The sequence below is a fragment of the Camellia sinensis genome, chromosome 9 (assembly GCF_055761805.1).
Source record: "Camellia sinensis isolate YWXY chromosome 9, ASM5576180v1, whole genome shotgun sequence".
NCBI lineage: Eukaryota > Viridiplantae > Streptophyta > Magnoliopsida > Ericales > Theaceae > Camellia > Camellia sinensis.
The window spans coordinates 117,791,255-117,863,343 of record NC_138969.1 but is presented as its reverse complement, the minus strand read 5'-3'; the positions used below and the strand labels follow the sequence as shown (position 1 = coordinate 117,863,343).

The 72,089-nt window shown below is 39.2% G+C and overlaps 2 protein-coding genes across 2 annotated transcripts; both read left to right on the top strand.

Moving 5' to 3' along the window:
- Positions 1-50,190: 50,190 nt before the first annotated feature.
- On the top strand, positions 50,191-51,571 carry LOC145799701 (uncharacterized). The gene is made up of 2 exons (XM_082889328.1): positions 50,191-50,259; positions 50,402-51,571. Exons 1-2 carry the CDS (start codon positions 50,191-50,193, stop codon positions 51,569-51,571), a joined length of 1,239 nt encoding a protein of 412 aa, XP_082745454.1.
- Positions 51,572-52,559: 988 nt separating this feature from the next.
- Positions 52,560-53,948, top strand: LOC145799700 (uncharacterized). Its single transcript, XM_082889327.1, has 2 exons — positions 52,560-52,858; positions 52,967-53,948. The coding sequence occupies exons 1-2, from the start codon at positions 52,560-52,562 to the stop codon at positions 53,946-53,948; spliced, it is 1,281 nt and encodes a 426-aa protein (XP_082745453.1).
- Positions 53,949-72,089: the final 18,141 nt, after the last annotated feature.

Sequence of the window (72,089 nt, the reverse complement as noted above, 5' to 3'; positions counted from 1 at the left end):
ACAATAATCATAGTTATCCTCCACCGATCGCCTAAAACAGATATCTCTAAACAGATAAATAATTTTCATAAAGATAAACTTTCTAAATTGCAAGATGTGAGTGGTAATACATATCCAACTCCACCATCCTTATCAATATCAATCTAATTTCACATTTCCAACATCAATTCCATTTATTTATACAAAATCAACATTTGATATATTTAGGGCAAAGCCGCATTCTCTTCCAAAATCAATTTCAAGTATCAAAACCAACCATTTTATCACAACTCAACCTCATTTCTAATTTCAGAACCATTTTTAAGAATCCATTTGAAAACTCATCTTTTGATTTTTAACCCAAAACCCTAGATTTGTCCAAAAATTCCCAAATCACAATATTGTTTTAGAAATAGCAAATAACTAAATTAAAAATCACAAGAAAGTGCGAAGAATCCCTACCTCAAGCTTAAAAGATGTGTGTGTTTGTGTGTGTGTGTGTGTGTGTGTGTTTGTGTATGTGAGAGAGAGAGAGAGAGAGAGAAGAAACTTCAAAAATGTTGAAACCCAACTTTGTTCTGATTAGAACGAAGCTCTAGATGAGATGTTATGTTTTAATAAAGGAACTAGGGCTGAGAAATCAATGGATGAGGGTGTATTTGTAGAGAGATGGTGGGTTTTAGAGAAATAAGCTCTAGATCTAGGGTTTTTAGAATGTTTAGAGAGAGAGAGAGAGATACATATATATATATATGAAAAAGTTACTCAAAAAGTGACTTTTACGGACTGATATACACGCAGACTGCTCAAGCACAAGAAGTGTCGCTTGAGCAAAGAATACAAACTCCTAAAAATTGTACAGACAGAGGCCATCGTTCGAGCTCAAGAATGCCTGCTTGAGCTAACACCGCTTGAGCGCAAGAATTACCGGCCGAGCATAGAATGCTAACTTCCAGTATCTCCGTAGGCCTGCAAAAGTACTAAGAGTTCTTAAAGATCGCTCGAGCACAAAAAGTGTCGCTTGAGTGAAGAAGCCAAAATCTAGGCAGAAACCATTTTGAAAAACTAACTCCTGACCTGTTCCAAATGCAACCAAGACATTCCAATAATGAAACTCAATGAGGAATAAGGAGAAATAAGGCATGACCAAACGTATAAAATAATAAAACCCGAATCCAGAACATCAATGGGTCGGGCCTAAACCAGAATCACTATAGTAGGCCTATCTTTGGACAGATTTCGATAATCCAAATAGTTCATTTTGGGATTTGTTAAGTAGAGTATTCATGTAAAAAATTAATATGATTGGACATTGATAGCTATATGTTTGAATCATCTTTTAAAAAAATAGATGACAAATATAATTTCAAGAATAGTCATGTATTACCGATGTCCAATCGTCTCGATTTTTTGCATGAATATTTTGCTAAATGAGTCCTAAAATTAACAGTTCGGATCACCGAAGTTGGTTCCAAAATAGACTTACTAAATCCAAACGCTCTATTAAGTTGAGATGACTAACATGAGAAAAGTCTCACTCATTTAATTTACATATACTTTAAAAACTTGATAGAATCAATCAATAGTTTATGAATTAAGTAAATAATTTGGGCAAATTCAAGAGTAGAGAGAGAAATTAACTCCTACTGATATTACATCAACATATTATATTTATATTTACAAATAAATAGATTGCAAATATGATTTTAAAAGCATATTATTTATTTCTTTGAAAGCAAACATAATGTACGTATGGATAATTGTGATACCCCTATTCCGTGGTATGCTAATTGGTCATTAATTTGAGTATGATTATGTGATTAATATGATTTTGTGTGCCATTATGTGAATATATGTGGTTTTGAATTTCTATCCGTTCATCGTAGGAATATCTGTTTGATTATCTGCTTTGGAAATTAAATTGAAGGCCTTATCGGCCACAGAACCCGAAATTGATTGCGCCATTATGATTAGCGTAATTTTTAGAGCCTACGGTGAAATTTAATTGAAAATTGATTCGGGTCAGATTAAATTGATTTATTTAATGGCTTTGTGCTCAAATTGTTAATATTTGTAATTTTGATAAGTGGGATTTGTTATGTAAGAGCACTACACCTCCCATTCCCTCTTGTATCTTCACTTGGGCTGATCAAACTCTAAGAAAGAGAGAAGGGCTGGCTGTTAGAGAGAGAGAGGGAGAGAATTGTGTAATTTTTTACTCAAGCTTGGGAATTTGAAGTCTAGTTCAAGAATTAACCATAGATTGGGCTTCTAAGTAAGCATTGATTCTTGAACTCATGAATGTAATGTGTAATCTTGTGTGTTCAAAGTTGTGTGATGATGTAGAGCATGAAATGGGTTGGTTTTGTCGAATTTGAAGTCTTAGAACTCATACATGTAAGTTTTTAGTTGAAGATCATGTTCTTGACCATCTTTTCATCTTATAAATTGGGAATGAGAGTAGTATACCACATGCATGTACAAATTTATAAAGATGTAAGTGTCGAATGCATGAAATTGTTTTGTTGGTAAATAGTTTGGTGGAAAATGAGCCATGCATGTGATTTATTTGTGAAATTGAGCTTCATTGAGTTGTAAATTGGGGTTTATACGATGTTAGTATAATTATATCTGAGATTTGAGCCATTGCATGCAAGAAATATTGATTGGAAGGTCAAATTGAGCTCAAAGAACAATTTTGGGTTTTTCATAATTTTGATGTCCGCTCAAGCGGGGAATCTTCTGCTCGAGCAGGAAATACGTGCTCCCAGTACTTTTTGCAGACTTGGTGTCCGCTCGAGCGGGATATTTCACGCTCGAGCGGGGAGCTTTTGTAGACAGGCCTTCTGCTCGAGCGCCCTATTTCACGCTCGAGCTTATTTTTCATGCAACCAGTACTTTTGCAGGCCTCTTGGGTTCGCTTGAGTGGGTAAGTCCACGCTCGAGCGGGGACCCTGTTTTCTGAAATGTTGTTTTCACACTCTGTGTTTCGTTTTTCGTTCTCTTTCACTTGCAAGCACTCTTAGGCATGTGTTAAACATTGTAAATGAGTTAAAGAGATAAGAATAAAGCCTAAAAAGGAAAATGTGAATTTAAGAACGGATTGAATTGTTGGTGACCCTTTTGTGTTCATGAAATGTGTAGGGTCGAGCTCCAGGGTAAACCAACCAATCGATCACTGTAAGTAATATCGATATTTGAAACTTGTCGTTTGTCCAATTGCTTACTTCCTTTTGAATTATGGGCAAATGTTTTGACATAAATGAATGGGCCAAAGGCCATTTTGTCATGAATGAATGGGCCAAAGGCCGTTTTGACATAAACGAATGGGCCGAAGGCCGTTTTGATATGAATGAATGAGCCGAAGGCCGTTTTGATATGAATGAATGGGCCGAAGGCCGTTTTGATATGAATGGATGGGCCGAAGGCCGTTTTGTCATGAATGGATGGGCCAAAGGCCGTTTTACATAAATGGATGGGCCAAAGGCCGTTTTGACATGAATAGATGGGCTAAAGGCCATTTTGACATAAATGAGTGGGCCAGAGGCCGTTTTGAAAAGAATGAAAGATAAATGGGCCAAACGCCAATTTGTTTGGAACCGCAGCCACTTGACTTAAATTGTGTATATAAATGCTAATCTAAAATGTGAATTGAGCCTAAGGCCGTTCGGAGTAGGTTGTTCTACATATCGTTTGTATCTTTTCTTTGATATTATTAACTGGGCTATCGCTCACGCTCATTCATGTATTTGTAGGTGAGCCAAGAGAGGTCCAAACCCAGCCCAGTGAAGTCCGTGTGAAACAACCGAGTTTTGGAGAGTCAGCCGTGTGTCTCACGCATGAGACGCGCCTTCGCCTTTTGTCATTTTGTTTTATGTTGTCATATTGGCGAAGTCTTTGTATATGTTGTATATAGTTTTCATGGGTTGACTTAGTTTTTGAATGATCCTGTTTGTACAGAACTTATGCTACTGCATTTCTGTTGTGAGTTATTGATGTATATGTGTTTGGTTGTATGGATGTGCCACGTAAGCACAGCTCTATGGACAAAGTTTTGAACTGCTTCCGTTTAGGCCCCTATATCTCTGTTAAAAATACATTTGTTTTGGTTTGAGGCCGTAGGTAATCTCATGATTACCTACGGTTGTGTCCTTAACCCACGGGGGCGGGTTCAGGTCGTGACAATAATATTATCGGATTAATATTTTCTTTTTTTTTTGTTTTCACTATCCATAAGTAGGGGTGTATGCATTGCGATTCGAACGGTTTGAGAGTAAAATTATAAATCAAACTGTGAATGGCAGATTGGCAAATAACCAAACATGGTTTCGGCTATTTAAGACGGTTTCAATTTGCTAGTTGATTGAAGAATATTCTTAAATAATTCTTAAGCATTTGCATAATATGTAACACTAATTTGCATAATATTTTATATATATATATATATAACACAAACTAATTTTATATAACTATTAATTTGAAGGGACTCATCCCAAAATCCAATTTTGGATTTTGTTTGGCCAAAAATCCAGGTGGTGAAATAGTTTGTCCATAAGGACAAGCTTAGGCAAAAAGAGAGGGTTTTTTGGGAAGATGGTTAAAAGCTGGTTTTTTGGCTCTTTTTTTTTTTTGGCTTTTTTTAAAAAACGTATAAAAAAAATGAGAGAAAATGTGACCTAAAATGGGTTGAAAGTTGAAAGATGACTTTTAACTATCTTCCCAAAATAGCCAACATATATATATATATATAGTTTGTCCCGTTTCTCTACAACCAATCTTTACAGACTATACCCATTCGTCTCTCTCTTCCCTCTCTCCTCTTTGATCTAGGGTTTCCTCCTACCATTCCGTTGCTACCACTCTCTGTTGGGCTTCGTAGCCACTAATCCACAAGTTCTTTTCTTAACCTCGTCACCGTTGGTAAAAACAACACTCTAATCAGCTGGTCTCTCTCGAGATCTCCTCTACCATAAACTAGATCATTGACAACGATGTTACACTTCTCACCTACACTCAGTGCCCTTCCACCATCGTCCACTGGCGTCTCTCAGATCTTCCAAACCCTATTTCCATCTATCGCTCGAAGCTACCTTTATTTTCGTCATTCGATTCGATCTCCTCTTGTGAGTCTCCAAACTCCTCTCTTATTCATTTTCTACTCAAATCTTCAACTCTCTCTCTCTCTCTCTCTCTCTCTCTCTCTCTCTCTCAACTTTGTCTCACTTTACATTGATTTTTTTTTTCTAATTCTAACTTTTCTTCAAGCTCTATAAGACAAGATTAACATCAATGGTAGGAAGTGTTTAGGTGTTTTCCGACAATCTCAATCTCAATCTCGATCTAATATATAATCCAATTTTTGAACCTCCGATCTTATATATAATCCATTGTTTAACACGCTTATACTCGGATTTTGTATTTATTATTATGTATTGTGTGTGTGTGTGTGTGTGTGTGTGTGTGTTTTTTTTTTTTTTTTAACAGATCTGGCTCAAAAAATGCCAAAACTATTTTCAACAGATAGTGTTATTTATTTATTTGCTAGTAGTAGTAGTAGTAGTAGTTGTTGTTGTTGTTGTTGTTGTTGTTGTTGACGATGATAATGATGATGATGAAGATAATAAAACAGATCGCAATAGATTAAAAAAGAAATTTTGATAGATAGGTCAGATCTATTTAAAAAAAGAATTTTTTGACAAATAGTTATTGATTTTTATTATTGATCTTGTGGTGGTGGTGATGGTGTTATTATTGTTATTAATGACGATGAAACAGATATAGGACAAATTTTGAACAGATAAGTGAAATCTGGTTCAAATTTTGAACAGCTAATAATAGATTATGAATTTTTGTGTAATATTTAAGTGTTCGTGGTAGATAATTCCAACAAATAGAAAAATTAATTTGTGAATTTCAAACAAATAGAAAAAATGGGCTTCCAAATTTGAGAAACAAATAAGAAATTGTTATTTTAATAGATAAGAAATTATTATTTTAACAAATACGAAAAATTGAATAGAATTTAGGACAAAATTAAATAGATAGATAAAATTTAGAGAAAAAATTGAATAGATAGATAGAATTTAGGAGAAAAATTGAACAGATAAGAGAAAAAATTGAATAGACAGGGAAAAAAATTTAGACAGATAGATATGAATTTGAATAGATAGACAAAATATTCAAACAGATAGTCAATAGAAAGTCAAACAGATAAAAGAAAGTCAAGAGATAAAATTGAAAACAAAATGTCCTTTAAAACTTTTCACCAAATTATTTCATAAAGTGTAAATTTCTCACCAACAAAAAAATATTCACTAGACCTAAGGCCTTATACTCTTCTTAGATTGGATTTATCATCACGTTTCTCTAATTTGAAATAAATCTTACATATTACATCTCTTTCACACTTATTTTAATTTTGATATTTCATTAGTGGTTAAAAAAATATATGTATTAATATTAGCGAAGCAGAGTGATTTTGAAAGTAAATTATAAATTTCAAATTTCAAAATTTAATTCTTAGTTAGTGGATGAATCAGTACAAATTAATGCAAATTGATACGATTTTAACAAATTGAATGGTATTTTCTTTCAATAAGGACTTAAAAATTGAATAAATCATAATCGAAATTCTGTGATGAACTCATAAGGGTACACTGAACGGTCCTATCAATTTCTCTAAATTGGAGATCCAATTAAAAATCTCTTTTTGAATCCCACTTTTTGAAGTAATTGGGATTTTGTAGAGGACCACTCCCACTCCCATGAGAGAGAGAGAGAGAGAGAGAGAGAGAGAGAGAGAGAGAGAGAGAGAGAGAGATGGTTTAATCCATTGTAGAAGTATTTTAATTGAATTTTTGAGCCTCCAATCTAATATATAATCCATTATTTAGCACTCTCAAACTCGAATTTTTATTTATTATCTATTGTGTGTGTGTGCACGCTTTTTTTTTTTTTTTTTTTGAACAGATTTGGGTCAAAAAATGCCATAAATATTTTCAACAAACAATTTTATTTATTTATTTTTGTTAGTTGTTGTTGATGATGATAATGATGATAAAACAGATTGTAACAGATTTTTTTTAAAAAAAATTGACAAACAGGCCAGATCTAGCCAAAAAAAAAAAAATTAGCAAATAGTTGTTGATTTTTGTTGTTGATCTAGTGGTGGTGGTAGTGTTATTATTGTTATTGATGATGATGATGATGATGATGATGATGATGATAAAACAGATTTAAGACAAATTTTGAACAGATAAGTGAGATCTGGTTTAAATTTTAAATTTTAAATTTTTGTGCAATATTTGAGTGTTGGTGGAGGATAATTCCAACAGATAGATAAATTATTTTATTAATTTCAAACAAATAGGAAAAATGGGCTTCCAAATTTGAGTAATAGATAAGAAATTGCTATTTTAATAGATAAGAATTTATTATTTTAACAAATCAGAAAAATTGAATAGAATTTAGGAAAAAATTAAATAGATTGATAAAATTTAGAGAAAAAATTGAACAGCTATATACAATTTAGGGAGAGAAAATGAACAGATAGGAGAAATATTGAACAGATAGGGGAAAAATTTTGGACAGATAGATATCAATTTGAATAGATAGACAAAATATATGAACATATAGTCAACAAAAAGTCAAACAAATAAAAAAAAGTCAAGGGTAAAATTGAAAAAAAAAATGTCCTTTGGAACTTTTTACTAGATTATGTCACGAAGTGTGAATTTCTCACCAACAAAAAATATTTACTAGATCTAATGTCTTATACTCTCTTTAGATTGGATCTATTACCAATTTTATCTAATTTGAAACAAATTTTACGTTTTAAATCTCTTTCACACTCATTTTAATTTTGATAAAAAAAAATTAGTGGTTAAAAAAATATACGTATCAATAATAGTGGAGCGGAGTAATTTTGAAAGTAAATTATAAATTTTAAAATTAAATTCACAATTGTTGAATGAATCAGTGCAAATTAATGCAGATCAATACGATTTTAACTGATTGAATGGTATTTTCTTTCAATAAGGACTTAAAAATTGAATAAATCACAATCAAAATTCTGTGATGAACTCATAAGGGTAGACCGTCCTGTCAATTTCTCTGAATTGGAGATCCAATTAAAAACCTCTTTTTGAATCCCACCTTCTGCATTAATTGGGATTTTGTAGAGGACCACTCCCACTCCCACTCCCATGAGAGAGAGAGAGAGAGAGAGAGAGAGTTCTTTGTCTACTTGAATTTGGCAACAAATCCATATTTTTTTTTTTTATAGAGGAAATAAACTATCATCGGTGGTCATATATATATCCATCACCACCATGGGTTTTGAATTGTTGATACGGAACTGTAGTGTGACCCTAGGATTACCACAAGAAGTGCACTACTGATTGTCCCTTTTGAAAAATAAAATTCAAAGTCATTGCGCCAAAATCTACTTGAATCTCTCACAGTTGTTTGAGTAATAATTTTTTCAGTGATTTTTATTTTAAATATGAAATAAAAAATAATTAAAGTGTTTAAGAATATTTTTTTTTTTAATTTTATAAATAAAAAAAAAGTGCAAAAAATTAGGAAGAATGAAAGAAAATATACATTTGATTTTTATTACTGACTTTTAAACTTTTTAAGTAAAATATTAAATTGCCAAACTAATCCTGAATTTGTCACAATTGCTGGTAGGTACCAAAGCTCATGGAATGGGGGACCTGAAATAACCACGCGATGCCCAAAAAAATAAAAGACAAATGCCTAAAACAATTTTGTTCTTCAAAAAGTTGGAGATGACTAACCCCAAAATGTTGAATTTTAGTAGGTGATGACCACCTAGACCAAATGACTAAGCCCCAGATGTTGAATTTTAGCATGCTAGAGGTAACTTTGATGCAATGAGCGAAGATTGGATTGGCCTTAATTTGCCACTCAATCGTTCCTAAATTTCAACTATACAAATTCAATCTCAACTATACAATCACCCTTCTACATAATTTCGGGTCCATAAATTTAGGTCCCCATCCTTACCCTTTCAACAATTGGCACCACCATGCCCCCATGCTTGCCTAAAGTCAACTTTCTATATTTGGGGAATAGCAAAAATAAAACTTAGATAAAATTATGAAAATTCTATAATATGTCCTGTTGTGATATTTGTAGTATTTAATTATAATTTGTTATAATATTAATTATGACTCATTATAATATTGATTATGACCTATTGTAGTTATTATTTTGGTTATAATCTAAAAAAAGTTTAGGTATATTTATGTAGTATTTAGTTATGACTCATTATTATTTTATTTTATTTTTTAAGTTATGGCTCAAATGAATTTAATTATGACATTTGTGGTAATCAATACCACAAATGTTATGATTTACATATGGTAGAATCACCCTAAAATTATAGGTGACGAGGGTTGTTTAATAACCTGATTCAACACTTAAAATTAAATATATTAAGTGATAATCAATTAAACCCACTTGATAGCTATAATTAATATGACTTAAAAATTTAAGTGTATCTTAAAATATATGTTAAAACTTAAAAAAAAATTTAAGTTATATGAAACTTACTTAATTCTTACTGAATTTATAAATATTAAATATAAGTATTAATATATATTATTATTATAAACTCATTACCACTACAATCATCACGATCATGCCACTATCGCTACCGCTACCACCGCTACCACCACCACCACCACCACCACCACTACTATGCCACTATCGCTTCTGTCGCCGCCGCCGTCACTGTCACCACCACTACTATTTCTATAACCTTCATTACCATTATTATTGTTGTCATATGCATCATTATCATTTTGCTACCGCTATTATCGCGACTGCTACCATCACCACCACTATGTCATCACTATCAACTCTATCACGACCACCATCACCACCATCACAATATAAAAATTAAAATATATAATTTGAAAATAATATATTTCAAATTTGATCTTGTACGGGAAAGAAATAAACTTTTTCGTATAATCCTGTTGACCAATTCTGCGCTCCTCTGTACGACGTCGCCTTATCACCTGAAAACACAAACATGAGCTAGCCGGTGGGTGTGTGCCGGAAGCCCCTCCGATGCCTAAGTCAGCAAACTTGACAAATAGACAAAGCTCTGTGTATTCAGAAAGCAAAGTTGTGTGTTACCTCTCCCAAGGTGATATTTGTGAGCTTTTATAGGTTTCGTGTGGCACAATCCTAGTAGGACTTATACTCCTCCATGCAGAGTCCTTCTAGGATTCATACTCCTGAAGAATAATGCTCATCCCTCGACACCCCCCTCACTGCTTAAACCAAATGAGATGGTTTTTCCATGGCCGAACTACCACACGACCGAAGTAAGCACGACTCTGCTTAGCCGAAGAACGGGCCGAACTATCCTCAGTTCGGCTCCTCCCTATACTATTCTTACTTCGGCTTCCCATGTATAACTCATGGTATAGTTAGACCGAACTATCATGTCAAGACCGGTTCAACTCTAGGACCGGTCTAACTCCAAAGCATCTCCAGGCCAGTAACTTCAATCTTCTTTCGGACCGGACTAGCTCCAAAACATCCACAAGACCGGAGTAACTTATACGGCCATTCTACTCGGCCCTTCGTACTGCGGCCCATAACAGCCTATTTACCTAGCTCGGCCCAATTTTTATATAAATTACCCTCTCAATTGCCCCTTAATTCCATCTGCGTAGCTTGATAGGGATTACCTATCTATAAACCGGGCTAAAGTTTTAGCCTTTCCAGCCGAGCTAATACTCTAAGCCTGTAGAGCCGAGCTAGCACTAAGTCGAACTATCCTTAACTGGTCAGAACGTCGCTTCAATCAAAAACTGAATCGCTTCCTTTTCCAGTGACACGTGGCAGGCTCCGATTGGTTGGGGGTAGCTGTCACGCCGCCCTCGTACTCCGAAAAAATTTGAACAGTTCCCGCCCTTCCTCTCTCTTTGCACACAACAAATCTTCTGTCCTTGAATCATTCATCTACACTATTCTTCATCTTCTCTTTCTGTGCCTCTACTTCTTCAACTACCAAGCTCGTGCTCTTCATTGCTGCTACTGTTTCCACCTCCAGTTCCCTCTTCTTACCTTGGTAAGTTACTTAGTTCTCTTTTGTGTTTGTATTTGCTTCATTCACTGTATTTTGCTTCGTGTGTTTTTTGAAAAATACAAAACACATTTCTGTTTCTACTTTTCATGGGTCTTGTATTTTCTGGAAAAAATCTTCATAAGAAAACTATGAATATCATGAAGCAGCCTGTAGAACGTAGTTTTGATCCAGAAACTTGTCCCAACCGAACTAGGAGACTGTTTGCACTATATATGTAGATCAATTCAGACAATAACCAAACTAGAACTCATAGAAATAACAGTAGTTTCAGCAAGTTACCAACTCCTGATTCACTTTAGCCGAGATAAGCTCACCGAACGAAGTTTGAACTCAGTAAACTAGGAACCTCGATCTTCAACCGAGCTAAGCCTTTGGGGCTAAGCCAGCTTTCTTAGTTTCTAAACCAAACTCAGAAAGCTACCCCTAGAGGCTCAACCGAAGTAACAAAACTCATAGTTCAAACCGAGATAACCACCCTTATACAAAAACCGATCTCGCGAACCCTATGCTCAATCCGAGCTACCAAGCATTTTGCTGAACCGAGATACAGCATCCCCGATAGGACGAAGTAGGACTTCTTATTTTTGTTTTGATTTTGTAGCACAGTCTACGATCTGTGCTTAACACCTTTGTTTTCCACTCTGCAGACTTAGATTGCCCAGGCACTCTTCTGCGCGCTCAACCGAGCTACTGAGCACATTCTTCAGACCGAACTAATTTATTAATAACTTATACAATAAATGGGTAAGTATAGGTATCTAGTAAATACTCCGGGCGGCCTAGCCGAATTCAGAAAAGACTACAATATACCCGATGACGTCCACCTAATTTTAGTCGAAAAGGATGTCATTCCTTGAGGCAATGAAGGCTTTGTTCCTTTCACCCTTTTGTCCATAATCGAGACCGGACTACGATTTCCAGTCCAACCCTTGATGTGTGAGTTTCTTAGGCAAACCAGACTATGCCCTACCCAACTATCCACCAATTCCTACCGCATCATAATGGGAATAGCCGAACTGAACCGTCAAGCCAGACTCAACCTTGGCCTGGCCGAAATCTTCCACCAATATTCCATTGGTTCAAAAGAAGATGGGTGGGTCTATTATTTAAGAATACGCCGTCGCCGAGAGAAGATAATAAAACACACACCGGATAAAGACTTAAACGACGACGATTTTTTCTAGGTATCTGGGAACTTTGAGGATCATCAAGCCCAGATTCCTGACCGACGTATAAACTGGAATAAAGGAGAACCCGGTATATTTACTTTGGTTTTCTTGTTTGCCTTAATATATTTCGGTTTTTCAATCTTTCAGCCGAACTAACAGTTGTCTTCTTTCGCAGATTCTGTCCATCTCCATTCCTTATACAGCTACCCAAATCTAGCGACTTTGCGTGCTGCACTACGGTATCCCGAACGTAGTTGGGCGAAACTGCTTAAGTTCGAGCCGACCTACAGATACAGTGGTCTCCAAAAAGCCAGAGTGACCGATTTTCTTCTTGAAGAGGCCCCAGAACCGGATCCGACCTTGCCAGAGATCAGACTAATCCCACTAACCACAGAAGAAGAAATGGCCAAAAGAAACAGAGTCAGGGCCCTCTTGACTGAGACCAACAGGGCCGAAGTACCACCAACAAGTCAAACCCAAGAAGCGGTGGTGGCCCTTTCTACGCAACAACCGTCCTCATCCCGCCGAACCAAGCGCGCCCGGACTACCGAAACTGAACAACGCTTGGTTGATGAAGACGAAACTGCTCTTTCACCGAGCCCGCCACCGAGCCCCCAACCGGAGCCTTCTGACCGAACTACCACTAGCTGGGCACCAAAGCTTACCTTCAACAACCAAGATATCCATGACTCTGACTTGGTTATTGCTGATAAGGATCACCAGTTGGCCTTCAACCTGGCCAAGAGTGTGTGCCTCCCCAAAGATATGGAGCACCACCAAAAGCAACTAAACACCGAACTGAAGGCCATCCGATCTTCAACAAAATCCATGATCTTGGTAAGTAGCTCTGTCCGTTTTTCTGTCTAATTTTTCCAACTTTCACTTCAGCTCAAGGGAAGTCTTTGTTTTGTCAGGCCATTCAGAAAAACAACATCACTCACAGGAAAGTGTTAGAGCTCAGGAAAACAACAAGGCAAGCCGTGGCAGAAGCCGAAGCGAAGACGGCCGAGCTAGAGGAGGCCAGGAAGCAAATGGCCGAGCTACGAGCTGAGAACGGCCGACTGGCCGGACTAGTTAGTTCGGCCGAAGCAGAAAAGCAGAAGGCTACCATTGGGCTAAAGGATAAGTATCTGCGCGAGCTGGCGAAGCTCGAAAAGAAGAAAGATACCGAGATAACCCAGCTGAAGGAGAGCGCAAAAGGAGTCGAAAAGCAAGGTTTCAAGAAGGTAGAGGATGCTTATATCCAACAGTGCAAAGCCGCCAAGGAACTATTCTTTAAGTGCGGCTGGAGGGCAGCTATTGAGAAGCTCGGTCACAATCCACAGATCGAGGTTTTCAACCCTCCAGCCTACTTCATACCGAACTCCCTAGTGGAATATGCTGATGTCATTCAGCAGCAATTTCTTGAAGGCTCAGACTCTGACGAAGACTCTGCCTCTGAGGATACTCCGGTTATCAATGCAGACCAGTTAGTTCGGCTGGAGCCCATGGTGGAAGACCTGACTATTGAACTACCAGGTGAAACCGTGGTTCCGACCGAAACCACCCTTGTGACCGAGAGCGAGCTCCCTCCTGAAACCGGTCTTCGTGTTGATGTCGATGCTGCGTTTGATGCCGAAATTGATGATCTTTTCAACTGATTGTGTACTTTTCTTCTTTGTTACTTTTTGTTTTTGTAACCAGGCTATGCCCCTCCTTTGTAATTGCCTTTTGATGAATTAAAATTTGCTTGAACTCTTACTTCGGTTGATCTGTACATTTGTACTTGTTATGATTTTTCCATGATCTTTTTATTTTCAACTGTTATCTCGGTTTTAGCTGGTCAATCTAACTACGCTTACTAGCCAACCACTCTTTAGCCGACATAATTAGTTCGGCTGAGGAGTAAAGAGTTAAAAGCCAGCGAATCCACTCTTCAGCCATACCCTTACTTCGGCTGAAAAGTATAAAGAGTTGGTTTAAACCAGCCAACCACTCTTCAGCCATGTTCTTACTTTGGCTGAAGAGTATAAAGAGTTGGTTTAATCCAGCCAACCACTCTTCAGCCATGCTCTTACTTCGGCTGAAGAGTATAAAGAGTTGGTTTAATCCAGCCAACCTCTAAGTTAGTTTTTCCAGCCAACTTAGAATAATGTTTGGTTATTCCGACCAAACGTCCTGCAGCCTGGATCCTTATCCTGGTCTTAGGAGGGGTGTTGGTTTAGTCCAGCCAACCTCTAAGTTTTTCCAGCCAATTTAGAATAATGTTTGGTTATTCCGACCAAAAGTCCTGCAGCCTGGATCCTTATCCTGGGCTTAGGAGGGGTGTTGGTTTAGTCCAGCCAACCTCTAAGTTAGTTTTTTCCCGCTAACTTAGAATAAAGTTTGGTTATTCCGACCAAACGTCCTGCAGCCTGGATCCTTATCCTGGGCTTAGGAAGGGTGTTGGTTTAGTCCAGCCAACCTCTAAGTTTTTCCAGCCAACTTAGAATAATGTTTGGTTATTCCGACCAAAAGTCCTGCAGCCTGGATCCTTATCCTGGGCTTAGGAGGGGTGTTGGTTTATTCCAGCCAACCTCTAAGTTAGTTTTTTCAGCCAACTTAGAATAAGATGTTCGTAATGTGCCTAAACTTCACTAAAGCTAACTTTTACAGAGAACAACTCATGCTGAAAAGAATTGATCGTTTTATTGAGGAAAAAAAAAATTACATATGTTTGAAAAGCTAAAAATAAAATAACTTGAGATTGGCCGTGTTCCATGGTCTAGGGATTGCTTTGTCGTCCTTGTCTTCTAGGTGGTATGCCCCTTTGCCTGCTAATCCAACCACTTTGTAAGGACCTTCCCAGTTTGGTCCTAACTTGCCATCTCCTGGTATCAAGGTGTTTTCCATCACTTTGCGCAGTACCCAATCTCCGATCTTGAATTGTCTTGGATGCACCGTTTTGTTGTATTTCCTGGATAACTCTTGTTGATACGAGGCAATGTGAACCAGTGCTCTTTCCCTTTTTTCTTCCGCAAGGTCAAGTTCTAATGTTATGGCTTCTCCATTCAAATCTGGATCAAAATTTTCGCTTCGAATTGTGGGGAGGCCAACTTCCAGTGGGATTACTGTTTCCATTCCGTAGGCTAAGGAGAATGGTGTCTCTCCTGTTGATCGTCGAGGTGTGGTGCGGTAAGCCCATAAAACATGAGGAAGTTCATCCGCCCACTTGCCTTTTGCCTTCTCTAACCTTTTCTTCAGTCCATCCAAGACGACTTTGTTTGATGCTTCTGCTTGGCCATTTGCTTGAGGATATGCCAGTGTAGAATTATAGAACTCTATCTTGTATTCTTCACAAAAGCCTCTGAAGATTCTGCCGTCGAATTGAGTGCCGTTGTATGAGATTAGGGCTTTTGGTATGCCAAACCGAGTGATGATATTCTGCCAAACGAACTTCTTTACATCTTTTTCTTTGATTGATGCCAATGCTTTGCTTCCACCCACTTTGTGAAGTAGTCTGTTGCTGCGAGAAAGAACTTCCTGTTTCCGGGTGCTGTTGGAAGTGGTCCTACGATGTCCAAGCCCCACATTGCGAAAGGCCATGGGCTAGTCAATTGAAGGAGTTCTCTAGCTGGTTGATGTATTTGATGTGCGAATTTCTGACATTTCTCGCACTTCTTCACATATTTCTCCGAGTCTGCCTGCATGTATGGCCACCAATATCCTTGCGAAATGGCCCTGTAAGCTAGCGATCTTCCACCTTGATGGCTTCCGCACACTCCTTCGTGTATTTCGAACAAGAATGCTTCCACTTTGCTGGGATGGACACACTTTAGGTAAGGTCCTGAGAATGACTTCTTGTATAATGCCAAGGATGGGGAGAGCCAAAATCGCTGTGACTTCGCTCTTATTCTGTTGGCTTTTTTTTTTTCTTCTGGTAAGATGCCGTCTTTTAAGAACAGGATGATGGGATCCATCCAAGAGGGGCCTAGTTCTGTGCAGCATACTTCTTCTGCTTCTGGGTCTTCAATACTTGGTCTAGGTAGGTATCGATCAGTAGTGGATGAGGGATGGTGGTGTCTGCCATTGAGGCGAAACCTGCTAGTTCGTCTGCTCTGCTGTTTTCCTCCCTGCCAATTTGTTCTATCCTTACTACTTCAAATTTCTTGATCTCTGTTCTGACCAATTCGTGGTACTTGGCCATCCTGTCATCCTTTGCTTCATAGTTGCCAGAAATTTGGTTTACCACCAGCTGCGAGTCGCTGTAGACCATTAATTCGGTGGCCTTCATATAGAATGCTGTTTTGAGACCTGCGAGAAGTGCTTCATACTCCGCTTCGTTGTTTGATGCTGGGAAGCCAAGGTTGATTGCTTGCTCCACAACCAGGCCGTCTGGTGAGATGAGGACTATGCCAAGTCCTGCACCATGCCGGTTGGATGCTCCATCCACAAAGAGCTTCCACATCTCTCCAACGAACAACTTCCAGCAAGTGGAGGGGTCAGATGATGTCGTGGGGTCAAGAATGTTGCTAGTGTTTTCTTCAAGGTCCATGCTTGTTGTCTGCCCCTCGCCATCTGATTGTACTGTTGGTGAGTCTTGGTTTGTTTCTTCCTTGCTGTCTTTGGTCTGGTCTGCCTTGGAGTCTGACCGAGTGCTTTCTGCTAGGAGTTGCGCTATTCCGGCGTCAATTTCCATCCCTAGTTCAGTTGTGTCAGTTAGGTCGACTGGGCAGATACGATGACTTCTAGGAGTAAACTCTGCGACGAAGTCTGCCAAAGATTGGGCCTTTACTGCGGTTCTGGGTTGGAACTTGATGTCGAATTGTCCCAACTCTACTGCCCACTTCAAGATTCGCCCAAAAAAGTTCGCCCTCTCAAACAAAGCTTTTAGTGGAAAAGCTGTGAGGACAACTATGGTGTGGGCGTAAAAGTAGCGTGCCAATTTTCTGGAGACCATCATTAAGGCTAATGCCAGTTTTTCCAGTGGCAAATACCTTGTTTCGGCTCCCAGCAATGTCTTGCTGACATAATAGATGGGCAGGTGTTGAATTCCTTCTGCACAAACCAACACTGCGCTAACTGCGTACTGAGAGACTGCCAGGTACAAAAAGAGTTCTTCACCAGGTACTGGGGTAACAAGCAATGGTAGGGAAGACATATATTCCTTCAAGCTTTCCAGAGCTTGGTCGCATTCTTCATCCCACTCAAACTTGGCCTTTAAGGCATGAAAAAATGGTTGTAGTCTATCTGACGACCTGCTTATGAACCGGTTGAGCGCAGCTGCCATGCCGATGAGATGCTGCACTTCTTTCACTGAGTTTGGTCTCTCCAAATCTTGGATTGCTTTGATCTGGGAGGGGTCTGCTTCTATACCTCGGTTGGTCACAAGGAAGCCCAAGAATTTGCCAGATCCTACTCCGAATACACACTTGGATGCATTGAGGCGCAACTTGTGTTTCTTCAAGATTTCAAACATCTCTCCTAAGTCCTTGAGATGGTCATCCTCATCCTTGCTTTTGACCACCATGTCGTCGATGTAAGCCTCCATTGTCCTGCCTAACAATGGTTCAAACATCTTGGTGACCATCCGTTGAAATGTCGCCCCTGCATTCTTTAGGCCAAAGGGCATGACCTTGTAACAGTATAGTCCTCTTGGAGTTGTAAAGGATGTGACCTCCTGGTCTGGCTCATGCATGGCGATTTGGTGGTAGCCTCTGTATGCATCCAGAAAGATAAGTCGGTTGTGCCCCGCCGTTAGGTCTACCAGTTGATCTATCCGTGGTAGAGGAAAGCTGTCTTTTGGGCACGCCTTGTTGACTGTTTTGTAGTCGACGCAGACACGCCACTTACCATTCTTTTTTGGCACTACGACTGTGTTGGAGATCCATCTTGGGTAGTGCACTTCTCTAATTGCTCCTGCCTCCAGTAGGTTACCTACTTCTTCTGCCACTATTTCGGCATGGTGAAGTGCCGATCTGCGAGTGCGCTGAATGACTGGTCTGGCGGATGGGTGGACATTGAGTTGGTGACAGATGAAGTTTGGATCAATGCCTGGCATGTCGTAGGGTGTCCAGGCGAACACTTCGATGTTAGAGGTTAAGAATTCCAAGACCTCTAATCTCTCAGTGCTAGACAACGACGAACCGAGCAAAAAGAACTTATCCGGGTTCTTTTCATCTATTTTTACCTCTACCAAGTCCTCCACCGCTTTTTGATCAGCTGCTTTGCCGACATCTGCGAATAGCTCATTGCTCTCAGGTTCCTCCACCGAATGAACGTATCCTTTGGCAGCGCGGCTGTCGTTCACCGTGATGAAGCATTGTTTTGACATGATCTGATCTCCATAGACTTCTTCAATTATACCGGTGTCGTTGGGGAACCGCATTGCTTGGTGGTAGGATGACGCCACCGATCGCATGACATGCAGCCATGTTCTGCCCAAGATGATGTTGTAAGTGGAAGGGACCTTCAATACCCAGAACTCCACTTGTTTCGTCACGCTTCCTGCTCTGACTGGAAGAATTATCTTACCGACGGGCCATTCTGGCATGGAGTTGAATCCAATTAGGGGAGATACGGCAGGCGCCAAGTCTTTGTCTTGCAGCTTTAATTGTTTAAATGTTTCGTAGTACATGATTTCACATGAACTACCCTAGTCAATCAGAATCCGCTTGACGTCAAAATCCTTGACTCGAAGAGTGACGACTAGGGCATCATTGTGAGGACAGTATATTCGATCCAAGTCTTTATCTGAAAAAGACATGACGTTTGTTGCCTCTGTCTTCCCCTTCTTGATGGCAGGTTGGGCACTTAGCACCTCTCTAAAGTGCTCAGCCTTTTTGATTGATCCCCTGAGCTCGCATACACGCTCAGGTTCAAAAACTCCATGTATCACATTGATAATGCCTTGAGGCGGGGCGTCAATTGGCATTCCGTTAGGGTGGTTATTATGGTCCTGGGGGGCTGGCTGCGTCCCTCCTTCAATGTATTTATCCAAGTGACCTGCTGCCACTAACTCCTCCAAGTGCTGTCTCAATGGTGTGCAGTTCTCAGTGCGGTGCCCCTTTTCTTTGTGGAAGGTGCACCGCGATCTTTCGTCGTAGTCTTTCTGAGCTTCTCCTAGCTTGGCTGGCCACTTGACGAAAGGCTCATCTCTTATTTCGCTCAGAATCCGATATATCGGTTTTTTGAACACCGTGATTATGGCAGTGCGGATTCTCAACCATCTTTTATCCGGGTCTTCTCCGTTATCTCGTCTGCCACGTCCGTTTCTGTTCTGACGATCTACTGTATTGACTTTCGCTGAGGTTTTCTTTTCTGGTACTGCGGTCGCACCAGATTTTTCTTTGGCACGTGCGCCATCCTCTTCTACCCTGATGTGCTGATGCACTCTTTCCATCAGGGCTTCCATGGTGAGGGGTGGCGTCATGGTGATCGAGTCCCTTAGTCTGTTCCCGACTGGAAGGCCTCTTTTATACTGTGCAATGGCGAGATTGGTGGGGCAGTCCCCAATCTGATTGAATGTCTCCCAGTAGCGACTATTGTAGGATCTTAGGGTCTCTTTATCGCCCATGTCAATGGAGAGTAGCTGGTCGATCTCCACCGGGGTTTTAGTGTTTGTTCGGAACCTTGTTACGAAAGCCTCTGCCAATTGTGCCCAAGAGGCTATGTTGCCCTCTGGAAGTTTCTCAAACCAAGTCAAGCCTAGGTCGCCAAGGCTTGATGGGAAGAGTATACACATTAAGGCCTCGTTTCGTCTGTACACAGCCATGACCTGGCGAAAGTGGCGAAAGTGTGAGTAGGGATCCGTCTTCCCTTCATATGTAGTGAACTTCGGCAGAAAGAAGCTTGATGGTAAGGGCGCGTTTTCAATCGCCGGAACAAATAGCGAAGTCTGTAGTCTTGCTAATGCTTTGTCCGTTGGTTCGTAGGCAGGGCGCGGTATTGGTATTCCAACCTCGACGCTTCCATGCGTCCGACGAGCCAACCGCTGTAAGGCAGAAACTCTATGTGGATCCCTTGCCCTGGCATCCTCCTTGCATCGTGCCTTTTCTTCGAGCACGGTTCGCAAGTCGGATGATCTGGGTAACTCAGTCTGTCTAGATCTGGTTTGGTGCGAATGCGAGGGCCAATACATGCTTCCTTCAGTGTATGATCTCTCAGATCTCGTCCTCTCAGACCTGGAGTGACGAGTTCTGGAAGACCAGGATTGAGTGTCGCCTGTCCTGAGGCTTCTGCTCTCTCCTTGCGAGGGTGTGGTATTCCTACCACGATTTTCTAAGTGGCGAGGGGGTGTCTTGTTTTTGCGCCCCTCTCCTGTCGCCACTTCTTTTTTCTTCATCTGGCGCTTCAAGGTCTCCATGTCCACCGCCATCTTCCTTATTAATTCATCTTGTTCCTTCACGCGAGCTTCTAGAGCTTGAGGATCAATCCTCCACCTTTGCCTATCAGGACTTTGCGAACGAGAGTGACGGGGGCTGTTAGTTCGCCTTCCCCTAGTATCCCTCCTGGGGTTATGTCGCTGGGACTCCAAGTCCACCATGGGAGGGACAGAAGGTAATCCTTCACGCCTTGCGCCCCCATCTGGAGTTAGCCCGTCGACGGCGGACTGCGGCAATTCTTCAATGTGTGCCATTGTTTGAAAAGATGAGAAACTTAATCAAGAGGTTTTGTTCTGTCTGTTTTTCCCACAGACGGCGCCAATTGTATGGGAAAGAAATAAACTTTCTCGTATAATCCTGTTGACCAAGTCAGTGCTCCTCTGTACGACATCGCCTTATCACCTGAAAACACAAACGTGAGCTAGCCGGCGGGTGTGTGCCGGAAACCCCTCCGATGCCTAAGTCAGCAAACTTGACAAATAGACAAAGCTCTGTGTATTCGGAAAGCAAAGTTGTGTGTTACCTCTCCCAAGGTGATATTTGTGAGCTTTTATAGGTTTCGTGTGGCACAATCCTAGTAGGACTTCTACTCCTCCATGCAGAGTCCTTCTAGGATTCATACTCCTGAAGGATAATGCTCATCCCTCAACACCTCCCTCACTGCTTAAACCAAGTGAGATGGTTTTTCCATGGCCGAACTACCACACGACCGAAGTAAGCACGACTCTGCTTAGCCGAAGAACGGGCCGAACTATCCTCAGTTCGGCTCCTCCCTATACTATTCTTACGTCAGCTTCTCATGTACAACTCATGGTATAGTTAGACCGAACTATCATGTCAAGACCGGTTCAACTCTAGGACCGGTCTAACTCCAAAGCATCTCCAGGCCAGTAACTTCAATCTTCTTTCGGACCGGACTAGCTCCAAAACATCCACAAGACCGGAGTAACTTATATGGCCATTCTACTCGGCCCTTCGTACTGCGGCCCATAACAGCCTATTTACCTAGCTCGGCCCAATTTTCATATAAATTACCCTCTCAGATCTCATACATATCAAACAATTTATTTTTAGTTCAACATTTAAATTTTTATCAAACAGCGTTTTAACTTAAAAAATTTAACATTCAATTTTTATTTTTCAACTTTATCAAACACCATATTAGATAACATTATTTTAAGGGTTCCTTCTTCAAATTTAAAATTTCTACTACAAATAAAATTTTATTGCTACACCAATCTACAATTTTCTCCTTAAACCCTTTTTCTTTTTACATTATCCTAACATTTCTTTTCTCTTTACACTATTAATTTTTGGAAAATGAGTGAGAGCACTAATTAGTGCTATCACTAATGATATGTCAGTGGGCCCCATCATAAATGATTTGATGTTTTAACCTTGGTGTTGTATTTTTTTTCTTTTTTTATTGAGTACCATGTCATTAGTGGTCCTTTTAAAGCTCTAAAATTAGTGGTCTCTATCATTTTTGTTAATTTTTTTCAAACCCTAATCCACATCCACTATCATCTCCAATGATTACCTTAAGCCACTCCCTATCTTCTCCGCCACTCTCTGTCCACACACACACTCTCCCACCACTGGTAACACCTTTTTAACCCTTTCATTAGAGTGAAAAATGGAGTTTTGTTTGACTAACCAAAGGCGAACAAACTGGTTCAAATACGACTAAAAGGTTGAACAAATCAAGTTTGTTAGGCCATAGTTGGCCAAACAGACCAAAAATTGATTAAGTAGTCACGTTCAACCTTTAAAATCTAAATAAATGTTTGGTTAGAGAAGGCCGAACAATCTTATCTTGGCAAATCATAGTCGAATGAAGCTTCAAATCTATTTTTGTTTTTAAATAACGTAAAACTATATCAAGAGCCTGTTTGTGAATTTGATTATTTTAGTTAACTTTTTAATTTTTTTATGAGATAGAAAAAAAATTATGTTTGAAATAATTTGTAATTTTTTTATAGTTGAATAGATAGTTGTGAGAGAAAAAGTGATTGATTGATGAATAAAAAGTGACATTTTATTTTATTGACTATTTTAATCTGTTTTTATCTTTATTGGTCATTTTAGCTCAAAACAAAAACAAAAAATAAAATAAAACAGAAAAAAAAAGGACAAAAGCTAGTCCCTAAACAGAGCCCAGAAGGATAATATCTATATAATAAAACAGGATGATTTTTGAATTTGTTCTATTCACATTTGTCCTATTAGGACATTTGGATGGTTTAGATCTATTCAAATTATAAAACAACAGCTGAGATATATTTTTCAAAAAATATCCTACATGTACATTTTCTATTTTCTTACTTCTCTCTCTTACTTTTTGTTTTTCTCACACATCCTTCTATGATCCCATGATCTCACCTTCCTCTCTCTTTTCTTTTTATTTTTTTTATTTTCTCCGGGTTTTATTTTTCTCTTTATTTGTTTATTTTTTTTTATTTTTTCTTTTTTGTTTAATATATTTTACACATATTTCCACACAATGTATGTATGCCCGTAATATACTATGACATTACGGGCATACATACAATTTTCATATAATTATATAAGCAAAAGTAATATTGTATGTATGCCTGTAGAAATTGTATGTATGCTAGACACTTCTATCTATCTAGCTATATATTATATAAGCAAAAGCGAGTTTTCGTGAGCAGTTTTGTGAGAATTCCAAAATTTTATAATTAATTTGTGATTTTATCAAATTAAAAAATAAATTTAAATAGTGTTGGGATTACAATTATGTTCTAATCCTAATACTATTTAGAGTAAATTACCAATAGGTCCTAATAAGTCTTGGTAAAATTGTCGCTAAAAATAATTTTTTTGTGATAATTTTTTACATATGTCGCTAAAAATTAATAATTAGCGACTTTTTTTTGTCATGATTTTTATAAATTGTCGCTAAAACTTACAATTAGTGACTTTTTTATAACAAATTTTTCCCATAGGACCTATTAAACAATAAGTTCACTTATTAGGACCTATACGTAAGTATCCCTATTATTTACACCGTGCCTTCAGACACAGGCATACGTTAGTTTATATAATAAAACAGGACGATATTTGAATCTTCAACATATTTTTGTCATACTAGGATATTTGTATGGCTCAGATCTGTTTAAATTATAAAACAATGACTGAGATATATTTTTAAAAAAATATCCTATATGTACATTTTCTACTTTCCCGCTTCTCTCTCTTACTTTTTTCTTTTCTCACTCATCTTTCCATGATCTCACCTTCCACCCTCTTTTCTTTTCATTTTTTTTATTTTCTCATATTTTTATTTTTCTCCCTATTTGTTTATTTTTTTTATTTTCTTCTTTTTGTTCACTTATTTTTATTCACACCGTACTTTCAGGTACGGGCATAAATTAGTATATATATATAGCCAAACATGTTTTAAACATAAAAATCCTACATACTATTTATTTATAATTATGATATATAGATTTGGCTTTCTTTTTTTTTTCTGTTCTTTGTTATTTGCTTGTTTAATATTATATATATATATATATATATATAAAACAGATGTATTAAGAATGCGTCGGGATCCTCTAGAGTTTCATCCTAAAGTGATCTCCTACAGTGATCTAATCCAACGGCTGAGAATCGAACTAACCAAAACGACGTCGTTTTGGTTAGCAATTTGAATTTTTTTTTTTCAGATTTCAGACAGTAGTGTGTTGTTCCTGAAGCATTAGAGAGAGAGAGAGAAAAAAGGGCTGAGAGAAGGAGAGAAGGAGGAGGCCGCCACATCGCCGCCCAGTCCTGCGCCTTCCCACCCCCGACGTGCTGCCGCCACCGCTTCTACGCCGTTGCCGACACCTGCCCGCCATACTCCAATTTGAATGACCCATGTCTAACAGTAAATCAAAATTATCATTCACTTGGAGAATGAATTGAAATCAGCTCGAAATTCCAATGGTGCTTATTGAAAGAAGCCTTAAGTGAGACTACTCTCATTTGATGTATTTATTTTTGGTCCAGGTTTTCTAGCGGCATTAGTGCTGCATCATTTGCTTCATATTCAAAGGTACAGATGTTCAATCATAAATTAAAAGAAATGGTTGAATCACATGATTGACTTGAGGACATGAAATTGTTTTTCCATATTTTGACAATTTTCAGAAAGAAAAAAAAAAGCTGTGACAAAGTTTCATTTCCTGGGTTGTACACTTTATATATCCATATATATGTTTGTGTGTGTAATCCTCCAATTAAGTTTTAGGGATCAAGGATATCATTGCAGATAAAAATATCGACAATCAGTTCACGACTCTCCGGTAAATACTTGTATTTTTCTTCAATCGGATGGAGCAAGGGGTCGGCGGCAGCAAGGCGGCGGCGGACGTAGGACGGCGGCGATGGCAGGGCATCGGGAGGCAGGGAGGAGCGGTGTCTCTCTCTTCTTCTCTCTCTCTTCTTCTCACTCTGTTTTTTGCCTCTGCGTATATGGAGGGAATTTTGAATGTTTTGTTTTTTGTTTTTTCATTGCTAACCAATAGTTTGCATGTCAACCGTTGGATTGAATATTGTAGGAGATCACTCTAGGATGAAACTCTAGAGGATCCTGACGCATTAGGAATGGGACTAAGAGAAATGTAAAGACAAGGATTTGCAGCTTAGTCTTTAAGGCCTGTCTGTTTATTGTATATAAAGATCGAATATGAGGATAAGTCTGGATAGAATATGATGTGGGTTTCATATATTTTTTTTTACTGACCTATTCTCATATTCGATCCTTATATACCAAATCTATCCTCATATCCGATCCTTATATACAATAAAAAATATATTATATTCAAACCTATAATATGAGGTGAGTAGTTGATGGGTGGAGGAAGTCTATTAAGAAGGTCCATATATGTTAATAGACTTCCTCCATCCATCAACTACTTCATTAGCTATAATGTCCAGACCTATAATATGTTTGATTTTATCAGTAAAGTTCTATTTTATTGATAAAAAAAACAATAATTAATTGAGTTATAACCAAACAAGACATGAGATATGACTAAGCAATTCTTGAATCATAATTAAAATAATGTCATAATCAATATCACAATATGTCATAACTAACAAAACAGTAAATCATAATCAAAGATACAGAGTTCATAACCAAAAGTACATATGATATCCACCATGGAATTTTCCATAGATAGATATAGCTATCACAATCAAAATCTGCTGACACTACAACATGAGATTCCAACCACAACCAAAATTACATTTCTTTTTCTTCCTCTCAAATTTTAGTTTTCTAGCAAATTTAAGCATTTTAAGTACAACATGAAAAATAAAGAGAAACACGTAATGGGCTTGTGCCCCCAAAAAAACAAATAACAAAAAAAAAAAAAAAAGGATTGCCAAGGTCGATTACCTGTCTATCCCATTTATTTATTTACATATATATATATTAAATCTTGAAATGATTTTGTTATTTTAATGGATAAATTATACCAATAGTTCTTATATTTTTGTCTTTGTATTATTTTAATCCCTACAACTTTAATTGACTCTATTTTGGCTACAAAGTTGTAACTTTGCCTCAATTTGATTCAATTAATTATAATTGTTAGATTTTTTTTTTTTAATGAAAAATGCACATATCACCAAGCTAGTTACATGTGGGGAGTGTTATGAGGTTCTTTAGAGCAATTCCAAGAGAGGAGGAAAAAGGGTAATATGAGACATTTTTGTTAGTGAAGTTATTTTCGTTTTCCTTCAAAGGGCTTTGCATCACAAGAGGTATTTTGTCCATTTTCATTTTAGCTCTCCATAAATAGCTAGCATCCAATGTGAAGGGGCTGAATGTGAAATGGGTCGGGTCCAAACCTTGGGCCGGCCCAATCCACTGAAATCCAAATCCAAGTGGGTTGGATGAGTATATGGGCAAACCAATTGAGCCCAACTCCAAGATCAACAGTCCACCCATGTCCTCAAGCACTTGGGCCCAACCCGTAGTGGAAAGGCTAGTCTAGCCGTGGTGCTGGGCTGGGCCGAGCTGCAGGACTGAACCTATGGGCCGAACAGAAAATAGGCCGAGACAAGGCATAATTATGCCGAGCTGAGGCACAGCGGTACCGAGTTGAGGAAACCTCGCAAGGAAACATGGAAGTTATGAATGTGTGCATGTGCAAGTTGCCACCTCAGCTGGTCCCCTACACCTAAAATCACGGAAGTTGTTGAACCAAAAGAATGTGCTTTGTTATCAGCATGACTACAATGAGTATATGCATTCAATGACAACTACCAGGCGGTCCCCCACCTTGAGCAATGATAAAAAGACACCTGGCAGCATCCAAGCTCCATGAACCCACCTTGAGAAGCAAGCAAGGGACACTATATATACAATATGAACTTCACATTAAAGGCAACTGAACTATTCCAAGAAAAAACACATTTAGATATAAACTCAACTCGATATACACTCCTTCTCCGATCACTGATTCCCACACTGGAGGGGTTATCCGGCCAACCCCGGCCGGGCAGCTCTAACGGTGCTTCTTGTGGCAGGAACCTCAGTCCCTGGATAGTCCAACCGAGTACAGGACCCCAATCCACTTTCATCTAGTGCGGAATCCAGTACACACAATTGGTGCAGTGAACGTGGATCACTTCATCTCTGAGCTCTGCGCTCCGGCGATGGGGATTGAGGACATTCTGCCTTCAGCACATACTCCACAGACGGAGAAAACAAAGGAAAAAGGCTTGGCACTCCCAATAGTTCTGGTAGAACAAATCAGAAACAACAACCGGACCCCTGAATCCGTCGAGCATCGATTACCCTTCGCTGGAGGTTCTTCTTATCACTTTCTTCTGGCAAAGGATTACAGGGATTGAATCATAGACTCCATGGGAATGGAGATACAGGAGCTGAAACCCCAACTTAAGAGGGTACTGGGCGATCTGACGGAAAAGAAGACGGAAGCGGAGCCCTCTCGTTTGCGACGGAAGAGCTCATCCAAAGAGCCACCGGTGAAGAAGTTCCCCAGGAATGAGTCTGGGCAACAAAGCCAGCCTATCTTGTTACAGAGTGAGGCAGCAAGCAGTCACACCCGTGGGTCACGCCGGAGAAGGGCCAAGAGGTAGAAGACGGTTAGTCAACAAACTAAATACCCCCCTCAAGACCTTCGTACTTGGTTGATCGGCAACAAGCAGAGCAAACAACATCAGGATCATCTAGACCGTACTATTCACCAGAGAAAACACCAAGCGCTGGATAGGCTCGTCTCCTCACCATTCTCCCCGAAAATTGAGGTCATGAGACCTCCAAAGAAATTCACCCCACCAAAGTTCACTTCATACGATGGGAAGTCAGACCCGCTAACACATATTAGCCATTACAGACAAATGATGACCCTATGGAGCTGAGACGAGGCACTGATGTGCAAAGTCTTCCCACCCAGCTTGGGAGAAACTGGACTCCGATGGTTCGATCAACTCCCCACTAGATCAATCTGTGGCTGGAAGCAACTCTCCGAAGAGTTCCTAGCCAGGTTCGTCTCCAACACTAAGATTTCGAAAGAGCCGGATACACTGTTCGGCCTTTGAAAGGAGCAGGAAGAAACACTGCGCAGTTATGCTAGGAGGTACTGGGAAGAATACAATGATCTGGAGGAAAATGTGTGTAGTGAACAGATGGTCATCTTGTCTTTCAAGCATGGCCTGCGCCCGGAAAGTAAGTTGAGACAATCACTTACCAAGTGCCCAGCCACAACATTAAAAGACTTGCGTGCCAGGATTGAGCAATACGCTCGCCTCAAAGATAATCAAATCCCTATTGAGGTAGCATCAGCAGAACAAACAGCTCGGTACAAGAAGAGAACAGATCGAGGAGAACACAGAGGGATCACAGTGAATGAAGTGGATAAGTCCCAATCCCACAAAGCCATCGTGACTGTGTTCAAAGAGCCAATTTTTCGAATCTTAGAAAAGATCAAGAGAGAGCCCTTCTTTGTTTGGCCGCTGAAAATGTTGGGAGATCCGGCTCGGCGCAATCAAAAGCTCAGACGCACTTACTATCAAGACAGGGGGCACATGACTCAGAACTGCAGAGCACTGAAACAACACTTGGAAGACTTAGTAGCAGCTGGGCACCTTCGGGATTACATTGATCAGGATAAGGAAGTGACCGAATCGGGGAACCCACCACCAGAACCAACTATTAAGCATCCACCCTGGCTGATAATAAATGTGATCCACGAGACAACGACTCAAGAAGGGAGCCGTCTTAAGGGAGTCGTCTATCATATTTCCCCTCTCTTCAGCAGCCCTACGAAGCAAGTCGGCGTGCTGAGTTTTCTCTTCCTCAACAACGGCTCTCGTTCGCTCCTCTTCAACCTTTGTGGTTTCGACCTCTGCCTTCATCATCGCCTCAGCCAACTTGGCTGCAGCTGCTGTGGCCTTGCTTTTTTCCTCCTCAAGCTGGCTTTCAAGAATGTCGAGTCATTCCATGACGTCGTAGTGATGACAGCCGATCTCGGCAATCATTCTTGCCGCCTAACAAAGATAACGAAGCAAAGGCATGATTAGTCAGCATGAAAAATGAAAGGATTTATATTCCAGGATGTACTTACCAGTACAACCGACTGTGCCGCCAATGCAATTGAAATCACATCCTGTTCGGCACGGAACGTAGCCTTGTCCGTAGGAAGGGAAAGCACCGACACCACACTTAGGACCAGAGCTGAATCTTTGATGGCCGACCCGCTGGCAGAAACTGACGAAACCCTCATCCGTGGTTGAACGATGAAAGTGTCAGAGGAATCAGACGGTGTAAACACTCTTGGCCGTTTATCAACCGGCGCCTCCGATAACTCGGTAATGGCCTCAATAGGGTGTTTCTGTCCTCTTTGATCGGCACTTGAGATTTCAGTTGGCTACTCCTGCTATTCTTCAGGATCTAAGTCGGCCACTACAATCTCATGGGCCATTTCTTCTAGAGCAACCTCTAGGGAGGGAGTTTCTTGGCTCACCTCAGCACCACCTGCCTTTCTACTTGCCGCCATTTTTTGGCATTTCTCCTCCTAGCAAACTGGGTGAGGGATTCTCCACCATTTCTTCGGCCTCGGACTCGACCCTAGGTAAATCATCTAAATCGTTTAAGATATCGTCCTCTAGAGTAGCTAAATCTACTCGGCCTAAAATAGAGGGATGGTCGATATGATCTGGACTGATACACTCAAAAGCTAATTCAATCTCTTAGTTAAGTTCCTGCTCCCCTTTACGGCCCTCTGATAACGCTTCTTCACTGACTTGTTTGCCGATGTCGGGTTCGCTGGTTTCGGAACATTCAACACATATGTCCCTCAAGCTCTTGTAGTTGGGAAATATAGGTGTTGTGAGTTATCGTTCACCTATCAGCATAGGGATATTGTCTGCAGCCAAAAAAGTGGCGTAGGTTGGGTTGTAGCTCAGCAGAATGTGCGCAGCCCCCCTTGTCCTTGAAGATTCGCATGTCCTTTGTAATTAAGGACTGCCTTCACTTGGCTAAGAACGGCTTCGTCTGTTGATGTTAGCACTCTTTTTAAATCGTTACCTACACGGCACAAAAAGAACGATCAATATACAACGTTTAAGCCAGAATCCATCTAAAAAAATAAAATAACATAAAATAAAAATAATATGACAACAATTGTAGTCGACCACCTAGCTCGCATTTTTGCCTAGGCACTAGATCCAGGCGATCTTTTCCCTCGCTGAATTCCCAATTGCCTCAGACGGCGACCATGACATCATCAACTCTCTTACCAGAGCTGGCAAGCATAGTCACCAAGTGGTGATCTACGTCATTGGCTCTGAGGAAATAACGGCCCTGCTGACTGGTTGACTTTGCCATAATGTAGTAATGCCGAATAGCTGGGATTTCTAGGTTAAGTCTCAATTGCAGGTCCAATTTTACTAAACCCATAATTATTCAGTAGAAGTTCACGTTAGGCTGGAAAGGGATTAATCCCCAATAGCATAGAACGATCCTAAGAAGATGATGGAGGGGGAAACGGACCCCATCCTTAGCGATTGACAGAAGAGGAAAGATAATGGTGTTCGTATCAGCCCTCTCTATATCAACTACGGTGTCTGCAACAAGTTATAGTTGGACGTCGTCTGGGATTGGAAAATAACGACATAATGCTGTGACTCACTCCTCAAAGAGGAGACCTTTCAAATACTTTGCCATTAACGATGGAATAAAAACAAAATGTGTACTAAATAAGACACAAGGACTGGAATGAACGTAGATAAAGAGAAGATGGAACTTACAGGTCAAAGAAGAAGATGAACAGTGGAAAGTGGAATCAAAATTGCAGAAGTCTTGAAGAAGAAAGGATGATGTGAAGAATACCAAAGGAATGAGCGAAAAGCCTTTCAATTCAAAGCATACGGAGTGATAGTTTTCAAATCGCATTAAATGAGTGTCAGATATGAAGGGGCGGAAAGTTGTAATAATTTCACATCGCATCAGTTCTAATGAATCAGCACTAAAAGGAGCGCGTCCTTCGTATTTCCAACTTTCGAGGGTTTTTTGCTCTAAACAACTGAGTAGCGTGCACTATTTCAACCAAATATGCCGATTGGAAGGATCTAATTCGAATGCTTGGGGGCCAATTGTCGGGCCCAAAAATGAATGAGCCGTAGACAAGTCGGCTTAAACTAGGCTTTGCCCTCAGGTCAAGCCGAGAACATTGAGAAGAAAGCTGACTACAAGACGACCTAGGACAGTCGTTTGAAAGCCCTAGCCAAGTATGACCTACCTAAAGGGCTGAGTTGTCCAGGTAACATATACGACGTATGGGGTGCCCAGGTGTGAGAAGGGAATGTCCTGAATACGGACGTGGGCCCCCAGAGAACAATATAAAAGAAGGAGCCTCAACTGAAGTAAATGTATGTGAAAAATAGTAAGTAACTTGTAAGAAAAGCTAACACTAAAGCAAAAGACTAACTTGCTCGTCAGAGTGCTAATTCTGGCACCCCCGATCGGAGCGTTTGCTCCTCTTTTAGGTATCATTTCAAGGATCATGAAGGTTTGTCTAAATCAGAGAGTATTTTCAAACCCCTTTCACCACAGTGATGATGATGATGATGCTGATTGTAACATATTTAAATAATAATAATAATAATTGACAAATAGGTTAGATGTAACCCCAACAAAAAAAAAAAAAAAATGATAAATAGTTGTTCATTTTTGTTGTTTATCTAGTGGTGGTGGTGGTGGTGGTGGTGGTGTTATTATTGTTATTGATGATAATGATGATGAAACAAATATATGACAAATTTTGAACAAAAAAGTGAGATTGGTTTAAATTTTAAATTTTAAATTTTTGTGTAATATTTGAGTGTTGGTGGTAGATAATTCCTACAGATAGATAAATTAGTTTGTGAATTTCAAATAAATAGGAAAAATGGGCTTCCAAATTTGAGTAATAGATAAGAAATTGTTATTTTAATAGATAACAATTTATTGTTTTAACATATAAGAAAAAATTAATAGAATTTAGGAAAAAAGAATTAAATAGATAGATAAAATTTAGGGAAACAATTGAATATATATACAATTTAGGAGAAAAATTGAATAGAGAGGGAGAAAATTTTGGACAGATAAATATCAATTTGAATAGATAGATAAAATATTTGAACAGATAGTCAACCAAAAGTTAAACAAATATAAAAAAAGAAAAAAAAGCCAAGGGGTAAAATTGGAAGCAAAATGTCCTTTTGAACTTTTCATCAAATTATTTCACAAAGAGTGAATTTCTCACCAACAAAAAATATTCATTAGATCTAATGCCTTATACTCTCCTTAGATTGGATCTATTACCAAATTTCTTTAATTTGAAATGAATTTTACGTCTTAAATCTCTTTCACACTTATTTTAATTTTGATATTTTATTAGTGGTTAAAAAAATATACATATCAATAATAGAGGAGTGGAGTGATTTCGAAAGTAAATTATAAATTTCAAAATTAAATTCACTATTAGTGAATGAATCAGTGTAAATTAATACAAATCGATATGATTTTAACAGATTGAATGGCATTTTCTTTCAATAACGACTTAAAAATTGAATAAATCATAATCAAAATTCTGTGATGAACTCATAATTCTAGACTGAACGGTCCTGTCAATTTCATTGGAGAAAAGCTTGGTCCAATTAAAAACCTCTTTTTGAATCCCACCTCTGAATTAATTGGGATTTTGTAGAGGAGCACTCCCACACCCATGAGAGAGAGAGAGTTCCTAGTCTACTTGAATTTGGCAACATATCCATATTTATTTAAAGTGTTTAAGAATATTTTTTTAACTTTTATAAATAAATAAAAAAGTGCAAAAAATAGGAAGAATGAAAAAAAATATATATTTGATTTTTTTTATTGACTTTTAAACTTTTTAAGTAAAATATTAAATTGCCAAACTAATCCTGAATTTGTCACAATTGCTGGTAGGTACCAAAGCTCATGGAATGGGGGACCTGAAATAACCACGCGATGCCCAAAAAAATAAAAGACAAATGCCTAAAACAATTTTGTTCTTCAAAAAAGTTGGAGATGACTAACCCCAAAATGTTGAATTTTAGTAGGTGATGACCACCTAGACCAAATGACTAAGCCCCAGATGTTGAATTTTAGCATGCTAGAGGTAACTTTGATGCAATGAGCGAAGATTGGATTGGCCTTAATTTGCCACTCAATGGTTCCTAACATCTTGCTTTTGTTCTCAACAATTAGTAATATTAAAAATTTAAAATTAACTATTTAGAAATTATTCAAAATTATCATTTAATGATTTAAGTTTATTTTACACATGAATCTGATACTATACAAATTCAATTTCAACTATACAATCACCCTTCTACATAATTTCGGGGACCATAAATTTAGGTCCCCATCCTTATTCTTTCAACAATTGGCACCACCATGCCCCCATGCTTGCCTAAAGTCAACTTTCTATATTTGGGGAATAGCAAAAATAAAACTTAGATAAAATTATGAAAATTCTATAATACGGTCGGTATCTTATGTCCCTGTTGTGATATTTGTAGTATTTAATTATAATTTGTTATAATATTAGTTATGACTCATTATAATATTGATTATGACCTATTGTAGTTATTATTTTGGTTATAATCTAAAAAAAGTTTAGTTATATTTATGTAGTATTTAGTTATGACTCATTATTATTTTATTTTATTTTTTAAGTTATGGCTCAAATGAATTTAATTATGACATTTGTGGTAATCAATACCACAAATGTTATGATTTACATATGGTAGAATCACCCTAAAATTATAGGTGACGAGGGTTGTTTAATAACCTGATTCAACACTTAAAATTAAATATATTAAGTGATAATCAATTAAGCTCACTTGATAGCTATAATTAATATGACTTAAAAATTTAAGTGTATCTTAAAATATATGTTAAAACTTAAAAAAAATTTAAGTTATATGAAACTTACTTAATTCTTACTGAAATGAATTTATCATCACTTTTCTCTAATTTGAAATGAATCTTACATATTACATCTCTTTCACACTTATTTTAATTTTGATATTTCATTAGTGGTTAAAAAAAAATATATGTATTAATATTAGCGAAGCAGAGTGATTTTGAAAGTAAATTATAAATTTCAAATTTCAAAAATTTTTTTTTTTTTGGGTGGGTATTAATTTTTTAATTCTTAGTTAGTGGATGAATCAGTACAAATTAATGCAAATTGATACGATTTTAACAAATTGAATGGTATTTTCTTTCAATAAGGACTTAAAAATTGAATAAATCATAATCGAAATTATGTGATGAACTCATAAGGGTAGACTGAACGGTCCTCTCAATTTCTCTAAATTGGAGATCCAATTAAAAATCTCTTTTTGAATCCCACTTTCTGAAATAATTGGGATTTTGTAGAGGACCACTCTCACTCTCACGACCACTCCCATGAGAGAGAGAGAGAGAGATATTGTTTAATCCATTGTAGAAGTATTTTAATCGAATTTTTGAACCTCCAATCTAATATATAATCCATTATTTAGCACTCAAACTCGATTTTTTTTTTTTTTATCTATTGTGTGTGTGTGTGCACGCTTTTTTTTTGTGAACAGATTTGGCTCAAAAAATGCCATAAATATTTTCAACAAACAATTTTATTTATTTATTTTTGTTAGTTGTTGTTGATGATGATAATGATGATGAAACAGATTGTAACAGATTTTTTTTAAAAAAATTTGACAGATAGGTCAGATCTAGCCAAAAAAAAATTAACAAATAGTTGTTGATTTTTGTTGTTGATCTCGTGGTGGTGGTAGTGTTATTATTGTTATTGATGATGATGATGATGATAAAACAGATTTAAGACAAATTTTGAACAGATAAGTGAGATCTGGTTTAAATTTTAAATTTTTGTGTAATATTTGAGTGTTGGTGGAGGATAATTCCAACAGATAGATAAATTATTTTATTAATTTCAAACAAATAGGAAAAATGGGCTTCCAAATTTGAGTAATAGATAAGAAATTGCTATTTTAATAGGTAAGAATTTATTATTTTAACAAATAAGAAAAATTGAATAGAATTTAGGAAAAAATTAAATAGATAGATAAAATTTAGAGAAAAAATTGAACAGCTATATACAATTTAGGGAGAGAAAATGAACAGATAGGAGAAATATTGAACAGATAGGGGAAAAATTTTGGACAGATAGATATCAATTTGAATAGATAGACAAAATATTTGAACATATAGTCAACAAAAAGTCAAACAACTAAAAAAAAGTCAAGGGTAAAATTGAAAAAAAAAATGTCCTTTAGAACTTTTTACGAGATTATGTCACGAAGTGTGAATTTCTCACCAACAAAAAATATTTACTAGCTCTAATGTCTTATACTCTCTTTAGATTGGATCTATTACCAATTTTATCTAATTTGAAACAAAATTTACGTTTTAAATCTCTTTCACACTCATTTTAATTTTGATAAAAAAAAAATTAGTGGTTAAAAAAATATACGTATCAATAATAGTGGAGCGGAGTAATTTTGAAAGTAAATTATAAATTTTAAAATTAAATTCACAATTATTCAATGAATCAGCGCAAATTAATGCAGATCAATACGATTTTAACAGATTGAATGGTATTTTCTTTTAATAAGGATTTAAAAATTGAATAAATCACAATCAAAATTCTGTGATGAACTCATAAGGGTAGACCGTCCTGTCAATTTCTCTGAATTGCAGATCCAATTAAAAACCACTTTTTGAATCCCACCTTCTGCATTAATTGGGATTTTGTAGAGGACCACTCCCACTCCCATGAGAGAGAGAGAGAGAGAGAGTTCTTTGTCTACTTGAATTTTGCAACAAATCCATATTATTATTTTTTTAGAGGAAATAACCTATCATCGGTGGTCATATATTGTTAAAACCTACCAAAACCTACCACTACACCTACTCCACCCACTTCACCTACTCCACCTACTACTCCACCTACTACATACCTACCTCCTCTAATCTTCTATATATAGGACTCATTGTAAACATAACATACATCAATCAATAATACATCAATTTTAACATGGTATCAGAGCAAGGTTAAGAACTTAGTATTTTTCACTTCACCGGCGGGCGGCAACCTCGCCTTGGCCGCCCGCCGGACCTCAACCTATTCCGCTTATTTTCTACATATAACTTCGAGTTCTTCGCCATCAACGGCGGCAACATACTCCCTGAAAGAGAAAGCAGACACAAGACAAGAGGGACACACCCACCATAGAGACAAGAGGCCACAACATTGATTCACGTCGGGGGGAGGGATCATTGACAAACCATACACCGAGCTCCATTCTCCACAGCCACAGACACACGGCAGCAGCAACCCAACATACACTCCACACACCCGACAAACACACACAGATCCAGCACACACAAGGGGGAGACCATACACACACAGCTACATACACGCTGCCATAGACAGAGCTTTATACACACTTATCACACCCACGGGTAGGACCTTTACACCCAGCAGAGGCATACACAACACACACAAGGACACACGACACACCTCTCTCTCTCTCTCTCGGCCTCTCTCTCTAAAAAGAACACACACAGGTAGAGAGAGGGAGGAGACCACACACACATACTCAACACCTACACACTTAGCTTCACAATCCTCGGCTTCCACAGAAATCACACAGAGGCATATATGTGATTCATACACACACACCCATTGGAGGAGGGGGGAGACACGGTTTCTCTCTCTCTCTAAAAGGAGGAAACCCAACACCCCCTCTCTCGACACAGACCCACACCACTCACATTTTTCGAAGCTCTCTCTCTCTCATCTTTCCACTTTCAAACCCACAATCCTTTTTTTAATCAACCCACTCCCTCACTTTCTTTAAACCCCTCTTTCCCTCACATGGGCTTGTCCCCTCTCTCTCCTCCGTTTGATTTCAAAATCCATTATTTTTATTTATTTCTCCAAACCACTTTCCTTATTTCCCCCATCTTTCATTTTGATTTCAAATATATTTTTATTATTTCTTTCTTTATTTTTCTTTCACATTATTTTTAATCTTTTTCAAATTCCATTCATACCATATAGCTTTGCACACCAAACCATATTTTATTCATCTCAGGGATCAACCCCGATCACAATTTTACACAAAAAAAAAAAAAAACAAACAAACAAACAAACCTATTGGGGGAAATAAGGAAAGTTGAAGTGAGCCCAAAAGCAGAGTTCAGTGTCGAGAATGGAATGTTGAAATTTCGAAACCGAATATGTGTCCCAGATATCACGGAACTAAAGAAGAGGGTCTTAGATGAAGCCCACAGATCCGTATTTGCTATGCATCCGGGCAACAATAAAATGTATCGGGATTTGAAACAAACCTATTGGTGGCCTAAAATGAAGAAAGAGATTGCAGAATATGTGTCCAAGTGGCTTCAGTGTCAGCAAGTTAAGGCTGAACATCAGAAACCAGGCGGTCTACTTCAACCTCTCCCTATTCCTGAGTGGAAGTGGGAACATGTGACTATGGATTTCGTTGTTGGCCTACCTCGAACTTCCTGAGGTATGGATTTTGTTTGGATTGTAGTTGATAGACTGACCAAATCTGCACATTTTCTGCCTGTCAAAACTACATTTACTGCTTATAGATTGGCTACTATTTATGTTGATGAAATTGTCCGGTTACACGGAGTTCCGGTGTCCATTGTGTCAGATAGGGATCCGAAATTTGTATCTAGATTGTGGAAAAGTTTGCAGGTAGCTATGGGAACAGAACTAAGGTTCAGTACTGCCTTCCACCCACAGACGGATGGCCAGTCAGAACGAACGATACAAACTTTGGAAGATATGCTTCGCATGTGTGCTTTGGATTTTCAGGGGAGTTGGGAAGACTATTTGCCGCTTGCAGAGTTTGCTTATAATAACAGCTTCCACTCCAGCATCGGTATGGCACCATATGAGGCTTTGTATGGTAGGAGGTGTAGATCACCTATTTGTTGGACAGAGGTCGGGGACAGAGCTTTGCTTGGGACTGAAATTGTACAAGACACCTCTGAAAAGATCAAAACTATCCGGCAAAGGCTCAAAACAGCTCAAGACCGACAGAAAAATTATGCAGACGTTCGGAGAAGACCTCTTGAGTATGAGGTCGGCGACCATGTGTTCATCCGTGTTTCTCCAATGAAAGGCCAAGTCAGGTTTGGGAAAAAGGGCAAGTTGTCGCCCCGCTACATTGGGCCGTTCCAGATTTTGGAAAGGCTTGGTCCAGTTGCTTATAGAGTTGTTTTGCCACCAGGATTTGAGCAAATCCACAATGTGTTTCATGTGTCAATGTTGAGGGGTTACCTCCGAGACCCGTTGCATGTGATTGATTACCACCGGGTTGCTATTGATGAAAATATGAAATATGCTGAATGGCCGGAAAGAATTGTTGACCGACAAGTGAAAGAATTGAGAAACAAATCCATTCCAATGGTGAAAGTGGAATGGAAGGAACACTATGGGACTGATGCTACATGGGAAAAAGAGGAGGAAATGCGTCTACGCTATCCACATTTGTTTCCTAACGAAGGTAACTTAAGTTTGGAGGACCAAACTTCCTAAAGGAGGGAAGACTGTGATACCCCTGTTCTGTATTATGCTGAATTGGTCCTTAATTTGTTTATGGTTATGTGTTTAGCATGATTTTGTGTGCCATTATGTGAATATATATATATATATATATGATTTTGAAGTTTTATCTGTTCATCGTAGGAATATCTGTTTGAATAGCCTGCTTTGGAAATTAAATTGAGGGCCTTATCGGCCACAGAACCCGAAATTGATTACGCCATTGTGTTTGGCATAATTTTTAGAGCCTACGGTGAAATTTAATTGAAAATTTGATTTAGACCAGGTTAAGTTGATTAAGTTGGTAAAATGGATGCCCAATTACTCTCTATTATTATATTATGACTAAGTGAGGCTCTATACACTCAAATATCCTCTTTATTATTCTCCTTGGTTGAATTAAACGCAAGAGAGAGAGAGGGGAGTCAGCTAGAGAGGGGGAAAAGAGGAGAGTTGGGTGTTTGGCTCAAAATTGTGAAGAATTGGAAGATTAAACTCAAGAAATTGCTATAGTTTGGGAAATTGAGCCTCTAGGTAAGCTTTTGGTCTTGAATTCATAAGTTTGAAACTGTGATCTTGTGAGTTCAAGGGTTGTTTGTGATCAAGAGCATGTAATGAGTTGATTTTTGTTGAGTTTGAAGTCTTAGAACTCATGCATGTAAGAAATTACTTTGAACTTGCATGTTTGAGCTTGAAACACATGATTCATGTAGAGTTTTAGTTGAAACTCATGTTTTGATCACCGTTTGTGTTATCTAAGTTGAGAATGTGGCTGATTCATCACATGCATGTACAAATTGGGAAGATATGAGCTTGAGTGCATGAATTTGTTATATTGATGTTGAGTTTGACATATTTTTGGACATGCATACGGATAAATCAAGAAATTGAGCTTCATAATGTTCTAATCTTGCATTGGTGCCATGTTAGTATGATTATATTGAGATTTGAGCCATTGCATGCAAGTAATGTAGCTGGAAAACCGATTTGGAGCTCAAGAACACGATCTAGGAAAACCCAGAATTCTGATGTCCGCTCGAGCGGGGTAATGGCCGCTCGAGCGGGAAAATCATGCTCCCAGCACTTTTGCAGAGTTGGATGTCCGCTCGAGCGGGAAACCTCACGCTCGAGCGTGGAGTTTTGTAGACAGGCCTTCAGCTCGAGCGCTCTATTCCACGCTCGAGCGTAATTTTCATGCAACCAGTACTTTTGCAGGCCTTAAGGGTCCGCTCGAGCGGATAAGTTGACGCTCGAGCGGGGACCCTGTTTCCTGGAATTTTGTTCATGCGTTCTGTGTTTCGTTTTCCATTCTCTTTCACTTGTAAGCACTCTTAGGCATATGTTAAACGTTGTAAATGAGGTAATGAGATAGGAATAAAGCCTAAAGAGGAATATGTGAATTAAAGAACGGATTGAACTGTTAGTGACCCTTTTGTATTCATGAAATGTGTAGGGTCAAGCTCCAGGGCGCATCCACAAGCCGATCACTGTGAGTAATATCAATATTTGAAAGCTTGTCAATGTCCAATTGTTATTCCCTTATAAACTTTATGAGTTGTTAATTGGGATTGTGGGCAAAAGTCTGACAGGAATAAATGAATGGACCAAAGGTCGTTTTGATAAGAATGAATGGACCAAAGGTCGTTTTGATAAGAATGAATGGACCGAAGGTCGTTTTGATGTAAATGAATGGACCGAAGGTCGTTTTGATGTAAATGAATGGACCAAAGGTCGTTTTGATAAGGATGAATGGACCAAAGGTCGTTTGATGTAAATGAATGGACCAAAGGTCGTTTTGACATGAATGAATGAGTGGGCCGAAGGCCGTTTCGACATGAAAGAGTGGGCCAAAGGCCGTTTTGACATGAATGAACGGGCCGAAGGCCATTTGGACAGAAATGAATGGGCCGAAGGCCGTTTCGACATAAGTGAATGGGCCGAAGGCCGTTTTGTCATGAACGGAAACCCGAGTGGGCCAAAGGCCAGAATGTTTAGAACTACAGTTACTTGATTTAAATTTTTGTATAGTTGTATATTCGTTAAATAGAAGTATGAATTAGGCCCAAGGCCGTTTGGAGTATGTTGTTCTACATATTGTTATGTAACTGTCATGTTTGATATTATTCACTGGGCTATCGCTCACGCTCATTCATGTGTTTGTAGGTGAGCCAAGAGAAGTCCAAACCCAGCCCCAGTGAAGTCTGCTAGGAAAAATCCGAGTTTTGAGGAAGTCAGCCTTGCGTCTCACTCTTGAGACCTACCCTTGCCTTTTGCTATGTGATTATATTTTGTCGTGCCGGCAGGGACTTTATGTAAATATGTAAATAGTCTGTCATAGGTTGACTTGTTTTGGATGATCCTGTCTGTAATGAATTTTGTGAAACTGTACTTTTGAACTGTGGGTTATTAACGTAACTGAATATAGTCTGTTGATGTGCATATAAGCACGGCTCTATGGACAAAGTTTTTATTTATTGCTTCCGTTTGGCCCCTTAACTCTGACAGGTTATGTCTGTTTTGGTTTGAAGCCGTAGGTAATCTCAGGATTACTGGCCGGTTATGTCCTTAACCCATAGGGGCGGGTTTGGGACATGACACATTTTCTGGGCAACAGAGTGTTACAGAGTATCTCTCTCAAGCCAACGAAGAGTTTCTCAGAGGTTTTTTAGCCAATGTTTTGTCTTAGCCTCTGCCTCCGCCTCAGCCTCCGTCTTGGTTAAATAGCCAAGGCAGATACGCGCATCGCGCGCCACTTGACGCCAGACGACAAAACGGACGCGCAAGCCAAGGTAGTCACGCGCCTCGCCATAATGTCCGGCACACTTTTTTATGGATTGGGCACGCCTTTTGATGGCAAGCCTTTTGAAAGATTGGGCACACCTTTTGAGGGTGCGACTCTGCCAAAGGTCTGACATGACCCCATAAACTGTTCCGACATTGATTCCGGTTAGCTTCTCCATCGGTCCGGTGTGACCTCGTCAACTGTCCAGACTTTATCTGCTACAACGGTCTGCCACAACCATCCAGTGTCCTCTACAACGTTATGACACAACCATCCAGTGTCCTCTACAATGTTATGACACACCCATCCAGTGTCCTCTACAATGTTATGACACAACCATCCAGTGTCCTCTACAACGTTTTGACACAACCATCCAGTGTCTTCACCAACGGTCTGACACGACCATACAGTGTCTCCTATCCTCTTTTATTTTATGTATTCGTCTATTTTCTTGTTTTGTTACTCTCTCCAAACTCAAGTTGGTTAGTTCTTATCCCCCTTGAGTTTGCGGGAGGCTGTTAAAACCTACCAAAACCTACCACTATACCTACTCCACCCACTTCACCTACTCCACCTACTACATACCTACCTCCTCTAATCTTCTATATATAAGACTCATTGTAAACATAACATACATCAATCAATAATACATCAATTTTAACATATATATATCCATCACCACCAGGGTTTGGAAATGTTGATACGAAGCTGTAGTGTGACCCTAGGATTAGGAATGGCAACGGGGCGGGGCGGGGCCGGGGATCACCCTCCCCGTCCCCGATCCCCGAAACTACAAAAATCCCCGTCCCCGGCCCCGATCCCCGACGGGGAACTCATCACTCCCCCCACCCCCGTCCCCAACGGGGATCGGGTTTCCCCGACCCCGGAAAATCCCCGTAATCATCATCAACAACATCATTCAGCAACATTATCAAAAAAAAAAAAAAAATTCATCAACAAATTAATTAACGGAGCAACATCATCAAAAAAAAAAAAATCTTCAACAAGATCATCGATTCAACGTAGCAACAGCAACATCATCACCAAAAAAAAAATAAAAAATAAATAGAAAAAGATAGATGATCTGTTAACAGATCATGGAGATCGGCGAGATCTGGGAGGAGGGAGAGGACAGCGGAGGATCTGATCTTTTCAGATCTGAGATGTGAGATGTAAGATCTGCGATGGTATGGAGGAGATGGAATGACACCGGAGTAGGAGATGACGCCGGGTGTGCGTACTGCCGCGGAGGAGATCGCACTCGCCGTCGTCGCTGGGGAGAGGAGATCGCACTCGCCGTCGTCGCTGGGGAGAGGAGATCGCGTCGTCGCCGCTGGGGAGAGGAGTCGCACTCGTCGCCATCGCCACTGGAGAGAAGAAACAGTGAGAGAAGAGATGAGAGAGAGAGAGTGTAATATTTTATATATATAATATATAATACACAATGAGAGTAGAGCTGCTGTACCAAATCAAATATCGGGGCTAATATTTTATATATATAATATATAATATACAATGAGACTAGAGAGAGTGTACCTAATATTTTATATATATATATATAATAAATATCGGGGCTAACCGGGGCGGGGGGCCGGGCCGGGGCCGGGCCGGGGCCGGGGATGAAATTTATATCACCGTCCCCGGCCCGAATGTCACCGGGGATTTATTTTTGAATACCATCCCCGGCCCGTCGGGGGTATTTTTCGGGGAAAAACCATTCTTACCGGGGACGGGGGGTCGGGTCCCCGTCGGGCCGGTTTCAAATTGCCATCCCTACCTAGGATTACCACAAGAAGTGCACTACCGATTGTCCCTTTTGAAAAATAAAATTCAAAGTCATTGCACCAAAATCTACTTGAATCTCTCACAGTTGTTTGAGAAATAATTTTTTCAGTGATTCTTATTTTAAATATGAAATAAAAAATAATTAAAGTGTTTAAGAATATTTTTTTTAACTTTTGTAAATTAAAAAAAAACGTGCAAAAAATTAGGAAGAATGAAAAAAAAAATATTTGATTTTTTTTTATTGACTTTTAAACTTTTTAAGTAAAATATTAAATTGCCAAACTAATCCTGAATTTGTCACAATTGCTGGTAGGTACCAAAGCTCATGGAATGGGGGACCTGAAATATCCACGCGATGCCCAAAAAAATAAAAGACAAATGCCTAAAACAATTTTGTTCTTCAAACAAGTTGGAGATGACTAACCCCAAAATGTTGAATTTTAGTAGGTGATGACCACCTAGACCAAATGACTAAGCCCCAGATGTTGAATTTTAGCATGCTAGAGGTAACTTTGATGCAATGAGCGAAGATTGGATTGGCCTTAATTTGCCACTCAATCGTTCCTAACATCTTGCTTTTGTTCTCAACAATTAGTAATATTAAAAATTTAAAATTAACTATTTAGAAATTATTCAAAATTATCATTTAATGATTTAAGTTTATTTTACACATGAATCTGATACTATACAAATTCAATTTCAACTATACAATCACCCTTCTACATAATTTCGGGGACCATAAATTTAGGTCCCCATCCTTATTCTTTCAACAATTGGCACCACCATGCCCCCATGCTTGCCTAAAGTCAACTTTCTATATTTGGGGAATCGCAAAAATAAAACTTAGATAAAATTATGAAAATTCTATAATACGGTCGGTATCTTATGTCCCTGTTGTGATATTTGTAGTATTTAATTATAATTTGTTATAATATTAGTTATGACTCATTATAATATTGATTATGACCTATTGTAGTTATTATTTTGGTTATAATCTAAAAAAAGTTTAGTTATATTTATGTAGTATTTAGTTATGACTCATTATTATTTTATTTTATTTTTTAAGTTATGGCTCAAATGAATTTAATTATGACATTTATGGTAATCAATACCACAAATGTTATGATTTACATATGGTAGAATCACCCTAAAATTATAGGTGACGAGGGTTGTTTAATAACCTGATTCAACACTTAAAATTAAATATATTAAGTGATAATTAATTAAGCCCACCTGATAGCTATAATTAATATGACTTAAAAATTTAAGTGTATCTTAAAATATATGTTAAAACTTTAAAAAAAATTTAAGTTATATGAAACTTACTTAATTCTTACTGAATTTATAAATACTAAATATAAGTATTAATATATATTATTATTATAAACTCATTACCACTACAATCATCACGATCATGCCACCATCGCCACCGCTACCACCACCACCACCACCACCACCACTATGCCACTATCGCTTCTGCCGCCGCCGCCGTCACCGTCACCACCACTACTATTTCTATAACCTTCATTACCATTATTATTGTTGTCATAGGCATCATTATCATTTTGCTACCGCTATTATCGTGACTGCTACCATCACCACCACTATGTCATCACTATCAACTCTATCACGACCACCATCACCACCATCACAATATAAAAATTAAAATATATAATTTGAAAATAATATATTTCAAATTTGATCTCATACATATCAAACAATTTATTTTTAGTCCAACATTTAAATTTTTATCAAATAGTATTTTCACTTAAAAAATTTAGCATTCAATTTTTATTTTTCAACTTTATCAAACACCACATTAGATAACATTATTTTAAGGGTTCCTTCTTCAAATTTAAAATTTCTACTACAAATAAAATTTTATTGCTACACCAATCTACAATTTTCTCCTTGAGCCCTTTTTCTTTTTACATTATCCTAACATTTCTTTTCTCTTTACACTATTAATTTTTTTCAAACCCTAATCCACATCCACTATCATCTCCAATGATTACCTTAAGCCACTCCCTATCTTCTCCGCCACTCTCTGTCCACACACACACTCTCCCACCACTGGTAACACCTTTTTAACCCTTTCATTAGAGTGAAAAATGGAGTTTTGTTTGACTAACCAAAGGCGAACAAACTGGTTCAAATACGACTAAAAGGTTGAACAAATCAAGTTTGTTAGGCCATAGTTGGCCAAACAGACCAAAAATTGATTAAGTAGTCACGTTCAACCTTTAAAATCTAAATAAATGTTTGGTTAGAGAAGGCCGAACAATCTTATCTTGGCAAATCAGAGTCGAATGAAGCTTCAAATCTATTTTTGTTTTTAAATAACGTAAAACTATATCAAGAGCCTGTTTGTGAATTTGATTATTTTAGTTAACTTTTTAATTTTTTTATGAGATTGAAAAAAAAATTATGTTTGAAATAATTTGTAATTTTTTTATAGTTGAATAGATAGTTGTAAGAGAAAAAGTGATTGATTGATGGATAAAAAGTGACATTTTATTTTATTGACTATTTTAATCTGTTTTTATCTTTATTGGCCATTTTAGCTGAAAACAAAAACAAAAAAAAAAATAAAACAAAAAAAAAATAAGGACAAAAGCTAGTCCCTAAACAGAGCCCAGAATGATAATATCTATATAATAAAACATGATGATTTTTGAATTTGTTCTACACACATTTGTCCCATTAGGACATTTGGACGGTTTAGATCTATTCAAATTATAAAATAATATATTTTTCAAAAAATATCCTACATGTACATTTTCTATTTTCTTACTTCTCTCTCTTACTTTTTGTTTTTCTCACACATCCTTCTATGATCCCATGATCTCACCTTCCTCTCTCTTTTCTTTTTATTTTTTTTATTTTCTCCGGCTTTTGTTTTTCTCTTTATTTGTTTATTTTTTTTATTTTTTATTTTTTATTTAATATATTTTACACATATTTCCACACAATGTATGTATGCCCGTAATATACTATGACATTACGGGCATACATACAATTTTCATATAATTATATAAGCAAAAGTAATATTGTATGTATGCCCGTAGAAATTGTATATATGCTAGACACTTCTATCTATCTAGCTATATATTATATAAGCAAAAGCGAGTTTTCGTGAGGAGTTTTGTGAGAATTCCAAAATTTTATAATCAATTTGTGATTTTATCAAATTAAAAAATAAATTTAAATAGTGTTGGGATTACAATTATGTTCTAATCCTAATACTATTTAGAGTAAATTACCAATAGGTCCTAATAAGTCTTGGTAAAATTGTCGCTAAAAATAATTTTTTTGTGACAATTTTTTACATATGTCGCTAAAAATTAATAATTAACGACTTTTTTTTGTCATGATTTTTATAAATTGTCGCTAAAACTTACAATTAATGACTTTTTTATAACAAGTTTTTCCCATAGGACTTATTAGACAATAAATTCACTTATTAGGACCTACACGTAAGTACTCCTATTATTTACACCGTGCTTCAGACATGGGCATACGTTAGTTTATATAATAAAACAGGACGATATTTGAATCTTCAACATATTTTTGTCATACTAGAACATTTGTATGGCTCAGATCTGTTTAAATTATAAAACAATGACTGAGATATATTTTTCAAAAAATATCCTATATGTACATTTTCTACTTTCCCGCTTCTCTCTCTTACTTTTTTCTTTTCTCACTCATCTTTCCATGATCTCACCTTCCACCCTCTTTTCTTTTCATTTTTTTTTTATTTTCTCCTATTTTTATTTTTCTCCCTATTTGTTTATTTTTTTATTTTCTTCTTTTTGTTCACTTATTTTTATTCACACCGTACTTTCAGGTACGGGCATAAATTAGTATATATATAGCCAAACATGTTTTAAACATAAAAATCCTACATACTATTTATTTATAATTATGATATATAGATTTTGCTTCTTTTTTTTTCAGTTCTTTGTTATTTGCTTGTTTAATATTATATATATATATATATATAACAGATGTATTAGGAATGGGACTGAGAGAAATGTAAAGACAAGGATTTGCAGCTTAGTCTCTAAGACCTGTCTGTTTATTGTATATAAAGATCGAATATGAGGATAAGTCTGGATAGAATATGAAGTGGGTTTCATATTTTTTTTTTACTGACCTATTCTCATATTCGATTCTTATATACCTAATCTATCCTCATATCCGATCCTTATATACAATAAAAAATATATTATATGCAGACCTATAATATGAGGTGAGTAGTTGATAGGTGGAGGAAGTCTATTAAGAAGGTCCATATATGCTAATAGACTTTCATCCATCAACTACTTTATTAGCTATAATGTCCAGACCTATAATATGTTTGATTTTATTAGTAAAGTTCTATTTTACTGATAAAAAAAAATAATTAATTGAGTTATAACCAAACAAGACATGAGATATAACTAAACAATTCTTGAATCATAATTAAAATAATGTCATAATCAATATCACAATATATCATAACTAATAACACAGTAAATCATAATCAAAGATACAGAGTTCATAACCAGAAGTACATATGACATCCACCATGGAATTTTCCATAGATAGATATAGCTATCACAATCAAAATCTGCTGACACTACAACATGAGATTCCAACCACAACCAAAATTACATTTCTTTTTCTTCCTCTCAAATTTTAGTTTTCTAGCAAATTTAAGTACAACATGAAAAATAAAGAGAAACACGTAATGGGCTTGCGCCCCCAAAAAAACAAATAACAAAAAAAAAAAAAAAAAAAGATTGCCAAGGTCGATTACCTGTCTATCCCATTTATTTATTTACGTATATATATATATATATATATATTAAATCTTGAAATGATTTTGTTATTTTAATGGATAAATTATACCAATAGTTCTTATATTTTTGTCTTTATATTATTTTAATCCCTACAACTTTAATTGACTCTATTTTGGCTATAAAATTGTAACTTTGCCTCAATTTGATTCAATTAATTATAATTGTTAGATTTTTTTTTTTTAATGAAAAATGCACATATCACCAAGCTAGTTACATGTGGGGAGTGTTATGAGGTTCTTTAGAGCAATTCCAAGAGAGGAGGAAAAAGGGTAATATGAGACATTTTTGTTAGTGAAGTTATTTTCGTTTTCCTTCAAAGGGCTTTGCATTACAAGAGGTATTTTGTCCATTTTCATTTTAGCTCTCCATAAGTAGTTAGGATCCAATGTGAAGGGGCTGAATGTGAAATAGGTCGGGTCCAAACCTTGGGCCGGCCCAATCCACTGAAGTCCAAATCCAAGTGGGTTGGATGAGTATATGGGCAAACCAATTGAGCCCAACTTCATGATCAACAGTCCACCCAAGTCCTCAAGCACTTGGGCCCAACCCGTAGTGCAAAGGCTAGTCCAGCCATGGTGCTGGGCTGGGCCGAGCTGCAGGACTGAACCTATGGGCCGAACAGAAAATAGGCCGAGACAAGGCATAATTATGCCGAGCTGAGGCACAGCAGTACCGAGCTGAGGAAACCTCGCAAGGAAACATGGAAGTTATGAATGTGTGCATGTGCAAGTTGCCACCTCAGCTGGTCTCCTACACCTAGAATCACGGAAGTTGTTGAACCAAAGGAATGTGGTTTGTTATCAGCATGACTACAATGAGTATATGCATTCAATGACAACTACCAGGCGGTCCCCCACCTTGAGCAATGCTAAAAAGACACCTAGCAGCATCCAAGCTCCATGAACCCACCTTGAGAAGCAAGCAAGGGACACTATATATACAACATGAACTTTACATTAAAGGTAACTGAACTATTCCAAGAAAAACCACATTTAGATATAAACTCAACTCGATATACACTCATTCTCCGATCACTGATTCCCACACTGGAGGGGTTATCCGGACAACCCCGGCCGGGCAGCTCTAACGGTGCTTCTTGTGGCAGGAACCTCAGTCCTTGGATAGTCCAACCGAGTACAGGATCCCGATCCACTTTCATCTAGTGCGGAATCCAGTACACATAATTGGTGCGGTGAACGTGGATCATTTCATCTCTGAGCTCTGTGCTCCGGGGATGGGGATTGAGGACATTCCGTCTTCAACACATACTCCACAGACGGAGAAAACAAAAGAAAAAGGCTTGGCACTCCCAACAATTCTGGAAGAACAAATCAGAAACAACAACCGGACCCCTGAATCCGTCGAGCATCAATTACCCTTCGCTGGAGGTTCTTCTTATCACTTTCTTCTGGCAAAGGATTACAGGGATCGAATCATAGACTCCATGGGAATGGAGATACAGGAGCTGAAACCCTAACTTAAGAGTGTGCTGGGCGATCCGACGGAAAAGAAGACAGAAGCGGAGCCCTCTCGTTTGCGGCGGAGGAGCTCATCCAGAGAGCCACCGGTGAAGAAGTTCCCCAGGAATGAGTCCGGGCAACAAAGCCAGCCTATCCTGTTACAGAGTGAGGCAACAAGCAGTCACACCCGTGGGTCACGCCGGAGAAGGGCCAAGAGGCAAAAGACGGTTAGTCAACAAACTAAATACCCCCTAAAGACCTTCGTACTTGGTTGATCGGCAACAAGCAGAGCAAACAATATCGGGATCATTTAGACCGTACTGTTCACCAGAGAAAACACCGAGCGTTGGATAGGCTCGTCTCCTCACCATTCTCCCCGAAAATTGAGGTCATGAGACCTCCAAAGAAATTCACCCCACCAAAGTTCACTTCATATGATGGGAAGTTAGACCCGCTAACACATATTAGCCATTACAGACAAATGATGACCCTATGGAGCTGAGATGAGGCACTGATGTGCAAAGTCTTCCCACCAAGCTTGGGAGAAACTGGACTCCGATGGTTCGATCGACTCCCCACTGGATCGATCCGTGGCTGGAAGCAACTCTCCGAAGAGTTCCTAGCCAGGTTCGTCTCCAACACTAAGATTCCGAAAGAGCCGGATACACTATTCGGCCTTCGAAAGGAGTAGGAAGAAACACTGCGCAGTTATGCTAGGAGGTACTGGGAAGAATACAATGATCTGGAGGAAAATGTGTGTGGTAAACAGATAGTCATCTTGTCTTTCAAGCATGGCCTGCGCCCGGAAAGTAAGTTGAGACAATCACTTACCAAGCGACCAGCCACAGCATTAAAAGACTTGCGTGCCAGGATTGAGCAATACGCTCGCCTCGAAGACGATCAGATCCCTATTGAGGTAGCATCAGTAGAACAAACAGCTCGGCACAAGAAGAGAACAGATCAAGAAGAACACAGAGGGATTGCAGTGAATGAAGTGGATAAGTCCAAATCCCACAAAGCCGTCGTGACTGTGTTCAAAGAGCCAATTTATCGAATCTTAGAAAAGATCAAGAGAGAGCCCTTCTTTGTTTGGCCGCCGAAAATGTTGGGAGATCCGGCTCGACGCAATCAAAAGCTCAGATGCACTTACCATCAAGACAGGGGGCACATGACTCAGAACTGTAGAGCACTGAAACAACACTTGGAAGACTTAGTAGCAGCTGGGCACCTTCGGGATTACATTGATCAGGATAAGGAAGTGACCGAACCGGGGAACCCACCACCAGAACCAACTATTAAGCATCCACCTCGGCTAATAATAAATGTGATCCATGAGACAACGACTCAGGAACCTAAGGAGACACTAAGAGAAGAGATTGCTAAGGCTGTGCAAATCCAACAAGCCATGTCAGTGGAGCCCGCATCGAAAAAGGTATGCGCGGTATCCAAATCTCCCTTGTGCACTGTTTCATTTACTAGAAAGGATTTAGAGGGCATACAACACCCACATACTAATGCACTGATTATAATGGTGGGAATTGGGAAACGATTTGATGTAAAACGAGCCCTAGTAGATCAAGGTAGTGCAGCAGATATATTGTATTATGATTTGTTCAGAAAGCTTGGTCTTTCCGAGCAGCACCTCACCCCAGCGGCAGCCCCGTTGGTTGGTTTCAATTCACAGCCAGAATGGCCGCTTAGTAGAATAGTGTTGCCAGTCGTGGCAGGAACAAAAACCCTTCAGATAGAGTTCTTGGTTATTAATACACCATCCCCTTACAGCGCCATACTTGGTCGTCCATGGATTCACCAAATGGAGGCAGTCCCTTTAGCCTACCACCAGCTCATCCATTTCCCAACGGAACACGAAGTAGAGCAGATCTCAGGGGATCAAGTTGCATCCAAACATTGCTTCATGACAGCATTAAAGGCAAAGTAGCTCTGCAATCGGGTACAGACGGTAGAAATGGCTGAACAGCCAGTCTTGAAAGATATAGGGGGAGCCCTAGAGGAGAACATAGTAGAGGATTTGGAGAGAGTCTTGGTAAAAGAGGATGACCCAGAAAAGTACTTCCTTTTCAGTACCTCGCTAGGCGCTGATGAGAAACTTCAGCTGCTAGAACTGCTGAGGGAAAATATGGAGGTATTCGCATGGTCAGCATATGATACTCCAGGGTTGGACCTAGAATTTGCTTGCCACAAGCTCAACATCAACCCTTCAGCTCGGCCCATCTCGGAGATCCTCAGTTAAGCACACCGAAGCAGTAATTACTGAAGTCGAAAAACTCCTGGCTTCAGGAGCAATCAAAGAAGTTCAGTACCCGCAATGGCTGTCCAACACAGTTGTAGTCAAGAAAAAGAACGAAAAATGGAGAGTTTGTGTTGACTTCACTTGCTTGAACAAAGCCTGCCCTAAAGATAGCTTTCCGCTACCTCGCATGGATCAACTAGTAGGCTCAACAACAGGGCATGAGTGCATGAGCTTTCTAGACGCTTATAGCGATTATCATCAGATACCACTGTTCGGTCCGGATCAAGAAAAGACAGCATTTATCACTCCAAGAGGAACTTACTGCTACAAAGTAATGCCGTTTGGCCTCAAGAACACCGGAGCAACCTACCAGCGGATGATCACTCGGATGTTCAAAGGCCAACTTGGGAAAACCATGGAAGCTTATATAGATGATATGGTAGTCAAGAGCAAGTTCGCTACAGACCATCTTACAGACTTGAGAGAAGTTTTCGACATCTTAAAAAACCATCAGCTTCGCCTTAATGCCTCGAAATGCGCTTTGGGGGTAGGAACAAAGAAGTTCTTGGGATATATGGTCACTCACAGAGGAATTGAGGCAAATCCGGACCAAATAAAAGCAATACAAGATCTTAAAGTACCACCAAAGGCCAAGTAGCTGTAGAAATTGGCCGGAATGGCGGCCGTACTGAATCGGTTCATCAGCAAATCTTCAGATCGGATGAAGCCCTTCTTCCAGCTTTTGAGGAAAAGGGCAGCATTTGAATGGAGTTACGAGTGCACCGAAGCACTGCAAAGCCTCAAAAGATACCTCAGTACACCTCCCCTTCTGTACACTCCAGAGCCAAAAGAGGAGTTGTACCTTTATCTAGCAGTCTCAGATCATATCGTAAGCGCAGTATTAATTCGAGAAGTTAACAAGGAACAGAGGCCTGTATACTACGTTAGCAAGACTTTACTAGATGCCGAGACAAGGTATCTACCATTGGAAAAGTTAGCTTACGTACTGCTTATCGCCTCAAGGAAGTTACAGCATTACTTCTAGGGGCATACCATCAATGTCCTTACTGAATTCCCCCTCAGATCTGTGTTTAGTCGAGCTGATTTCTCTAGCAGAACAGCAAAATGGGTGGTAGAACTTGGCGAGTTTGACATTTGGTATCAACCCAAGACAGCAATTAAGGCCCAGGTTTTAGCAGATTTCGTCATAGAATTTGCTCCCACCCAGAGTACCGAACCAGGGAATCCAAGTTTGGCACAGGTGCCACGCATCACCGAACAAGGAAAGGCATGCGCTTCAGAAGCCAGGAAACTCTTCATTCAAAACATCTGGCAACTCTATGTTGATGGGTCGTCCAATAACCGAGGTTCGGGGGCAAGAGTAGTACTTATCTCACCAGAAAGATTTATTTGGGAACAGGCTCTCAGGCTCGGTTGGAAGGCTTCAAACAACGAGGCAGAGTACGAAGCGTTGTTGGCTGGCTTACGCAGCACCGAACACTTCAGTGCAGAACAGCTTCTTGTTTTCAGCGATTCACAGATAGTAGTAAACCAGCTTTCTGGGATCTATGAAACACGGGATGAGAGAATGGCCATGTACGCAGGCAAGTCCAAAGACTTACTCAAAATGTTTCAATCCATACGACTGGAACAAATTAGTCGGGACAAAAACGGTCATGCTGATGCTCTGGCTTATCTCGGCTCATCAGTGGATACCAAAGATGCCAGAAAAGTTTGGGTTAAGTTCATGCCAAAACCAAGCATTGCATCTCCAGTCCTCTGCAGTAGCGTAGAGCCGAGCTGGATGGATCCAATACTTGCTTTTCTAAAATCTGGTACTCTCCCCGAAGACAAAAAAGAAGCCAACAAAGTCAGACATAAGTCAGCTCGGTTTTGGATCTCACCATCCGAGAAGCTGTACAGACGCTCCTATATTCGCCCTTATCTTCTATGTGTGCATCCAAATCTGATCGAGAATGTTCTCTACGAAATTCACGATGGGATTTGTGGATGCCACGTTGGCGAAAGGTCACTGGCGCACCGAGCCCTCACTCACGGATATTAGTGGCCACGGATGCAACAAGATGCTCAGCAGTACGTACAGAAGTGTGATAAATGTCAGAGGTTTGCTCCATTCATTCATCAGTCAGCCAAAACTCTCACTTCACTCACCAGCCCATGGCCCTTTGCCCAATGGGGCCTGGATATTGTTAGACCATTAGCACGAGGCACGGGGAACAGACGGTTCTTCATTGCTGCAATCGACTATTTTACTAAATGGGTCGAAGTCGAGGCATTGGCAAGTATCAAAGAAGCGGATACAAAGTGGTTTGTCATGAGAAACGTGGTGGTGCGTTTCGGCATCCCGCGAGTACTGATTGAGGATAATGGGACGCAGTTCAATGGTAAGATCTTCAGAAAGTTTTGTGTCGGCCTCAGGATTGAGTATAGGAACTCTTCTCCAAGGTACCCGCAAAGCAATGGACAGGCAGAGGCGTCAAACAAAACCATCATCAACGGAATAAAGAAACGGCTTGAACATGCCAAAGGAAAATGGGTTGAAGAGTTACCCCACGTGCTATGGGCATACCGAACCACATCACGACGCTCAACGGGGGAAACACCTTACTCCCTCACTTATGGAATGGAGGCCTTCATCCCACTCGAAGTAGGCCTCCCAACCCTTCGATCTGAATTGTTTGAGAACACCAGTAATGAGGAAGCTATTGCACAAGCACTGGATATAGCAGAGGGCTGAAGAGAAGCAGCACTGATTAGACTTGTAGCGTACCAGCAGCAACTCATCAAGATTTTCAACCAAAAAGTTTTCCCAAGGCAATTTACACTAGGAGATCTGGTTTTGAGGAAGGTCATGGATCATAAATGGGTGCCTGGTGACGGCAAACTTGGGCCTAACTGGGAAGGTCCCTACAAAGTCACAGTTGTTGTTGAAAATGGAGCTTACTACCTAGAGGATCTGAATGGCAGAGCTATGCCTCGGCCCTGGAACGTAGCAAATCTAAAGAAATACTATCAATAGAATTATCCCCTAACTTCTCTATCAGAATGTCAAGGCATTTATCTGTTGACCAATGCAAATGCTTCCCCACTTCTCTCAAATTTATCAAATTCTTGTAATTAGCTTTGATGTTTATCAAACGGAATTAGCTTTGGTTCTTACCAAACGGAATTAGCTTTGATGTTTATCAAACGGAATTAGCTTTGGTCCTCACCAAATGGAATTAGCTTTGATGTTTATCAAACGGAATTAACTTTGGTCTTCACCCAAATGGACTTAGTTTCAGAGCGACTGGACGGAATATAAAATTTGGTTAGCACTCAAACATGCTAAGTGGTATTGCTTGGTGGAATAATGTTTGGCAACTAAATTGGACTTTAGCCAAGTGGAATTGCTTGGTGGAAACCACACTAACATATCTTTAGTAAACGTCTTTGAATCCACAGAATTTCTTAAGTACCAACACGTCAACACTTTAGTACTGATTCAAACAAACAGAGTTGGAACAAGCATGACCCGGTTCTGTCAGGAGTAAACTTCCAGCTTTAGTCTTACTCAACTCCAGGTGGGGCAGACAATTATTTTTTAAAAAAAAACCAACCTGGACCTGAGTAAGACACCTCTTCCTGCCTTTATCTCATTCAAGTGCATCTACGCTCTCAAAGTTAAAACAAACTTAAGCAGTTCTATCTAAGAGCACAATCTTCAATACCAATCTTACTTAGCTCCAGGTAGGGGCAAACAATTGTTTTCTTTCAAAACCAACCTGGACCTAAGTCAGACCCACTTACGAACTCAAGCACAGCCATAACACATATCCGTTAGCCACACCGAGCATTAGTTCGGCCCCGAGGTCCCAACAGTGCTTGGCCGGGGACAAACAGTACAAAACCACACCAAACATCAGTTCAGCCCCGAGGACTCAACAATGCTCGGCCGGGGGCAAGCAGTACAAAATCAGACAGAGCATCTATTTAAAAGCAGTACAGAACCAGACCGAGCATCTATTCGGCCCTGAGGTCCCAACAGTGCTCGGCCGGGGGCAGGCAGTATAGAAAACATTCAGACATAAAAGCCAAACAGCATCAGATTGCAAGTTCAAAGAGAAAATTCTATCATCCAACAAAAGGCATAGATGGCCTCATAACCAGCAGCAAAGAAAAGAAAAGAGAAAAGAAAAATTGTCTTGGCAAGGGCAGAAAGAAAGCTCGTCATGGAGACCGAGCCACAATACATCAAAACAGAAAAGCAAAAAAGTTCAAATCCTTTCAACATCAACTTTCATTAACAGATGGAAACTGAGGAGCAGCATCAACAATTTCGTCCAGGCCATCTGGGGAAGGAAAAATAGAGACAGCTCCAACTTCCTGAGAAGTAGAAGCCTTCTTAACCACATCTCCTGCGGCTTCGATCTCCAGCGTTTCAATCCCTTCAACATCCACCGTTTCAGCGGCAACATTACTGTCCTGGGTCTTGTTTGCAGAATCAGCTTTTGGGGAAACTTCGGCTGAAAGAACAGTAGGGGTGGAAACAGTCTTCGAACCCAAGGATCTCGAAGGAACGGGGACATCCTGAAACAGGGAAGAGCCTTCAGGAACCAGCACAGCAGCCAAAGCACTCGTCCAATCCTTTAGAAAGAGCTTATCTCGCAACACTAGCACCTCTTCCTTATAGGCAGCCCCAACTTCATCCCAACCTTGCTGCCAATGTTTGGCTTCCAGCGCAGAACGCTTGGCAGCCATCACGGCAATAACGGCCTCCAGTTCGGCCACCTTCCCCTCGAGTTGAGCTTGTGTCCCAATAGCATCCTCCTTCGATTTTTTAGCTGAAGCGACAATCTTATTCAAACGAAATGCTTCCCTCTCCGTGGTTCGGCGTCCTTCCTTCTCTGTCTCCAAGCTTACCGTCAGTCTCTCAGCGTTCATTGCGGCCTCCAGCACGGCCCTTTCTAGCTCTTCAACATGAGTAATAGATAGATGCATTCTCTGGATACACTGCAAAGGACAACGAAGGATTAAGAGAAAATGAGACAACAACGCAACAATAAAGACAAGTAAAATGAGGAAACACTTACAGCAGTCATCATCTGAAGGGTCCCCTTCAGGATAGGAATATCACAGGGCCCATTATGGTCGGCCATGTCAATCGGCATCAACAAAAACTTAGTCAAATCAAAGGCAAAATCCTATGAAGCGACAACTGAATCAGAAGTGGAAATAGGCCTGCCTTTATGCGACATTTGCGGCTCACATTTCTCAAAAGCCTCATCCTCAGTAGGATCCTCAGAAGCTTTCCCCACCACTACTTTGCCAGCCTCTCTTTTTCTCTTTTTTGCTCGCACAGCGACCGAAGCCGAGGGCTCGGCAACAGTCGCAGGGGTCCCAGAAGCTCCCACCTCCATCTTCACCTCCATGAGGCTCTTCGCCTCGGTCTTTTCCAGAGGGGTTTCCAAAACATCGGAGGCTCCGAAAGCCTCGGCCTCTAAGTCCACTAACACCCTTCTCTTCGCCACAGACCCGCCCCCTGCGAAACTGGGGGCAGGGAAGGGCGCTCTCTCAGAAAGTGCACCCTAACTCCTGAGACGGTTCGTGACCAAAGGAGTGAGAGACGTGTCAGTCTCGGTATCAAAGTCCAGAAGGAAAGCAGCGAGCCTCGCCTTCTTTGGAATAGTGGAGCGGTAAGTAGACTGGTAATCCAATAACTCAGGTGCAGATCTCTTTTTATACCTCAGGGCAGCTTTTATGGCTTCAGCATTCTCTCGATTCAGTCTTCGTTGGAAACGAGAGGCCTCTGCCAAAAAAAAAAAAAAAAGTGACCCATTAGAGCAACATCCAAAATAAAGTAAGAAATACAAAAAGGCATTAGAAGGAGAGGCCCGAACCTGGGTAGCTGTCTTTTTGGGGCATCTGCTTAGACTGAAACTCAGTTCCGATGGGGAACTCCCAGTTTCCACCAACTTGTAAGAAATCATCGTTGTGTTTATCCGAATCGGACAACCCAGTAACCAAATGGCAATCAAACGAGCGAACACGCAAGTAATACGTGATGTGGTCTTTGTTATGAGAAAGAGTATAACAACCTAAGATATCCCATATGTCAAGGTTCAAACCCAATCGTCTATTGAGGGCGGATACGCTGCAAACAACACAGAAAAGGTTCACAGATACTTGCATTGGGATTAACTGGACTTGATGCAGAAACCGGCGCACCAACGGATCAAGAGGAAACCGAACCCCTCTCTCAACTATGGCCGCGATGGGAAAAGCGATGGTATTTCTCGTGCCCATACGCTTGGCATCTACTTTCGCCAACGAAAGGGTAACGTCGTCGGGAATATTATAGTCCAGGCGGAACATAGCCATGGCCTCGGTGATATCAACCAGTGACCGGAACTTTCCCATTTAACAAACCTAATGGAACAAAGGTAGGACTCAGATAACAGAATGGGGAACATAGACAGTGAGTGGGCCAGACAAGATGATTAAGACAGAAAGAGGCAAGAGAAGAAGAATCACAAGAGGACTTACAGAGACTAGAACAGTGGTAGCAAATCAAGACCAGCGACGAAAAAGTCTTAGCAGAGCACCAACAAGATTGGTTCAACAAGAACGGGAAGAGTTCTTTCTCTCTCTTTGAAACTCTCTAGAGGAACGAAAAAGCAGATAAAGGGATTTGTATTGACAGCCAGAGTATTAATTGCACTAGCCGGTGCGCAGGTACACGGAGTACGACCTTCGGTATGGAATCGACGCACTATCTCTGCACACCTATCTCACATCGCCATGTGTCACCATGAAAGGACGCATGCAGGGATTGTGTGTCAGGATTGAACCGTCACCAAGACCGAACTGGAGAAAACTGAAATGATGCGACGCTTGGGAAGCAGAATAATAGCTCCCCCGAAAGGGAACCTTAGCGCGAGCTAGGGGGCAAATGAAGGGGCTGAATGTGAAATGGGTCGGGTCCAAGCCTTGGGCCGGCCCAATCCACTGAAGTCCAAATCCAAGTGGGTTGGATAAGTATATGGGCAAACCAATTGAGCCCAACTTCATGATCAACAGTCCACCCAAGTCCTCAAGCACTTGGGCCCAACCCACAGTGGAAAGGCTAGTCCAACCGTGGTGCTGGGCTGGGCCGAGTTGCAGGACTGAACCTATAGGCCGAACAAAGAGTATGATTCGAGTGCACACTAGCTAAACTAGTTAGGCACAGGTACCTAGTTTGCCACGCATCACTCGATGCACTGATTATAAAGAGTATGATTCGAGTGCACACTAGCTAAACTAGTTAGGCAAAATAGAAAGTACTTTTTTGTGTAATTTTACAAGGCATTTTGTCTAGCAACCTTGGAGTTTCTCTTAAACAGTTTGTGCGAATAGATAAGTAAAATAAAGAGTAGCGTTGAAGAATATAGATCAAAAAATGGTTAGGTAAAATAAAGAGTATTTATTTTTTGGATTTTAACTAGTGTGCTCAGGCCAAAAATTCAAATTTGAACTTTCTTTGTCCGTAGGTCCAGGCACTAAAACACTTTGCCCATAAGGATAATCTAATGTAAAAAGACCAAACTATCCATGTATATATATGTTATATGGTATTCACAAACCATACTTTTCAGTCGTTTCTCTCTCTCTCTCTCTCTCTCTCTATTGGTGTTTCTAAAACCCTACCTACCAACAATGTTGATGAAGTGAGATATGAAGATCTGATGGTTCGGCTCCGGCGATTCACCTTTGGAGGTGCCTATGGAAAATTGGGAGTGACATCAATGGTGATGCTAATCGGCTGCGTGGTGGTGCAGAGGAAGAAATTGATCTACAGATCTACAATTTAGGGCAAAATCCCATTTCTTTAAAAATCAACTCCAATGATAAAAAAACATCATTTTTGGACAACTCAACCACATTTACAATTCCACAATCATTTCCAAGAAACCATTTTAAAAACTCCTCTTTTGATTTCAAAGCCAAAACCCTAGGTTTTATCCAAAAATTCCCAAATTACAATCTTATTTAGAAAAACAAATAACTAAGTTAAAAATTATACAAAAGTGTGGATAAATTCTTACCCCAAAGTAGAAGACATGAATAGAGGATGAGTAGAATTCGACGGTCCGATCAAAACGAAACCCTTGATGTGCTCTATCTTTTACTCCAAAGGGCGAGGGTTAAGAAACCACTAGATTGAAGCGTATTTGAGGTTGAAAGATGGTTCCTAGAGAGAGAGAGAGAGAGATAAGATCTGAGGTTTTGAAATGTTTAGAGAGAGAGAGATGGAAAAGTGACTCAAAAAGTGACTTTTCGAAACTAATATATGCGTAGACTGCTCGAGCGACCAAAACGCCAATTAAGTGACCAGACACAAAAAAAGAGACCACTCGAGCGAACAAAGTACCGCTCGAGCGAAGAACACCACCCTCCTAGTATTTTTGCAAGCCTGCAAAAGTACTGAGAGTTCTAAAAGACCGTTCGAGGGCAGAAGAACCGCTCAAGCGAAGAATGACTCCCAATAGTTTTACGGACTTGCAAAAGTACTGGAAGTTCTCAAAGTGCACTCAACCACAAGAAAGTTCGCTCGAGAGAACAAACCAAAATCTGGGCAGCAACAGTTTTGAAAAACTAACTCCCAACTTGTTTCAAACATGAGCAAAACACTCCAATAGCCAAACTCAACAAGGAATAAGATGGAAGAAGACATGAACAACCATCAAGACAAGAAATCCCGGATCCAAAACAATGAACGGGTCGATTTTAAACCAGAATCATTTTAACCTCCCCCCTTAAGGAATTTCGTCCCCGAAATTTTAAAAATCAACACAAAACCACTGTATTTAAATCAACTACAACAACTCATAACTGTAGACACCCCATTTTTGACCAACCTTAAGACTTGGACGTCATCGTTTGTGCACTCGATGATTGTGCTTGCTTGTGTTCGTTTTGGGTGCTCGAAGTCCTCGGTGGAATACCCCGCCTTTGAGTCTTGAAACCTTATCTGTTTTGTGCATTATTTTGGACCAAGAGCTTGTTGTTTCAAGTCTGGAATAGTGGGTGACCTGTCGGCCAGCCCCATAGGCTATCGGCTTTGGATTGTGCTTGTCGGCTACCAGTGGTGGTCGATCGGCTATTAGTGGTGGCCGACGGCCACCAATTGTGGTTAACGGCCATCAGTCTTTTTTTTCCAGATATTTATCGACAGCTGTGCCAACTGTTGCACACCGAGCTGCATCTTCATACACATGCATGGTGGAGATGTATCTAAGCTTAAGGGGTGTTTTTCTATAAATAGGGGGGTCCCTTCTCCATTTTTGAGGGTTAGCATTTTTAGAACAAAAATATCTCTCTCTCTAGAATTCTCTCTCTCTCTCTCTCTCTCTCTCTCTTTCTCTTGTTATTTTGCACACATTTGCCTAGTTTCTCTTAGCTTTTGCATGCCAACCCTTAACCAAATACTCTCACCTTTGGGCTTAGATAACTTGGGACCCTCTTTGAGCTCTAGAAAGTGGTTTGAGCTTGGATTATTGGCTATTTTGTGTTTTGCTTCAAAGGTATAACACTTTCCTTGTTTTTACTTGCTTTATATACTTGTTTTGCCATCCTTTTAAATTGTTTTAAGGCTGTTTTTGAAGTGTAAAAACTTTTATGACCTAAAAATGGTGGTTTGAGGCTATTTTGAGTTAAGGGGTTGTCCACCCTTTTTGCTTCTTAGCTTGTTAAGCTTTTGTGGTATTATTCACCACTTTCAAACCAACTTTTATGGGCCTTTTAACCACTGATTTTCAGAGATTTTTCAGTGGTAAAAATCTTGTTTTGAAGTCCAAATTTAGAGAAGTTAGCCTCCCCTCCTTGTGTCTTGTTTGCATGCCTAGTTAGCTTCATGTGTTAGTATGTTTTTCTAGCTTAATTTAGCTCTAGTCCAGCATGTTTTTGCCTCTGTTTTGACTTGTTTCAGTTCTATTTTTGGCTGTTTTGGTCATTTAAGCCTTGTATTGCATAGTTGTACTGTAAGGCCTTGCACTAGCTTGATGTTTTAATGCTTTAATCATCATTGTTTTGAGTTAATAGCATGTTTTAATGTTGTTTTACACTTCATTTCAGTATCTAAAATCTCGGCAGTCTCCCTCCATTCTTCACTCTTTTGTTTGCTTTGAAAGTGGTTTAAACCACTTGTTTGCCCAAGTGTGAAATGGCGGTGTTGCACCTAATGGTTTAATCCCTTGGGGGGTTCATTACCAACAGTGTAATGCCTCTTTCATGCCCAAAGCAACTTGTTGTTTAAGCCATCTTTCCATTAGAGGACACTCACTAATAGACAAATCAATTAAAGAATGGTTTTGGTAATTAAAATGAGTAAACAAAATTGGACAAGTAAAAGAGGCAAGATAAGCGTCTTTCGTGTTACATTGCATGTGTTCGAATCGGACGTTAATTCGAACATAAGGAAAATAAGATATTTCATACTCAAAAGTGATGAAATATGCCACTTTCCTTGGTCCCCATTGCCCTTGATCATGCATGATAGGATAATGGACATCTAAGTCTTGGTTTGCATTAATTAAACTTGTACAAACTTGGTTCTTTGGCCATCATGCAATGAAATTGCGTGGTTGATGGTTTGAGGGCCAAGAGTTACACTTCTTTGAGCTTGTTTGATGATAAGGAGGGTAACAATACAAACAATCCTTGAGAATATACTGCTTTGCCTCTGTTTGCTTTCTGTTGCAGCAAGAGGAAGCTCAGGATAGAAACGGCCGACCGGCCATCAACAGTGGCCGACAGCCATTAGCAGTAGCCGATCGGCCACCAATGGTAGCCGACTGGCCATCAATGAAATTTTGCACAATGTGTTGGTAAGGTGGAGCAAAGGTATTCTGGAAGTTAGCATCATTGTTGGTGTTCAAATATGCAAACAGAGGCGTTCAGTGGCAAGGCGGTGGCTTTTTGGGTGGAGAAACCGAGCATGCATGCATCCCTCACTTCCCAAGGCATATCTGTTGCCTTGCCTAGTTAATCAGTTATAGCTAATTCTTGCAAATGATGTAATTATTCAAGTAGATTAGCTAGTTACTTCATGTTGTAATTAATTAGACTAGTTGCTTTGTAATTAGTTAGTTAAGTGTTTAGCTAATTAATTTGATTTGTAATATTTAACTAGCTTAGAATAGTTAGTTAATTCATATTGTGTTGTAATAATTAGCTTAGCTTAGCTTATTCATTCGGACCCTCCTTCGCGAGGGCATAATGTTGTAATAACCCCACGTCTTTCTCCCTTTTATTTAATTGCTTTTGATGGTTAGATTAGGAGCATCATATTTCAATTAGCATATCGTATGCTTGCATCCATTCATTCATATTGCATGCACCGAGGCTCGGCGCATCATTCAAACTACATTGCAATTTCAATATCTTATTTGAATACATGTTTAATTGCATGTTGTTCAAATTGATCATATGCCATATTAGTAGCCGAGCCTATTAATTGCATATTGCATATTGCATGCGTTGCATTAGGCATCTTGTATAGTTAGGAATCATGCATTTTTCTAACTAGTTTCTGTTTTGGTTTGGAGTACTCAGTAAATTCTTATGCTTTAGCATACTTGCATGAGTGTGATTGCCATGTTGCCATGTTTCGCGTGCTTGCCATGAGGCTATATGCTTTAATGCTAAACTGTTTGAATTCCTGTGGATGAAGGCTTGTTGTTTGAATTGGAACAATTCAACGAATGTATGTTTTGAGCTCACTTTGTTAAGTGGCAAATCATGTTTTAAGCCCACTATGTTTGGTGGCAAATCCGCATCTTTAAGCCCACTTGAGATGGCAAATTCAAATCATTTTTGTAAACAAACATGACTTGAAATGTTCCATTTCTTACGACGTAGTCTATACTTGCTTGCGCGTGTCACATAGTAATGTTAGTCTAATAACCAGAATAAAAATACATAATGTTTGTAAAATATCATATCATGATTAGTAGACGCCGATCTTTGATCGGGTGAGCAGGGGTACTCAATTCATGACCTTTCCCCCTCGTACCCAAGTTCCCGGGCCGAGGCAACTTTGGTGATGACGGATACGTTGCCTTCGACACGAGTCAGGGTTTCCTAAACTTTTTCAAAAATAAAATATTTAGGTGACGACTCTGTATCTAGCAAAGCAGTCTATTTTTTTGGCAATATTTGATTTAAAATCGATTTTCCAAAAGGTTTTCCAAATGTGAACTCTTTGGTGATTATCAGTTTCACATTGCACTTGTGAGACTAGATTCAGAACCGCGGAAGTCCGAACTGTGAGGCCTTCTTTTCAAACCTTTCCGAAAGGCGGGGTGCGGAAAAAGGCGAGTCCACAGTTTTTGGCAACTCTGTTGGAGAATTAGAGAACTTGACTCAAACTCATGATATTTTGTTTCATTTACACTATGTGTTTCTTTACATTTACATTTGCATCGGTGCGCCTAAGTCACAGTGTTTGACCCATCCACTGGTCATTGATTCTCATAACAACACTAAACAAAGTTCTTAATACTAAATATACAATTCACTTTTCCAAAACATATACAATGTTTACATTTAATCAACATAACAAGATTTTTATTACAAGTTTCTAACATCAAAAAAAGGTACAGATACTTCTCACAGACTTCCGCCTCACGTTCCAAAGTCCCCTCCTCAACACCATGGTGTCTCCACAACACCTTTACCAAGAGAATTGTCTTGTCTCGCAAGACTTGGTCCCGTGTATCTAGGACTCTAATCGGCCTCTTCTCATACGAGGCATCCTCATCTACCTCTAACTCGGTCTAATCCAATACATGAAACGGATCCGGCTCATACTTTTGAAGCATACAGATATGAAACACGTCATGAACCCTAGAAAGCTGTGGCAGCAAGGCTAAACAATAAGCTACCTCCCTAATGCGCTCTCAGATCTCAAAAGGCCCAATAAATCTAGGAGACAACTTCATGCTCTTCCCAAACCTCATCAAACCTCGTCTAGGTTATATTTTCAAGAAATCGTGGTCTCCTACCTCAAATGATAATGGTTTCCTCCTACAGTCAACATAGCTCTTTTGACGACTTTAAGTCGAAACCAACCTCTTACGGATAAGTGCAACCTTCTCTGTCACTTCTTGGACTAACTCAAGACCTAACATAGTTACGTCACCCGTCTCAGCCCAACACGCAAGAGATCTACACGGTCGGCTATACAAGGCCTCAAACAGTGCCATGCCAATACTTGCCTAAAAGCTATTGTTGAAGGCAAACTCCACTAAAGGCAAGTGCCACTCCCACGACCTCTTAAAGTCAAGAACAAAACCCTGAAGCATAGCTTCTAGGATCTTAATGGTACGCTCTGACTGCTCGTTAGTCTGAGGATGATAAGCAGTACTAAATGTCAATCTAGTGCCCAAGGCATTTTGTAGGCTCTGCCACAACCGAGCCGTTAAACGCAGATGTCTATCCGAAACAATACTCATAAGGATCCCATGAAGTTGAACTATCTCCCTAGCATAAAGGTCAGCAAGGTAAACTACCGAGTCACTCGTGCGCATAGGTACAAAGTCTGCTGACTTAGTTAACCAGTCAACTGTCACCCACACGGCATCATTACCCCCATTGAGTCCTCGGAAGGCCGACAACAAAACCCATCGTGACATGCTCCCACTTCCATTCGGCTATAGGCAAGGAATGCAACAAACCCACTGGCTTATGATACTCAGCCTTTACTTGTTGACAAGTAAGGCACCTTGAAACAAACAAGGCTATGTCTCTATGTCTCTCTTCATTCTCCTCCACTAAAACTGGCGACTAAGGTCATGGTACATCTTTATGCCTTCCGGGTGTACCACAAGGTGCGAATGGTGGAACTCTCAAAGTACCTTCTCTCTACAAGACCCCAGCATGAAAAGACAGTCAAGATGTCTAACACTCGAGACAGAATACACATTCAAGCCCTTCTCTATCTTCCCACTAGATATCTTCTCCCAGATAGACTCTACCTCGTGATCACCCCATCGTGTTTCCATAACTCGGCTCACAAGTGTAGGTTGTGCAATCACAATAAACAAAGATACCGACTCAGCAGACTCGCCAAGATGAAAGTCAAACTCATCAATAACGCCCAACATCTCCCATTTTCAAATGGAAATACTAGCTACACTACTAATGGATTTCCTACTCAAGGCATTGGCCACTACATTGGCCTTCCCCAGATAATAATGCAACTCGAAGTCGTAATCCTTCATAAACTCAATCCACTTTCTCTGCGTCAAATTTAAATCTTTCTGTGAAAACAGATACTTCAAACTCTTGTGATCGGAGAATACCTCAAATCTCTCACCATACAAGTAATGTCTCCAAATTTTCAAGGCAAAGATCGCCGTTGCTGGCTTTAAGTCAAGAGTAGGATAGTTTCTCTCGCGTGTTTTCAACTGACGTGCTCCATATGCTACTACCTTCCTCTCTTGCATCAAGATACAACCCAAACCTTCCCGAGATGCATCACAATACACTAAATAGCCCAAACCCCTCTACGGAATAATCAACACTAGAGCCTTAAGCTCTTGAAACGATTTCTCATAAGTCTCACTCCACACAAATTTAATTCCCTTCCTCGTTAGTCTAGTCAACGGTGAAGTTAATCTAGAGAAATCCTTCACAAAACAACGATAATACTCGGCTAACCCCAAGAAACTCTAGATCTCAAAGTCATTCTTAGTTTGTTCCCAATCTTACACTGCCTCTATCTTGGAAGAATCCATAGTTACCCTTCCCCGAATACCACATGGCCTAAGAATTTCACCTCTTTCAACTAGAACGCACACCTCCTGAACTTAGCATACAATTTGTGGGCTCTAAGCAACTCAAGTATAATCCTCAAGTGTTCCTCGTATTCCTCCTCAGAGGGTGAGTAGATCAAGATGTCGTCAACAAAGACAACCACAAAACGGTCTAAGAACTCACAAAAGATTCAGTTCAACAAATCCATAAACAAGGCCGGTGCATTGGTTAACCCAAAAGCATCATTGGAACTCATAATGGCCATACGGAGTATGGAATGTCTCTTTTGGACATCCTCCTCATTCACTCTCAACTGGTGATAACCCAATCTCAAGTCCATCTTTGAAAAGCAACAAGACCCCTTCAACTAGTCAAACAAGTCATCTATACGAGGCAATGGGTACTTATTCTTAATAGTTATCCAGTTTAAGTTCCGGTAATAAATACAAAGTCACAATGTGCCATCATTCTTCTTGGCAAAAAGAGTCGGTACTCTCCAAGGCGAAGTACTAGGACGGATAAAGCCCTTATCTAACAAATCTTGGAGTTGAATCTTCAACTCACTCAACTTAGCGAGTGCAAATGTATACGGTGCCATGGAAATCGGTGTCGTGCCAGGCACTAAATCAATAGAGAACTCAATCTCACAGTGAGGTGGTAAACTAGTGAAATTCTCAAGAAAGACGTCCGGATACTCATAAACTACCCCCAGCAACTCAACTTGGACCACATCACTCTCAACACCCAAGAATGTAGCAAGAAGGAGACTAAGCTCACCCCGACCACGCGGATCACACATTGGCAACAAGGCCCTATCAACTCGATCCCCTAAGAAATAAAAATAATCACCACTTGAGGTACACATTGTAATTCTCAAATGATAACAGTCTATAATAGCCTGACAACCAATCCATACCCAAAATAACATCAAAACTCGACATGCCAATCAACACAAAAGTGAAAGGAAGTCGGTGACTGGCAACCTCTGTCTCACAACCCTGACACCCCTAGTCCAACACAACCCCACCACCAACAGATGACTCTACCCTAAGTGGAGATGCTAACTGAGCCACTTCTAACCCAATGCTAATGCGAATGTAGACGAAATAAAATAATGTGATGCACTAATATCAATCAACACATTGGCAATAGAATTACATAACAAGAAGTTACCTCTCACTATCAAAAGTGCTGGCAACAAATCTGGCGTGGTAACAACATACACACGCCTCGTAGGTTTCTACTCCACCTACTCACCTCTTAGAGCATAAGCCTGAAACACAAATTGAGCCGAAGAGGCTCCCTAATTAGCCATCGAGGCTTGTGTTGACGGTGTAGGCTGATGGCTCTGTGTCTGTCTCGAACCAGATGTGCCACATGCTTGAGGGAAAAACCTCCTCAAGTGCCCTGACTGCATAACAGGTAGGCAGTTGTCCTCTTCCCTGACTTTGGCTCTAATACCAAGTTGTAACGCTCGAAAATAATAACCATTATTTATCCCATGAAAATTATTAAATAACAATACATTTCCGAACATAATATCCTTCCATTCATATGGTTTCATTTTTTTACAAAAGCGTAACACATGCAGTAATACATTCATAAGTCCTAACCCTGAATCTATAGTATGTGTCATAAGCAAAAGATATGAAATAAGAGTTAAACAGATAAATGAATGCCTTAATGGCTACAACTTCCAAGTCGATGCTTGGTTACAACAAAAGTGAGTTTGAAACTCAATACAAGTAAAGCCCTAGGCTTGTACAAAATAAACACAACAAAAACAAGACAGGAAGCTCTCAGCTCCAAGTTCTCCCAAGCTACGGCCTTAGCGGAGGCATATCATCAGCACTTAAAAATGGTTTTCCATATAGGGTGAGCCAAAACCTAGTAAAGATACTCTAACACAGTGTATGGATCTTAACAAAGTTATAAGGTGAATGCATATGCAATGCTTATGCCAAAACATTTTATATCTCTTTCCAAAAAACCATGTAATGCCAGGTTTATATCACAATTTATGAAATCATTTCCTTTACAATAGAAAACAGGGTAGTAGATACAAAACTGGGAATCTCTAGATATGTCTCCAAGTAGGCTACGAGCACTACCAATTGCCATTTTTACCAGTGCTAACTAGAAGGCTCGACACCTATCCGCATGGGTTTCTGGACTTTCACCAAGGACACACAGGCCAACTTAATACCACAACTACGCTTTCTACCCAGATTCACCAAGATATTCACCCCTTTTTTTCTTAAAACAATAAACATCTTCGATGTGTTAAATATGTTACAATGGTCAATGCAAATGGATGAGAAATTAGTTTCAATTCACCTAATTCTCATGCAATTTCTATAACAATCATAGTTATCCTCCACCAATAACCCAAAACAGATATCTAATTTTCAATAAAGATATACTTTCCAACATTTCAAGATAGGAGTGATAATTCATATCCAACTCCACCACCACCATCATCATCATTCCAATTTTATAAAACCAACATCAATTCCATTTTCTCTTTACAAAATCAAATATCCATAATTTAGGGCAAAATTCCCTTTCTTTAAAAATCAACTGCAAGGATAAAAATACATCATTTTATCACAACTCAACCACATTTACAACCCCCACAATCATTTCTAAGAAACTATTTTGAAAACCTATCTTTTGATTTCAAAGCGAAAACCCTAGGTTTTATCCAAAAATCCCGAAATTATAATCTTATTTAGAAAAGCAAATAACTAAGTTAAAAACCATACAAAAGTGTGGAGAAATCCCTTCCTCAAAGTAGAAGACACGAATAGAGGATGGGTAGAAATCGACGGTGACAAAAACACTAGATGCTCTAATCAAAATGAAGCCCTCTATATCTTTAACTCCAAAGGGCAAGGGTTGAGAAACCACTAGATCAAAGTGTATTTAAGGTTGAAAGATGGTTCCTAGAGAGAAAGAGATAAGATCCGAGGTTTTGAAATGTTTAGAGAGAGAGATGAAAAAGTGTCTCAAAAAGTGACTTTTTGAAACTGATATACGCGTAGACCACTCGAGCAACCAAAACACCGCTCGAGCGAGCACACACAAAAAGAAAGACCACTTGAGTGAACAAAGTACCACTCGAGTGAAGAACACCACCCTACAAGTACTTTTGCAAGCCTGTAAAAGTACTAATAGTTCTAAAACACCGCTCGAGTGCAAAAAGGACTGCTAGAGCCAAGACCGCTCGAGAGTAAGAAGCACCACTCGAGCGAAAAATGCTATACTCCCAGTAGTTTTGCAAATCTACAAAAATACTAGAAGTTCTCCAAGTTTGCTCAAGCGCGAGAAAGTTCGCTCGAGTGAACAAGCCAAAATCTAGGCAGCAGCGGTTTTGAAAAACTAACTCCCAACTTGTTTCAAACACAACCAAGACACTCCAATAGCCATACTCAACAAGGAATAAGATGGAAGAAGACATGAACAACCATCAATACAAGAAATCTCAGACCCAAAACAATGAACATGTCGTGTTTAAACCAGAATCGTTATAACCTCACTCCCTTACTATTGAATATTATGAGATAGATTGTTGTTATTATTATTTTGGGGTGTTACATCTAATGTTCCATCCGAAAATTTCAAATTTTTGTAATTAAATAAAATATTAAAAAATTTATTGGTTATTGTCCTATCCTAAAAACTTCCATAATCAATTAACCTATCTCATCAAAAGATTTTTACAAAATCATTAACCCGTGATCCCTATAATTTTGTTTCATTTTTTTAATATATTTTTAGATGGGTAATTTTGTTTCCTTAAACCCCCAAGCTATGCTTCCATAGCCTACAGTAGGATTTTATACTCTTTTTTTAACAAAAAAAAATATATATATATATATATATATTTATTAAAGTTAGTGTATATCTATAACGATTTCGATTTAGACCCGACCCATGTAACACTCTTGTATCTTGGATTCCATACTTTTAACTATTGTTCATATCCTTTGTTGTCTTGTTAGTAGTTAAGTTGGATTGTTGGTTGTTTTTGAAATAGGTCGGGAGTTAGTTTTTCAAAAAGTTGATATCCAGTTTTCTTCTCGCTCCCTCGAGCGGTCTTTGAGATCTCTCAATATTTTTGTAGGTTTGCAAAACTTTTGGGAGTAAGGTATCTTTGCTCGAGCGGTCCTTCTTACACTTGAACAGTCTCCTTTAGTCTGCAAAACTTTTGAGAGGGGGTCATTGTGCACTTGAGCGGTGTTATGGTCGCTCGAGCGATGTAACTTATTGTCTTTGACGCCCAAGCAGTGATTTGGTCACTCGAGCGGTCTACACATATATCAATTTGGGAAAAAGGGTTTTTCAATCACTTCTTCATTCCTCTCTCTCTCTCTCTCTAAAACATTCCAAACCCTAATGTCTTCAATCTCTCTATGACAACCCCGTTTTGTAATATGCTTTTAATTCCTTAATTGTGCATGTGTTTATGTGCTAAGTGTGAATTTGAGTGATTAATATGTCGTTAATATGATTTTGACCTTATATCTATTGATCGTAGGAAAAATATGTTATGATTTCTATTTTGATATGAAAATTGAAGGCCTCAATGGCATCAGAATAAAAAATTGGCTAATTTATTGTGATCAACATAATTTTTAGAGCATATTAGGAAGTTTGATTAAAATTTGATTTTGTCTAAATTAATTAGATTAAACTAATTAGAACTAAGTGTAATTAGTTAATTTTAAGCCGTGATTAACACCCTAATCAAATCCTCAAGTATAAATATGTTGTAATTGAGAGCTTGAAGCCTTAATCATAAAATTGGGCTCAGAAATTCTAAGATAGAGAGCTTTAGAGAGAGAGAGAGAGAGAATTCAATTGTAAAGAGAGAAAGAGCTTGAATTTGAAGAATTTTGCTTAAGGATTGAAGAATTAAGAAAGACAACTCAAAAACTTGCTAAATTGAGCTCAATCAATGACTCTAGGTAAGCTTTTGAACCCTAATTCATGAAGCTAAGTTATTTCATATGTGAATTCAAGAGAATTATGTGATTGAGTACAAGAACTAAGCCAAGATTGTTGAATTTAGAGGAAATTCATACATTCATGCATAGTTTGGTTGAGTTTCACCATTTTTTAGCATGATTATCTCATCCATGTTGAATTTGGGAGATGAATTGTACATGCATGCATGAATTACAAGGTTTTGAAAGTGAATTGCATGTTTTGAAGCTTTGGAATAGAATTTGAAATTTAAAATCAACATGCATGAAGATTTGAGTTTTATTTGAGGAATTCTTGAAGCCTTGAGCTTTAATTTTTAAGAATTGGATTTGTATTTATGTTTTTGGAAAATTTTCTAAGTATTTTCAAGGTTTTGTCAAGCCATGTAAGAAACTGATTTGGAAATTCAAACTTTGAA

Coding starts and splice junctions, on each gene's coding strand:
- LOC145799701 (XM_082889328.1), top strand. CDS start 50,191: ATGGTTCGATCGACTCCCCACTGGATCGATCCGTGGCTGGAAGCAACT. Junction 50,260..50,401: donor TCCGAAGAGTTCCTAGCCAG/GTTCGTCTCCAA, acceptor TGTGGTAAACAG/ATAGTCATCTTGTCTTTCAA.
- LOC145799700 (XM_082889327.1), top strand. CDS start 52,560: ATGGCGGCCGTACTGAATCGGTTCATCAGCAAATCTTCAGATCGGATG. Junction 52,859..52,966: donor TTACTAGATGCCGAGACAAG/GTATCTACCATT, acceptor ATTCCCCCTCAG/ATCTGTGTTTAGTCGAGCTG.